The following is a 72,089-nucleotide window of genomic DNA, read 5'->3' on the forward strand; positions in this document are numbered from 1 at the left end:
CTCTCTTTAGCGAGAGACGACTGGTGGTGATTTAACCTGATGGTCTCCAACCGTCTGGAGAGGGGAGAAGGGAGAGGTAAAAAAAAAGGTTAGGACCTCCATGACAGCGTCAGATTGTGTGGGTGATGGAATAACGCTGTTAGCGTCACCATGCATCACAACGCAGCCGTTTGGACAACTGTGCTAACCGATCCCCATCAGAGGTGTGCTGCAGAGTCAAATCGAACCCCTGTCACGTTGCCTCAAAATCCACATATATTTCTCTAATCCGTGATCCCTTCTGCTTCATGTGCGTGTGTGTTGTTTTTACACTACAACCTATTAAATGTATATGGGAAAGGTAAATAACTCAATTTGCAAAATTGATTATCCCTAAGGAAGGATCATTTAGAGTGACGTGACACATTAAGGAAAGCGATTGGACACTATGGATTTGTGTTTTTTTGTCGATTGGACCAAGTTTCCATTAAGATACAGCGAAACATTTCAAAATTAGTTCATAGTGCCACATATTAATGGGTTTAAACTATTAACAATGGCAGGTACAAACTTCAGTAGGGCATATAACTGACAGACAGGTGGCAGATGGAACTTAATGCAAAGACATGTGTGGGGATATTTATTGGCAGCTTGGAAAATGGCGTGCAACATATATTTTGAGGTTTTCACCTCATCATTTTTAGCCTTTTTGAAGAATGGAGGTTAAACAGAAGGGCTTAGCGCTTCAAGAGCTATGATACTTGAAGTTGACAGAATACGTCGCAGAGTAGCCAAGAATGCAACTTAAACTTAATTGGCAAATAGAGTGAATTGTTGCACAAATAAAGATGTTTTGTTGATTGTTAAGCCGATAGAAAAACATTGTGTTCACGCATATGCAACACATAATTCAGAAAAGGTGTCACGGTCCTTGAGGAAGTGGAGACGAGTGACGTTCGAATAGACATACGAACTTGCTTCTATTTTCAACATGGATATATTGAACAGGCCATAGGTGGTAATCAATTAAAGCAGCGAGGTAAAATAGAGTTAGACGAGAATATGAATTTTGGAAGAGTACAGGAAAAGAAAAGACAAAATGCTCCCGTTAGCTATTCCTTGGAAGAGTGTTTGGGACAAATGTCAAGGTTCGCTGCAAAAGGTGTCGTGCACATTAAAAAGACAACTCATACTATAGACACCAGTGTAAAATACACAATGGTGTTAAGGCAAGAGAAATTCAAACCAACGTAAACGATCAGAGAATTAACTGAATCCTCTTTGGGTGCCATATTAGATACAGAATACGATAGTTGAACGTATGACCAAGGTGGTACATATTGGATGGTAAGTCTTTGCGGGCTAGAAATCTTTGCTGGTGCAATAGTTTTAAAGATTGATATAAAATTATTTGAAACCGTTAAGAAACGTTGAGCAGAAATGTTATCATGGACAGGGAGACTTCAGAAAATTGTCAGAAATGTAATTGCCTGATATTCACTTCAATGCATCTACATTGACTGGTGCTTAATATTATCGTCAATTATTGACTTCTGGACAATCAAGACAATAAAATATATTGGGTGCAGACAGATAACAAACTTGAAGAAATCTATTTTTCAATGCAAGTGTAAAGACTTCGAAACACCTTAATTTCCAATAATTGTGCGTATATTTTACCACATTACACTTGGTGCATGACAGCATTGTAGAACAGAAGAACGGGTTTGGATTTGACACTGTTAGAGCAATCCAGGAATGATAGCGCCACCACTTTTACAAATATTAGAGCAAAATATGTCTTGTTTCCATTAAATCTATACTCACCAGATCATATTAGGGTGACATTTTTGTGTCTACTGAAATCCTGGTGAATGGTTGAAGACCGAGGGCACTTCCACAGTTGAGTCTCATTGCCTATACATTGAAAGACCTCAGTACCCATGATCACAGTCCTGCCTCCAGAACGGGCAGAGCTTGAAACAGATACGGCCACTCCACAGTGAAGCTGTGCACAAACCGCATTGGCATTTTTCAAATCCCAGTCAAGACCACACACTGTTTTCCAGGTGTCACCGAACTGGACCTCCAGTCTGCCGAAGCATTGGGAATTTCCAGGTACCAACCTTGGATCGATGTGTTCTGAAAACAAAAATTCAATCAGTATAAACTTAAACAATGCTAACTCACATTATTGACTGATGAACATTCATTTGTTTAATGGCAGATCCGGCACATCTGGATAAAAATTGTTCCATCAATCTGTGTGGCTTTTCAGTCCTGTTGACCTCATTCATGTTCATCCCTAGAATCTTGACCAACAAACGTTTCAAAATAAATCGGCATTCAGCCTGCAGATAATTTACACAAAATGATGCTGCCATCCAAAACAATGTCGAATCTCATTATACATTGGGTTGTATAAGTGATAGTCCCAGCGATGCAGCTCTCTCAAGGTGACTTCAAATGACATCATAATGGACACTCTCCTGCCCCCTCACTGGAGAGTAAACAGCAACAGGTACTCACCGCTCCGATACTTTCAAATATTCAACACGCTGTTTAATGACACCAAACAAATCAGGGATTCTATTATTATGTTAATAATTATTGTACAGTTTTACGTTCTGTTTGCATGCTCCTTTCTGGTTTCAGACAGCACCGAATTTCGATAAAATTACACAGAAACGAAAATAGGCTTTTACCTGAACAGATGACACCAGCATCATTGCTGTGTAACCAGGAACGGGAATGCCATGGCGATGAATAACACTCCTTCAGAGCGCGTTCGGTCCCACTGCACTTAACATTCCAGGTTACAATGGGTCCAGAGCCTGGACCAAAGTGTGCCCCGCCCGGGGCAGAGATTGCGGTCCCACAATCCAGCTCCCACACACAACATTTGCATCCGGTATGTCCCAATCTTCATCTTCAACAGTCCCTCACTGTCCCCTGTAGTGAACGTCCACTCGGCCAGCGCAAGGGCTGCCTCCATTCTCAAGTCTCCGCCTCACTGTCTCTGTAAGATTCAGAAATAGCAACTAAAGTTCAAAATGTATGAACATGAACATTCCCAACACAGCCGTTATCCCCGTTCACCAAGCAAAAGGTATGAGGAGATGGTAGAAATGCATTCTGCTACAATATCGCACAAAACACGAACTGAACATGGTGAAATGGGAAGGAGGTTTAATTAAGTGATGTTCATTCACAGACAGGGAGCGTTAGAAAAATGCTCTAACCGGGACAACGTGGGAAAATTATTATTCATCCACGGAATATGAACGTCACTGCCTGTGGTGACACTTATCTCCCCTCGCGAGCTTTCTTGAGCTGCTGCAGTGAACATGCTGTAGTTTCACACTCAAAGTCCCTTAGCAAGGCATTTTCAGGATTTTGACGCAGCAGCATGTAAGGTACAGTGATATGTTTCCAAGAAATGATGCTGAGTGCTATGGGGAAATTGCAGGGGCTGTTGTTCCCGTGTATTGTCTGCTGTTGACCTACTACATAGAAGTGGTCGTGGGTTTGGAAGGTGCTATCTGAAGACCTTTGGCGTATTTCTACCGTTCACCTTGTAGATGAGGCACGGTGCTGCTTCAAAACGTTGGTGGGTGGAGGATAGGAGGGAGGGGACGTTTGTGGATGTGGTGCCAACTAAGCGGGGGCTGCTGTTTTCCCCGGATGGTGACGAGCATTTCGACTGTGGTTGGAGCTGCCCCCATTCAGGGCTAGTGTTCAGAAAACAATTGAAGTTCAGGAAAACCGAAAGGGGTGGAGCCAGGGGTGGATTCTGTTTTCCATCGTCCTCAGCACTGCTTGGCAGGAAGGCTCAATTGGTACTGCCTGGGAGCATCATAAAATCAAACATCACCTCCATCTATCACAGCCAGAAATGTTGTGGGATGTATGATGATGTGAGCACGATGTCAGCACTCACTAATGAGTGAAATAATATAAATACATTTCCGATAGCAACACTTTGTGTGTAGCTGGTAATTCACAATCTCCAATTAACTGTTTCTCCATCTGAGGATCGATGGTGTGTTTGTGAACCAATCTTCCACATACCCCCTATTCTTAGTCTCTACCTTTGTGGACAGCAGTGTGTTTGGGAGATAAAACTTCACACTCTGTTCCCCAGAAAGCCGAGAACGAGGGACCTTCAGCAGTAATGCATCCCCCTTTCGATCATGAACCAACAGCTGGTGAACAAATGAACACTAATGCGTAGAAACTATCATTACAACTTCGTGTCTGAACAGCTTCACCCGGATATAGGAATTCCACTCTGTATTGTAATAACAAGCAATTACCAGTCTTATCGGCCTGAGTGTCCACAAGTCTACCTGAAGTAGGAAATAAGGATTTAGGAATCAATGCAGCACTAAGACGTACATTAAACAGATCAAACAAACTGGGGGTAAGAGTTGTCATTATATTGCAGAGTTATTGATACTTAGACAGCGGGACTGCACCTAAAAACGATGCGCCAACATGGTGAAGCTACAAACCCAGACTACTTGCACGACAAAGTCTTTTGAAACCAATTGATTGACGCAAGTACGCAATCCCACAGAAAACTGACCAAAGAGCAAAGAGCAGTCCAAAGCTGGAAACAAATGTTCGGCCCTCAAAGGAAAGGCCAACACATGGCACGTTTCTAAATTTAAGGCCTATTACCTCCACGTGGTCTGTATCCTTCCAATCCACACCTATTCTTTTATCAAGATGTCTCTTTAAAGTTCCTATCGCTTCTGCCACCACCAACTCCCCTGGCAGCCATTTCAGGCACTTATCACTTTCTGTGTTAAAAACTTGTCTTTTACATCTCCTTGAAACATAATCCCTTTTGCGTGGAAGCTATGTTCCCAAATAATTGACATTTCTACCCTGAGGAAAAATGACTCCGATCATCCATTCTGCACGGGCATGTCATCATTTTGTAAAGTTTTGCCAGGTCGCCCCTCAACCTCCGACATTCAAGGGTCGACGAGCAAACTTTTTCTCGTTTCTCCTTGCAGCTAATACCCACCAAACCAGGCAACATTCTGATCACGCGTTTCTGCAGCCTCTCCAAAGCCCCCACATTATTCCAATAGTCTGGCAACCAGAACTGTATGCAATATTCCAAACGTGCCGGTGTAAATTTCAGTTTCAAGATACTTGACTTCAAACCATATGTTCCAAGCCCCAACTAATGAAGACAAGAATGCAATTTGCCTTCTTGACCATCTCATTAACCTTTGTTGATACATTCAGGTAACTGTACCTCTGTACACCGATGACCTTCTGTATTTTAACGTTTCTGAGATTTCTGTCATTTAATGTGTACTTCATTCCTTCATTACGCCTTCCAAAATACTTGCACAAACAATTACACTCACATTCACAGTCGCACACTGAGTTACGTAATAACACAAACTTTTTTGCCACACTTAGTTATTCACTGACACTCACATGTATTCACACAAACACAGACAACCAAACTCACGTTCTCATTCACACACATATACACAATTGCATGCAAATGCATTCATACTCTCATTCACTGGCACTCACGCATTCACTGTGGCATTGACATTCACAAAGAGACACAGATTTCCAGCACAATCATGAAATCGCCACACTTTTATTGATGAAATTCAATTTACATTGGACATTCTCACGACCAGAAAGATTACCAGTTAATCAAGTATATGGCAAAGCATATTCATCCATTAAACAGTGAAAGAGCAGCTCGGATAATATTTTGATTTCACGCATTTTATTTATTCCTGCATCAGGTATGAAAAAACTGAAGCAAATACACATGGAATGCCTTAAAATACTTCAGAGATAAACCATGGGTATATCGTCCCCAGTTACGAGTCTATAAAACAATACAGAGGCATGAATCGTAACATTAATCCAAAGATTGAAATGTTATGTGTGCAATTTAATAATTTCCCCTTTTAACTCACAACAATGTACGCGATCAAATCAAGAAACAGCGAATATGAATATAGTCAGGTCAATGCAGGTCAAATGTTGATGAATTACAATGAAGTTAACCTTATACTGAAGGGAAGCAAAGAAAAAACAGCATTCGGGAAACGATTGTAGACGACTTCTCAAGGATTATCAGCCTCAGGACGTCCCATGTTGAAACAGACTAACGTTCACCTGAAATGATAAAGAAAATAGTTTGAGTCCACTTGAGTCACCTGTGGGCGTATTTGCAGCACGTGAACCTGTCAATCCCCAGCTGAGGTTTCTCACTCCAGGGACTGGGGAAAAGACTAAATCTGCCTCTGCAATACGACATTGAAAACTTCGAGATTGTAAGGTCCCCTTTCATATTTACTGCCCTGTCAGATGGCGATTCATTAAAACAGAAGTATTGCAGACTTGTAACATCGCAATGAATATTGTCCTCAAATCCACTCTAATTTCCTGTTTTTCACTGTTAATTTATGTCTTCCTTGTTAATAAGACTTTAGTCAGATTACTAACGATGAGCAACGATTATTAATCATTTTCATAATCACCGAGGATTTTACCTGTGGCTTTGATCAATGATATCTCAATATTGAAACATTTGTGAACTCTAATTGGAGGAATTGAAATACACTGACACAATTCATATTTAGCAGAGATATCTTTGGAGACCTTACATGTTGTGACGTTAAAGATGGAAAAGTGTGAAAGTAGATATAGGAAGCTGAAAGAACTGCGGACACTGGAAGTCAGGAAGAAAAGCAGAAATTGCAGCACAACCCAGCAGGGCTGGCAGCATCAATGGACAGAAAGCCGAGTGGACGCCATGGATGCAGAGATTCTTCTTTCGAGAAGACGCAGGAGGGTGTGTAACAGGTTGCTGAATAGCTCATTTTGGTGGGAAGTACACACAAAAGGTACTTAAAAGCATCAGAGAAACGACGTCAGTGGGTGTGAGGAGATAAATTAGGGATTGATTCATGATGATCACTGGGGAAACATAGGAACACGAAAGGTAAGAATATAATGGAGTAAGGTTTTCCAAAGGCCAATTGGAAATGTTGAAATGACTAAGCAGCTGGTTAGGTAGTCTGGATTTTAGTTGCAAGAGCACCAATGGCTCTGATGATGTTCACATGAGAGAAAATCATTCCCCCTCCCGAACTGAGATGAGTACAGGTCCACGGAGCAACAATATGAAACATACCTCTCTGTAAATAAAGATCCCCAGCGTTTGTCTTTCTAGTGAGGACAGAGAAATATGGCATTGAAAACATCGAGCATGTAAGTGCCCCTTTCGGCTTTTTTTTTGTCTGTTTAGCCACGTGGCGATTTTTTCAAACAGGAGTTTTATAGACTTTTAACATCACAACTAATGGAACATGGAACATAGTGACGGATATTCAAAGAGTTCATCAAGCACAGTGTATAATCAATATCTATGTCTTTAATACTGTTTGATACACAATTCTTCATTGCCTTGAAATGAATAACCCTGTCCAGTAATACAACTTTTCCACAATGGCAGCTTGTGGAGGTAAGGCTGTGACATCTTTGAATGGTCGTCTTAGATTTTCAGCAGGTCTAATATTAATCAAACAATGCAAAGGAATTAAAGCAGTGCAAACACACAGTGTGTGAGTTGATGTGCGAGTATCTGAAACTCAACTCACCAAGTACGCAATGGCCATTGTCGTTATTTGTCAGTGAGAGGGCTTCATCAGGATCACTGTCCAATTGTAACTGGCCATCCTGAGATTCAACATCTTCAGTCTCAATATCGTCGTAATCAGCATGAAGTGGACCTTGGAGGAAAAGATGAGTATCACTGACATAAGCTGTAACACACAGCACTGAGAGCTGGAAAAGGAGATCCGTGTTGTCATATAATCTTAGTTCTGGAAAGTGAATATTTAAGGAGTTTGATACTTCAGTGTTCCTCAGGAGTCACTGGATTAGCAGAGGCAATGAAACCGATAACTGTTTTCTCTAAAACATAGAAGGTTAAGAGTGTCTGACTAAATTCTTCAAGTTATTCACGGCATAAGGCATGGTAGTTAAAGATTAACCACTTCAAAGGTTGAACGATTCTCGATTTGGAGACACATTCTGAGAACTAATGTCACAACCTTCAGGAGAGATGTGTGGATGAACAAAATCTATGAGAGAATTATATTCTCCAAAAGGCAGTTGATATTAGATCCGTTGTAAATATTAAATTTGCGATAGGTTACTCTTCATCAAAGCTATTATGGAAAGTGGGTCAAAGGCAGATGCTTGAATATTCGGCATACAGCAGCCGGGAATAATCTCACTGATTACAGGAACACTTCTTAGGGGATGAGTTGCAGAAAAGCTGTTGCTATTTAATTTTTTTCCAGTGGAATTGAGGACTTTAAAGGGGGACACGTTGAAATGCATTATGAAATTATGATGGACACGGGTGGGATAGCAAGGAAGGAACTTTTCTCTTTGCTGGAGAGCTCAAAGAACGGAGGTGTTAGATGTAAGATAAGAGGAGGTAAGGTAAGCGATGGGAGAAATCAAGAAACGGTGAGGGAGAATGTTTTGAGACGGACGCCACTGTAAATCCGGAATTAACCGCTTGTAAGGGCGGTGGAAGAACAAATTCTCATAGGATTTAAGAAGTGTTTACTCGTACATGGAATCATAGAATTACACAACATGGAAACAGCTCCTTCAGGCCAAAGTGTCCGTACTGACCATATCCTGAAGTGATTTAATCTCATTAGACAGCACAAGACCCATAACCTTCCAAACCTCCTTATTGATGCACCCATCGAGGTGGTGTGAATCCAAGTCATATAAGTCTACGGGCCAAGTGCTGGGATATGGGATGAGAATAGTTAATGGAATAATTAAAACATTTCACGGAGAAGTACTCATGGGCCATGTCTCTCTATCTCCAAACCAGCAACTTTTTTTTTCACTGACAATGCTAATGAAACAGCCGTTGGTGGCGGCATCATTCTAGATTGTTGTGAACATTGACATTTTTTGCTTTGGATGGCGGATTGATTGAAAGACAAATGTGAACTGACAGAAAGTGAACACATGCATACCTGGAATACTGTTGAAGTTCACCCCAGGATTTTCTGCTTCCAGACTATTGTCACTGACGTTGTGGCTGGTGCAGTATTCAATGTGATTGATTGAGTCAATGGAAATTCCTAAAAATACAAGGGGAGGGTTAATGTAAAATTCAATCTCGTGAAGGCACAACCTGAGGGAACTGCAATGAATCAAAATTCCTTCAGCCAGAGGGTAGTGAATCTGTGAAACGCATTGATACAGAGGCTGTGGAGGCGAGGTCACTGAGTGTCTTCAAGGTGGAGACAATTAGCTCCGTGATGAGTAAGAGAACAAAAGCTTCCAGGGAGATGGCAGGAGATTGGGTTTGAGAATCCTGTCAGCCGCAATTGACGAACAGAGCAGGCTCACTGAGCAAAACGATCAAGGTCTAATCCTATATCTCTCAGCGTTACCGACAATGGTTTTACATTTAATGGAGGAGCGTTAAAATAAGAAAACATAATTATTTTATCATCACGGTAATGACAGCCAGAATACCGCCAATGGAGCATATTATGGGAAAGCCCTCGAAGCACAAATTGCACCGCTTTAACGTGAATTGCAATGCAAAATCGCTGTGACGAGAGGTGGGAAACAAATTTCAGTTCTCACAACGATCACACAATTTTACACACAATACACTTAATCACTTAATTTGTAGTCTTTGACATTTGTTCAGCGTATATGATCAAGTAAATTGAATTGCTTCAGTTTCCCTGACAACTACTTTCAATGTTGTCCAATTTGTCTTTAAGTGTTATTATTTCTGTAAAACAATCTAAATTTCTTTAATCTATTAAATGTTCTTTAAACTCATCTGATTATGGCAGTGTGCTAATCTTTGAGAATGCTTTTATTTAATTTTCTTTTCTGTAGTATTCTGTGTTGGAAATATTAATCAATCACTTTTATCTCTGATCATGTAATGTTGCTTTCCATTCTTATAGTCACAATTCTTAGGTCAAAGGTCATAATCTCCCGTTGTTTACTTTATTATATTTTCTAGTTGATGCATCACAATGCCCGTCACCAGATTCACAAGGGAATCCTCCCCATTGGGTTTTTTTGCACTCTTGGTGGGCAGGAATCGTGTCTATGCATTTGTTACATATATATGCATCCCACATTATCAATCACGAAACATTATAGAAGTCAAACATCTCGTTTTAGTGCTATTTATAGATATTAGAACTGGTGTAGACACGATGAACCAAAGCGCTTCGGTCTGCACTGTTTGCACCTCTGTGATTGTTCGTATCTATTTGCATAGGAATTCCTCAGCTTTGCTTGCAGTTGGATGAAAGCCATGCATATCGAATTATGACTGACTATAAATTAGGAAATACGTACCTGATCCATGTTTCGGATCCGTCTTCTGGGCAGGGGGAATATCTTCAATTTCTTCATAAATTCCTTGGTACAAACCAAGATTGGAGTCTCTGTCGCCAGGGTCCGGTTCTGTTGAAAGAAGAATATACAGCTCAGCATTTGTAGCTGACCACTCGCAGCAACATGGTGTTTACCTCTGAAGCTACACTAGTGTGAAGAGTTGTAGTTCATGCAGTCCTGGAGAAGTGAATCTTGGCACAACGTGGAAAGATCACTGATACTTACTATGTTAACCACACAAAGTAAGATGCTGCTTGTTGGGATGTGTCTGGCCAGTTGTATTCGAATTTTACTTATTTAAATGCTTATTTAAGGCCATTCTCAGCTCACAATCTTTCATGTAAGGGAAAACACTGACGACTGAAATTAAAATTTCTCAACTTAATGAACGTGGAGAACCTACCGATAATTTGTAGACAATTGCTTAAGAATGGGGATGACCATAGGAGGTCACAATTCAATGCTGAAGATAAACGTAGCAAAAAAAAAGGGGGGGCAAGTATCTTTATTAGATTTCAGGTGTTGTAATCAGACAAGTGTGTATTTATTGTAATTAGTCGGATGCAATAACGTGAGAAACGTGAAATCAGGAGAACCTTACTAACATTGAAAATGATAAATTAAGTGCATGCTTTTGTTTGCTAATACAAACTAAACTTAAGAAAACGTACAAAAGTATTCAAAAATATATCTTTTGTTATTCGTCTTTATTGTTATGGGCATCAAGAGGTGAATTGCTCCAAGGTAAATCCTTTGAAGCCTGTGTAAAATGTGAACAAGTGTCATCTCATCAGTGACGAGAAGCCAGTTGTTGGATGACTGAACGAACAAAAAAAATTTTAATCTTTACGCTGATCTTGGGTTCTGCCATCAGCACCCAAGAAGTGAAGAATCATAAAACTAACTGATGAATAAATAACTAGCACACTGTGTATACGCCTTAATGGATCTTGTAGACACAGTGCAATGATGAGTAAATTGTTCTGGAATGTCATGTACATGCAAACGGAAAGATAAGAGTGATTTAATCATTGCATTTCCTTCTTATTGACAATAATTCGGGAGAACACCACGCTAATTTTACATTTTGTTCTCTCTATAGATGTGAAAGAACTTGATAAATATTTGATGTGATTTGTATCACATTTTAGCGCCTATTTACATTGTTGAAGAGTTTTATCTTTGCCTCAATTTTAAATTTAACATTTCAACGGGTCAAGCTTCTTGAAGAAAGCAAGTATCTAGAAAACGCCCCACAATCACCACAATTGAAGCCAAGTAATGGAGAGTTGCCATAAAAATGCAACAGCCCCCATACCATATGGAAGTATAAAACAGTCTCAGTGTAAGCTCAGTCAGTAGATATGAGGTTCACCTTTCATTTCTAACTTTCTCTGCATTACCACCAGTAGTGCGAACAACTCACAGATTAACAGGGTTCCCAAGGTTAGGCCGACGACAACAGGTGTAGAAATAGGTTTACTTTCCTGTCCTTGAAGAAGAGATTGCAGAGAAATTCATATTAGATACAATCTGCTTGTATGGTTCGAAAGAATCCAACAATAAGAAAACATGGACATAAATTCGGAAATCGAAAAATGCCAAGAGCGTCAATGCCACTAGCCATGAAAGTAACGCTAACATAAATATTAATAAAAGTAACAATGTTAAATACCCGCAGGTGGAGGTGAAGGGGAAGTCAGCAACAACTCGAATTCTGTGGAAGAGATTGCATAAATATTCATGAACGTGAAACTTAATTTAGGATGACAAAGGCTAGCACTAATTTCCAGCATTTAATAACCACTGGTCGGCGCCAGTCAGCTTTGTTCTTACCAGAGCCAATCACACTGGCAATTTCCTTGTGATTACACTCCAATTTAGCTGGGGGTGAGGAGAGGCAGTCGGAGAGAAAGGATTCACTGCCCTTACACTTCACATCATTCTGCCAGATCACACCTTCACTCAGGGAGACAGGGGCCCCTCCTCCGGCCGATACAGCAAACCCACATCCCATCTGTCTGCAGACAACATTGGCGTCAGTTATATCCCAGGAATCACCACACACCGAGCCCCAACGTTTATCGCACATGATCTCCACTCTCCCAGAACAGTTGCTGCGTCCTCCATCCAGGCGCACGCTGTGTTGTGGCTCTGTGGCAAAGAATTGATTATTATTGAACGAAGTGCAAAGCAGAAACCCCATTCCCAGAGCTGACGCACTCATTAAGAGGACGCACCTGATCGTTGATCGCAGGAATTTGAATTGAGGCTCTGCTCCTTTGTCACATTTCTCTCTGTTAAGGGGAGAAACATGATGAGCTCATTGGAAGTCACTACTGAAATGACAGCCAGACCTTGAGAAAGTTTGTTGTGTTACCTGAACAAAAGACACCTGCATTTTCCAACTGTCCAGAGCTGCAACGGCCCCAGGGATCTGCCTGACATTGCCGCACAGCCGACCTGTGCGACAGACACTCCAACCCACCGAGCCAAACAGGTCCCGTCCCTTTTCCGAATGACTGTGCGTCAAAATCAATGGACAAAAGGTCACCACAGTCGAAATCTTCACAAATTCGTTCAGCACTCCGTACATCTGGATTTTCCAAGCATACCGTTCCCCAGGTCCCATTGTAGAACACTTCTATTCTCCCCTGGCAGCGATGCTTTCCATTCGCCAACCGTACCTCCTTGTGTTCTGTTCATGCAATAACAGGTAACCAAATTGAGAGATTGACAACGTCTTCAGTACATACCTGTGACTACCCTCTGAGGTGCAACTCAAGTGAGACATATGAATATGGTGCACACTATAACTTGGGAAACGTCGTTAAGAATTTGTGGAGATACCAAGTAGACGCAGGACAAAAAAACCTGGACCGTGCATGTAGTTTCAGAAGTCTTTCAAAAATGTCCGACTGGAACCTTGAAATGATTGAGCGTGCAAACATAGTAGAGAATAAACCTGACAGAAAAAGGAAGGTCTGTGTTCAAAGTAGATTGTCAGATTTTCAGAATACTGAGAGTGGCGATCCATTTTTTGAACTGGTGAAGACGTCATGGCGGTTTAATATTGCGAGCAACAATTTGCATTTGGTGACCCAGAAGCAATTTCAAGCATTCCGATTGACAACAAATTACGGAGTTACAGTTCCGAAAAATCGCTCAAAAGGCAAGTACTGTGCATCATTTCCAGTGGAAAAGATACACGGTAATGAGTGAGGAAAAAATTAATTCTGTTCTGTGGAAATTATTTGGCTGATTATGCTATGATATCACAAAATAAACATCAAACTGTTGTAGAAAAGTGACACGATTGAGTTATATTTAGATACAAACCACATTTCTAGTCTCTGAGTACAAGTCTGAAGATCATAAATTAGAGTTTATTACAAATAAATCAATTTGGAAAGTATTTACTTCACTCTGAGTCGTGACAATGGGCCTCAATGGCACCTTTGACGCTTGGTTCTGCATGTGTCAGATAGAGATTTGGTTTCATCGAAAGATTGTTCAGTATAGATAAAATAATAGCTCTGATCACTTTGTGCAATATGGACATGACATGAACCACTGCTTTTAAATGCTGCCTCTGTTGCGCATCCTCACGAATTCACGAGATTGATGCTTGTATGAATCATTGGATATTGCATTGAAGGAGAGCAAGAACACTGAGTCTTCTTACCTGAGCATACAATTCTCACATCCTCTTTATGAGAACAGTCGTCTTGCTGACCCAATTGTGCTGACGGGCATTCCCAAAGAAGTGATTCGTTTCCAGAACACTTCACATCTTTCAACCAAATTGGGCCTGAGCCGGGTTCAAAGGAAAAATGCGGTGTCATATCCAGGGTCTTTCCACAACCTAGTTGTTTACAAACCACTTGAGCATCTATCTCATCCCAAGCATCATCACACACGGAGCCCCATATGCCTCCGTAGTAAATCTCCAATCGACCAGCACAGCGGGTCCATCCATCTGACAGCCTTAACTGGATGTGTTCTGTTAGACAATAACACAGACGATTTCAGTTTCAATCCCCACTGCCCTGTTTGTTCATTCCAGCATTATGCATAGAATCAGGCAAAATGCGGTTTCATATTTTCCTGTGAAATGTGCATAAAAGCATGAAATGCAACAGCTGTCAGTGTTAATAGATAAAATCAGTTATTTTCCCATGAATGTGCAGCAATAAAATGATTTTATCAAATAATTATTGCATGAACGTCTCAATATATGTCTTGACCAATTGATTGTCATTTGACTGCACCCATCACATTATGCCCGATATAAAGCCTGTCTCATACGTCCTTCAACTTCAACATTTAAAACTACAGGTAAATCAGAATAAAACATTACAACACAGAGACATAAGGGACACTGCTCCAAACTTCATATAAAGCTGCTCAACAATATACAAAACATAACCAAGTGTTAGCTGTTCAGGTTGAAGTAAAGACAGGTGAAGACAAAGGGGGGTTTCGAAGAGGAATCTCGATACTGGCAGACTTAGGCAATCGTATTACCTGCTGTTAAGTATATCACTAAACCTATCGTAGGAATTAAATGATCGGTACATTAAGTGGGAAACAATGGTCAGAGTGATAGGAATTTATTAGCTATGTTAACTGCGATGGAATGTACAGCACTGTGCACATGGCAATTAAGGAACCAGACATAGACTGAGATTGCTCAAGGACACAGTAGTTATTAATTAACACAGGTTTCCAGAAGGTAACATGGGGGGAGGTAGTCGGAGAGCAATGGATTAGTCCAGGCAACAGGATGCGAATCTCAGCTGTACATCAGTTGAATTAAAGGTGAGGTTAACCAATGTTAAAATGGTGCAAATGAAGGGCTTTAGATATGGCATGGACAGGAAACTCACCTTCTGGTCAAATGTAAAAGTCTTGGTTCAGGACAGAATAATTCACCTTTCGACTTATTGCATGGCAGGAGACGATGATAACAAGATGGAAATGGTTGCGATGGAAAAATAGTCACATGGTCATAGTTGCCTTGAAGTGTCAACATTTATGTCTTGGTGTCTTGTATTCGGTGTATCCTCACAAGCCCTCTATCCTCTATGCACTTATACCCCATGCGTCTTTTCAAATCAGTTTCCTGTGCTAATTATCTCAAGACAACTGTTGAATACAGAATGTGTCTTCTTGTGCATCAAATACGAACTTCAGCCCGTAGTGAACAGGTTTAGATATTCATCCTGAAACATCTCCCCATACTAACGACTCTCTCATATATCTGTGTCAGTTTTACTTTCTGAATCATAAAATTGTTTTGGTTTTTATCTTGCAAAAAATGCTGAGTTCCTCACAAGCATCCATCTGGTCCATGACTGCTTCCACCACAGTGTTAAATCATTGTTCTGGGTAATACGGAAGAACAATTCCAGCACATTTTCAATCTGCTCAGAAGAACGAAATCTGATTTGATATCTTACAGCAGGTTTAAAACATAGAACATGAGCATTACAGCACAGTACTGGCCCTTCGGCCCTCAGTGTCCTGCTGACCACTGAAAACAATCTGAAGACTAAATATCCTACCCTACTACATTTTCATTCATATATTTGTCCATTTAATCCATTTTCGTTCACATGTTTATCCATTGACCACTTAAAAGCCCTTAAAGTCAGTGAACCCACTGCTGTTGCAAGCAGAGTGTTCCACGTCCCTTCTACACTCTGAGGAAATAAACTACCTCTAATATCTGTCCTATCTCCCCTCAATTTTATATGATGTCTTCCCGTGCTGGTCATCACATTCCGAGGAAAAAGGCTCTCATTGTCCACCCGATCTAATCTTTCCTGTCTCAATTAAGTTTCCTCTCAAACTTCTTATCTCTGACAAAAACAGCTTCAAGTCCTTTAGCCTTTACTTATAAGACCTTCCCTCCATTCGAGGCAACATCCTCGTACATCGCCTCTGAACCCTTTCCAAATCTTCCACATCCTTCCCACAATGTGGTGACCAGAACTGTATGCAATACTCCAAAGTGGCCACACCAGAGTTTTGCACAGCTGCAACAAGAAATGTTTAGCTGTGAACTGTCTCCTCACCTGAGCAGAGGACGCCAACATCAGTGCTGTCAGAGACAAACTGATTCAATGTGTTGGAGATATTGCAGTCCCGGAGAAGCAATTCCTGTCCGTGACACTGGACACTATGTACGGTCCCACGCTCACTACTGTCTCCATATTTTGAGGTGTTATACGTTTCCAAAGCTTGTCCACATTCGAGCTGTCTGCAGAGAACGTCAGCTTCACTCAGATCCCACAGGGTGTCTTGCACTGTGTCCCAGCTACCGTTGTAGTAAATCTCAACTCGGCCATCACAGCGGCTTCCCCCATTCACTAGTCTTGGCCAGAAATTCTCATCTGTAACATGAGATTTATTGAGAACAACGAGAATTAACAATCGAACGAAAATTATGATTTTAAAAATCGTCAGTGACGGCTTCTCCAATAGTTTTGCATCACCTTCCCTTTCCAACCATTCGAGAAAGCTGTGGAGTAACACGTCTGGTAAATCTGGAACAATGGGGAAATGACGTACCCTGTGATTGTTGGGTAGTGGTGGGGCTGATCTCACAAAGAAGGAATTGAAATGCTCCCTGGCTATCCCTAATGCACGGTGGCCGATTTGCTATACTTTGTCAGAGGCAACACTCGTGAGAATTCCACTCAAAGCTGTCAAATTATCTATTTTTATCACGTCTGTTCTGATTTTGCAAACTCTCCCGACGCGCTACCTATGCGTCCGAGTATTATCACTCAGAGGCCCACACCACTTCAGATGCACTAACAGAATTTTCTTCAAGACCCCATGAGTCTGAAAACGTCCTTGGACAGAGAGACAGACTTGACGTTTGATGAACGATCTAGATACGTGCAGAGGTTCTGAAAATTAATTGTCATCTTAGATGGTATTTATGAAACGTTAAAAATTTGAAAAACCAAGTGTGGGATTTATGACAAAGTTAAGTAAAAATGTCAGCTGTCCTATCTCAGAATATCGTTGCGTTATAACAAGCATTACACCTTGATCAGTAACATGAGGGAAAGTGGTCGTGTGGAAAGAGTATTTCTCACACATTTCAGAATGGTAGCTGGTGGAGTTCAAATTCAGTGGGTAATCTAGAACGGAAATTGTGTCTGAATAATGATGACATTGAAACCAGCATCACTTGATCCAAAAGCGTATCCACTTAATTATCTTTCGTCAGGAAGGACATCTGCCAGACTTACCAGACACAGCCGAACATATGACATTGGCCACATTTCCATGGGAACAGTTGAAATTTTCCTCATGCAAAACTGCGCAGTCCCCCAATCGTCTCTCGTTTCCACGGCATTTATAGTTTTGTTTCCACATTGGCCCGGCTTCCCTCCCAAATCGAGCATCTTTGGGTATCGACTTTGCAGTCCCGCACTGAAGGTGCTCACAGACCACGCTGGCGGTTTGTGCGTCAAAGTAATCACCACACAGCGTTCCCCACTGCTCCCCGTGCAGGACCTCCACTCGCCCAGAGCACCGGTGCTCCCCACCAACCAACCGGAGTCCATGGTTTCCTGTTTTGGACCAAACAAATTACAAGTGTTTGCAAATCCCTATTATTACAGACACTCTGCAAGATGCAAAAGAGAAAACCAATAGCATCTTATCCGTGCAACATCCTAAAAACAGAGATTTAATTTCTTCAAAATGGATAGAGATAGAGGAAGCTGATGTGCTGAAAATTTTGTCAAACACTAAGATTGACAAGTCGCCAGGCCCGGAGCAGATTTGTCCTCGGCTGCTTCGGGAAACGAGAAATGCAATTGCTTTGCCACTTGCGAAGATCTTTGCATCCTCGCTCTCCACCGGAGTCGTACCTGAGGGCTGGAGAGAGGCAGATGTAATTCCTATCTTCAAGAAAGGAAATAGGGAAATCCCCGGCAATTACAGATCAGTCAGTCTCACGTCTGTCGTCTGCAAGGTGTTAGAAAGTATTCTGAGGGATAGGATTTATGACCATCTGGAACAGCATGGCTTGATTAAATGCAGTCAGCACGGCTTTGTGAGGGACAGGTCATGCCTCACAAACCTTATCGAGTTCTTTGAGGATGTGACTAGAAATGTTGATGAGGGTCGAGCTGTTGGTGCGGTGCATATGGACTTCAGCAAGGCATTTGATAAGGTTCCCCATGGTAGGCTCATTCAGAAGGTAAGGAAGAATGGGATACAGGGGAACTTAGCTGTCTGGATACAGAATTGGCTGGCCAACAGAAGACAGCGAGTGGTAGCAGAAGGAAAATATTCTGCCTGGAAGTGGTGTTCCACAGGGCTCTGTCCTTGGGCCTCTACTCTCTGTATTTTTTATTAATGACTTGGATGGGGGGATTGAAGGATGGGTCAGCAAGTTTGTAGACGACACAAAGGTTGGAGGTGTCGTTGACAGTATAGAGGGCTGTTGTAGGCTGCAGCGGGACATTGACAGGATGCAGAGATGGGCTGAGAGGTGGCAGATGGAGTTCAATCTGGATAAATGCGAGGTGATGCATTTTGGAAGGTCGGATTTGAAAGCTGTGTATAGGATTAAAGCAGGATTCTTGGCAGTGTGGAGGAACAGAGAGATCTTGGGGTGCAGGTACATAGCTCCCTTAAAATGGCCACCCAAGTGGACAGGGTTGTTAAGAAAGCATATGGTGTTTTGGCTTTCATTAGCAGGGGGATTGAGTTTAAGAGCCGTGAGATCTTGTTGCAGCTCTATAAAACTTTGGTTAGACCGCACTTGGAATACTGCGTCCAGTTCTGGTCGCCCTATTATAGGAAAGATGCTTTGGAGAGGGTTCAGAAGAGGTTTACCAGGATGCTGCCTGGACTGGAGGGCTTATCTTATGAAGAGAGGTTGACTGAGCTCGGACTGTTTTCATTGGAGAAAAGGAGGAGGAGAGGGGACCTAATTGAGGTATACAAGATAATGAGAGACATAGATAGAGTCGATAGCCAGAGACTATTTCCCAGGGCAGAAATGACTAACACGAGGGGTCATAGTTTTAAGCTGGTTGGAGGAAAGTATAGAGGGGATGTCCGAGGCGGGTTCTTTACAGAGAGAGTTGTGAGAGCATGGAATGCGTTGACAGCAGCAGTTGTGGAAGCAAGATCATTGGGGACATTTAAGAGACGACTGGACATGCGTATGGTCAGAAATGTGAGGGTGCATTCATGAGTATCAGTGGTCGGCACAACATCGTGGGCTGAAGGGCCTGTTCTGTGCTGCACTGTTCAATGTTCTAAAATAATTACGTTTACTTCACGAACCTGCTTGTAACACTCACAGTGAAATAATCTTCCTAACAGACTGCTTGTGATGACTCATGCCGAGTCCTGTCGAATTTAAATAATGAGGATGCGTTTTAACACTCTATGCTCAGTGAAAATCTGTGCTGCATTTGGTGATGAGTGCTCGCGAAGTTGGATTAGCTTTGAAGGAGGAGTCACCAAAGTCAAGATGATCATATAACTACACGCTCCTGAGAGAGAGAGAGACAAACTGATGGCGATTGAGCCTGAAGGTTACCACTAAGCAGCTGAAGGGCGAACGATGGAGACATTCAGGCCAAGTTCAGACCCAGTAGGTATTGCACCAATGCTGTCAGCATCAACTTACATCACATCCCAGCCATTCGGCCAACTGAGTTACTGGATCTCCGTCGGAAATGCTGCACTCCAATGCGACTCGAATGGCAGAAGTTACCAATATTTTCTATATTAAAGCACTTCAATTAAATATGGTCAACAAGGGAGTTTAGCAGTTTAAGATAATTGAGACATTCATGACGTTTCAAAGCATAGTAAGGATACTAATAACAACCTCGCATTTGTGGTTTTGAAAGAAGGGATTTCCCAAGTTTGCATTAAGATGCAAAGTAATAGCTCATGATACAAGACATTAATGTGTTCAAACCATTAAGTATGGTAGCAATCAACTTTAGTCGGGCAATGAAAGGACGGCAGAACGGATAGACAAGTGACAAATGGGACTTAATTCAAAAAAGCATTAGGGGGCATATTCTGGCAGCCAGGAAAGTGACGGGAAACCTATATGTGGAGGTTTTCACTTTTTCTCTATTCGGATTTTGAATAAGTGCGTATAGAAAGAAGGGCTGAGGGCTTCAAGTTGATACAATACATGACACGCTAATCAGCTTTGCAACTTTAACTTCAATGTGGAGTTAGAGTTAGTTACTGCAGAAGCAGAGAAGCCACGTTGATTGTTATCCAGTTGTCTTTAGGATAATTAAAAGCGGTGTGTACAATTATGTACAACACATTATTCACAAAGGATGTCATGGTCTTTGAGGAGATACGAGCAAGCGATACTGGAGTAGACATACAACGACGCTTCTATTTTCGAGAAGATTGTATGAGACCAGCTGTCGTTTGCATTGAAACAATGGAGCTGAAGTTACCCGAGAATGTGACTGCTCAAATAAGTCAGCTGAGGAAAATAAATTACTTCCGTTAGCCGATCTTCGGAAGAGTAATAGGCATAAAGGTTAAGGTTAGGGCAAGAGGTGTGGTGTGCATTGGAATGACACTGAATTGGATAACTGATCATATGGACACTATTATAAATTACACAGTGGTCTTAAGAAAGGTAAGTTCAAACCGACGTGATGGTGACGGAATGCGTAGGATCGCCTCCAGACGCCATGTTACGTTCAGAATGCGATGGGTGAACAAATGTCCATGATGACAAATGTTACATGATGAAGTATTGTGAGCTGTAAGTGCATGCTGAAGAATTTGTCGGAGAGAGTGTTGTTTCATTATTTTAAACAGTTTAGATACACTGTTCAAAAATGTTAAGGGGGGCCGGAAAAGTTAAAAGAAAAGCCTGACATGAATTTAATTGATATTCACTTCAATTTACCTACGTTAACACCTGCTCGCTACTGTCTAAATGATTCGACGTTTACACAATGTAGACAATAAAACATGTTGAGTGCAGACAGTTTACAAACTTGACGAAATCTCTTTTCCAACACAATTGCAATATTTTTGAACTACCTTATGTCCCAATAATTGCGTGTTCACTATGCCACATTGCAGCTAGTTGCTTGACTAGTTTGGAAACTACAAGCACTGTTTAAAATCTGGCACAGTTAGAGCAATGTCAGCAATGCCAGCAGTATTACTTTTACAAACATTAAAGCGAAATGCGTCCCTCTTTCTCCATTACGTCTGTACTCACCTGAACATATCAGGGTAACACTGTTGTGTCCAGTGCAATCCTGGTGCGTGGTTGAAGACCGAGGGCACTTCCCCAGCTGAGTCTCATTGCCCGTACATTTAAACACCTCAGTCCCCGCGAGCACAGTACTGCCGCCAGAATGAGCAGAGCTTGAAATAGACACTGCCACTCCACAATGAAGCTGCGCACAGACCACATTAGCGTTTTTCAAATCCCAGTCAAGACCACACACTGTTTTCCAGGTGTCACCAAACAGGACCTCCAGTCTGCCGAAGCATTGGGAATTTCCAGGGACCAACCTCGGAATGATGTGGTCTGAAAAGAGAAACATTGAATCATAACGACTACAAACAATACCAATTCATATTATTGACGGAAGAACATTCATCAGATTAATGGCAGATCTGAAACCTCTGGATACAAATGATTCCGTCAATCAGTGTGAGTTTGCAGCCCTGTCAATCTCACTTGTGTTCATCACCAGAATCCTGATCCTCAGCTGGTCAAAGAGAAAACGACTTTCAGGCTAAAGATAAATGACAAGTGATTCTGCTCGCCAACACAGTGTCGAGTCTCATTATAAATTGGGTTGTAAATGTGATAGTTCCAGGGGGGTATCTTTCGATTTGGCTTCAAGTGACATCACTTTGGACATCTCTCCTTCCCCTTCACTGGAGCGTAAACAGTAACAGGTACTCCCCTCTCCCATTGTCTTCAAATGTTCAACACATTATATAATGATATTGAATAAATCAGTGTTTATGAATTACTGGACAGTTTTCATTCCGCTCGGTGATTTTCCTGCACCTTGGATGCTGCCTGACCGGCTGTGCTTTTCCAGCACCATTCTAACCTAGTTTTCATTCTGCTACCATATCCATTTCTGGTTTCACAGATTTGGATTATGATTAAATTACATAGAAACGATAGTAGATTTTTACCTGAACAGATGACACCAATATCATTGTCGTGTGAAGTGTTGGAGTAAGCAAAGCTCCTCTCTGGACAGTCAAACATATTGTGTTCCGCACCATTGCACTCAAATAGCCAAGGTGCAATAGGACCCGATCCTGGTCCAAAGTGAGCTCCACCGAGAGCAGACACAGCGGTCCCACAGTTCAGCTGCCGACACACAACAGTAGCATCCGGAAGGTCCCATTCATTATGATTGACAGTAAACCGCTGTCCACTGAATTCAATCTCTAATCGACCAGCACAACGACTGCCCCCATTCTCAAGTCTCAGACGAAATGCCTCTGTAAGATGCAAAAATAGAAACGAAGGTTAACAAGTTACAAGCATGAAAACACGCACCACAGCCGTTACCCCCCATTCACCAAGCGATCAGGGTAAGGGGATGGGAGAAATGCACTCTGCTACAAATTAACGCAAAACACCAACTGGGAATGCTGAAAGGGGAAGGGTATTTTATAAAATGGTATTCATCACAGAAAGGGAGAGTTCGTCAAATGGCCCCATTGAGAAAATTATCTCCACAGGGCAATGTGGGAATTTATTCCATCTGTGCAAAGTGAACATCACCACTTGGGTCAACACCCTCCCGAGCCTTTTCGAACCGCTGCAGTCCATTTGCTGTTTGTAGACCCTCAATGTCCCTTAGCGAGGGACTTTCCGGATTTTGATCGACGGCATTGAAGGAACGGCGACATGATTACGAGTCCTGATGGTGAGTGCCTTTGGGGAAATTGCAGGGATTGGTGCTCCCATGTACTGTCTGCCATGGCCCTCCTAGACGGAACTGGTCGCGAGTTTGAAAGGTGCCGTCTGAAGATTTTTGGTGTATTTATGCAGTGCATCATGTAGATCATGCACACTGCTGCACTGAGCGTTGGTGATGGAGAGAGTTGAAGTTTGTGGATGTAGTGCCAATTAAGGAGGGGTTGCTTTGTCCCTGGGTGGTGATGAGCATTTCGACTGCTGTTGGAGCTGCCCCCATCAAGGCAAGTGTTCAGAAAACACTTGAACTTCAGGGAAACCGAATGGGCGGGGCCAATAATGGTCTGGGTTCTATCGTTCTCAGCAATGATTGGCAGGAAGGCTCAACCGATCACCCCTGGGAGCATCATAAAATGAAACAGTACTGTGTCTATCACAGCCGGAAACGTTGCGGGATGCGCGGTGATGTGCGCACAATGTCAGCGCTCACGAGTGAGTGAAGTAATTTGAATACGTTTCCAACAGCAGCACTCTGTGTGCAGCTGGCTTTTCACACCGTCTCTATTCACTGTCTCTGTATCTGAGGACTGCGGTGTGGATGGGAATTAATCTTTCACATTCTCCCCATTCTTTGTCTCTGTCTTTGAGGACAGCATTGCGTATGGGAGATAAAGCTTCACACTCTGTTGTCCAGGAATACTTGAACTGGAGACCTTCAGCAGTAATGCCTCCCCCTCTCAGTTATAAACAAAGAGCTGGTTAACAAACGAACACTAATGCATGGAGACTATCACCACAGCTTCGCGTCTGAACAGATAAACCCCAGTGTAGGGATTCCATGCTCTATTAAAATAACATGCAATTACCTCTCACATCGGCCTGAGTGTCGACAAGTCTACCTGAAATAGACGGATGAGAATTATAGTGTTAGGAAGCAATGCAACACCTCGACATGAATTAAACAGATCAAACAAACTGGGGTGGAGTATTATCATTACATTGAGAAGTAAGTGATACCTGGAAATGAGAAATCATAGTTTCATGTAATACTTATAAATCAGAAAATATAATTTCTGGAGCAAACAAATGCTGCCATTTATTTCTTCTAAATTTATCTTCAAAGTTTTCACACAGACACGGACAACGACAACCCAACACATTGGGACCTGTGGTGAGCCTCTTTGGGATGTGTTGGGGCAGTGTGAATGTTTCACAAAATGACTAATTGCTCTGCTCGCTGCTGCACTCCCGACCTACTCAACGTTATTCCTGAAGAGAGCATTAATATTTCCCAGCGGCTAAAGCAAGGCGCCCCCATCAAAGGGTTTCAGGATACTACGATTTTTGCTCGATCAGCAGTGCTGGAATAAACAGCAACTGACAGTATTTCGTCAGCGAGTAACTCTCCAATTCAACTTAAGTGTCGCATTTCGTATCTTAAACATTCGGCTTCTCACTGCTCCTGTGTCTGCAGGGCAGCAGCATCACAAGGCTCAGTCATCAACAATGAAAAGCAGCAATTCTCAATTTCACCAATTCCTAAACATGCAGTCATACCATGCATCAAAAGAGACAGTTTAATATGTAACTGCCGACAAACACTTCCCTTGGACAAAACACAGGAAGGAGGTCACTAGGTCCGGTGGGTCAACGCTATCTCTTTGAACAACCAGCTTAATTAGTTCCCTTTCATTTCCTTGTTGCGCTCAAATTGTCACTCCAGTATATACATATATATTCAACTGCACTGGGGACAGGATGATGATGAACCCATTCTGTATTTTTTAAAGACTCAAATGTACTGAGTTTGCCCTGTTAATGACGTTCATTAATAAGATATTGTATTCCCCTCGTAAGGTCAAGCAGGAATCGAAACTTGTTGGGAATTTAAATAAATTTAACGTTTCTCAGATTATGCGACAAACTTTGATCATTTTCAATTTCCGGTGATTTGTTTTCCCGTGCAAATTTCAAATAATCCGTAAACCCCGTATGAACTGTTTTCAATCTCGGTGTTTTAACTCTACTTTCACGAATTAAGAGAAGATGCACCGCCCTGTACAGCGTGTTGACAAATGGTCACTTCCCCTATGCATTGATTCATTCTGTCCCTGCTGTACAGATTCTCTTATAACCTGCATTCATCGAACTGATCCATTCTTTCCCGTGTTTATGATGTGTGGGCAACATCCCCTCAGTTCAATGCAGAATATTTAATGCTTGCTCCTTTAAGAATGTAGTTAGTCATGTAAAATGAGGAACAAAAATCTAAAACAATGTCCTGCAGGCTGGTGCGTTCACTGGAATATTGTCCTTCTTCAACTTAATCAAATTTCAGCCTCACCTCTTTCTCAAACTTTTAATTTTCATTTAAATAAAACCGCTCACTATATCGGCTGTTCTCTCCCATGTGCTGCTGCATAATTTTTAAGTTTGTGAGAATTTTGGTCTGTTATTTTGCACACTGTTACCTGTAAGTCAAGAGACTTAAAATTGCCAGAGCTCGGTTGATTTGGTAGAAAAAGATAATAGGGATCACATTTTATTTTGAAGGATTGTGTTAGATTATACAAGATAGGTTGTTTACTTTAAGGCGATAGATCACACTTTTGATGTACCTTGCGAACTGCACCAGTTTTGGAAAACGCCAAATCCAAGTCACGTCATTGAACAATGCAACTGACGGGAGCACTGTTCCAACCAAAGGATTTTGGAGTAATATCAGCCGTGACTCTATACAAGATGTATTTAATAAATAATTCTGGTGTTTTGGAGCACGTATGTCCACTTGATTAGCTTTTTAAACATTTACTAGCTCTCATGATACTTCTATTGCAATATGGAAATACAATGTTTTAGCTTTTATTAATAGAGGGATCGAGTTCCGGAACGAGGAGTTTATGCTATAGTTGTACAAAGCTCTGGTGCAGCCACACTTGGAGTATTGTGTACAGTTCTGGTCAGAAAGATATGGAAACTTTGGAAAGGATGCAGAGGAGATTTATTAGGATGTTGCCTGGTATGGAAGGAATGTCTTATGAGGAAAGGCTGAGGGACTTGAGGCTGTTTTCATTAGAAAGAAGGTTGAGAGGTCACTTAATTGAGACATATAAGATAATCAGAGGGTTAGATAGGGTGGACCGCGAGAGCCTTTTTCCAAGTATGGTGACGGTGAGCACGAGAGGGCATAGCTTTAAAATGAGGGATGATAGATATAGGACAGATGTCAGAGATAGTTTCTTCACTCAGAGAGTAGTAAGGATATGGAATGTTTTGCCTGCAACGGTAGTAGATTCGCCAACTTTATGTACATTTAAGTCATCATTGGAGAAGCATATGGACGTACATGGAATAGTGTAGGTTAGATGGGTCTCAGATTGGTTTGACAGGTCGGCGCAACATCGAAGGCCGAAGGGCCTGTACTGCGCTGTAATGTTCTATGGTGGAGAACATGGTTTTCAATGTGGAATGAGTTGAGAGTTGGTGTAATTACTGTACTCCACACACTTAGGCTTGACATACTCTATTCAAACACGGGATGCTGACTGACTACTTCAAGTATAATCGGTGTAATTAGCGAGATGTCAAGTTTATTTCCAGTCTGCTTCAGCTACATGAGAAAGGCAGGAATAACTTGTTTTTTTTCTCTCTGCATTAGTACGTTCATTTAGATTTCACAAAGCAATTCCAATTAGACTGAAATCTCCGTAATTCAGCACAGTATTGGTCAAGCAGGGAAATATAGAGAACCAAATTACTAACCGCGATAAAACGTAGAACAGTTGTCATTTTTGAATGCGACTTCACACTTAATATGTATTATCGGAAAAATATAGAAGTTAAATAAATAATTATCCTCTCGTTTTACACTTCTCATTAGAAAATAAAAGGCGCACAGCTGGATTTCAGTCATGCACTAACACCCAAAACAATTTCAACTAAAGAATTCTTAAACCGCTCATTGTATCGGCTGTTCTCTCCCATGTACTGTTGTATAATTACTACGTGCGTGAGAATTTTGGTCTATTATTTTGCACACTGTTAAATACATGTCAAGATACTTAAAATAGTGAGAGTTCAGTTGATTCAGTAGAAAAAGATGTTAGGAAAGGCAGTAAACAGTTTTGAAGCACTGCTTAAGATTGTACAAGATTGATTGTTTATATTATGTAATAGAGCACACTTTTGTTGTTCGTTACTAACTGGGCAGTTTTGGCAAACGAAAAATCCATGTCATATCAGTTGCTTCATTTTGAACAATACAGCTGATGGGAGCACTGTTCCAATCAATGGCTGCAGAAGTAACATTAGTCGTGACTCTAGACAAGATGTAATTAATGAATAATTCTGGCATTTTGGAACATGTATATTCATTTCATTTTTTTTAAGCATTTAACCTGAGGCCCACTGAAGATGTTACCTCGTAGGGTGACGGAACGTCTGGAAATGAATCTACACGCTCAGCGGGCAAACCTACATCAGAACCTCAACCTGAGCTACAAATTTTCTCAAAACTCGCTATTTACTATCTCACGTGATATTTCTATTGCAACATGGTGGCGGACATGGCTTTCAATGTGGAATGTTGGTGAGAGTTGGTGTAATTACTGTGCTCTACACATTTCGGGGTTTGACATACTCTATTCTAACACCAATTGCTGACGACTTCAAGTTTAATCGGTGCAATTAGCGAGATGTCACATTTATTTCCAGTCTGCTTCAGCTACACACGGAGGGCAGGAACAAGTTATTTTCTATAATGATAGCATTCATTCAGATTTCACATAGTCATTCCAATTCGACTGAAACCCCGTAATTCAATACAGTATTAATGGAGCTGGGGAATATAAGAAAATAAATTACTAACAGTGACAAAAACGCAGAACAGTTGTCAGCTTTGAGTGCGACTTAACATTTAATATGTATTAACTGAAAAATATAGAAGTTAAATAAAATAGTCTCCTCTCATTTTGTGTGACATTTATTATTTGAAAAAAAAACACACGCAGTTGGATTTTGAGTCATTCGCTAATAGTGGAATGATTTCTGGACTGAAGAATTCAAGTCAAATTTAAACAGAAAACTTTGAGTTGAAGATTGTTTCCTGAAAGTGCTTCGGTCTTTTCTTTCTTTTTGCAAATTAATAGTTTCTAAATATGCATTAGTGGATTGACAAGTCAGTTATTCATAATTCCAATGAATATTGAAATGATTGGTACAACTTGGAAGTTCGCATTTCATGTTCTTCTCTAATTGTATAACAACAAAATAAAACAAAAGAAAAATCGCCAAATTAATGAACGGAGACATTCAATATCAACTTCTTTATCATCTGACCTGAGAAAGTTATTTCTGGAAAAAATAAATAGCACATAAAAGCAATCCAACTGCCTAACCGTTTACCGACTTGAAAGATTGCAACGATCACAATGAAAGAAAATAAGATGCAAGTGATCCAAGTCTAGTTTACATTTTTTTTCTCTGGCAGATCTGTTGTCTCAGTAGCATAATTTCACTTCTTTTCCAGACAAGTGGGAGGTCTATTTCTGGAATGCTGTTGCATTTGAAAATTTCGACTCTCAGATTTCTTTAAACGTTTGTAGAATTCTAATTGACCCCCCGGTCTCGAAGGTTCACAAACTCGACTCAAACATGTCTTTCAATTGTTTGGAACAGCGTCGTTTTTGATGAAAAGAATATTCATGTTTTGGTCCCCGGTCAGGAATCATTCCAACTAAACCCAAAATGCTTTCGATTAAATTCCGTCCAACGACTTCGTGATTTCTCTTGCTTGTTGTGAACTCCCACAAGACAACCCGCTTCACAAAACAGATCAATACAAATAAGACACCGAGTGAAAGGAAAATTACTGTGGTGGTTAGAACTCGAGAATAAATACAGAGAAGGCTGGAGGAACTTAACTATCCCAGCAGCTTACGTGGAGAGAAAAGTATTATGTAACGTTGCTGGTCTGGGGTGACACCTTTTTTATGCATTATTCAGTTCTGAAGAATAGACAGGCCGGACTTGAAATGTTAACAGTGTTTCTCTCTTCACAGATGCTGCCAGACCTACTGTGTTTCTCCAACCATGCTTAAAACGTGGTAGTGTTATCCTTCCTCTCCAAAACATTGATGTTAATATATTTCAATAAAGCTCCTTTCTTTAGATATCAAACTAATAAATGAGGGTATAACGTTTCGAAACTCTAGAACGTGAAATGTAGTCTTCGAGCCAAGTGCTGTGCATATCTATTTTGCTTTGTCTACTCGGAGGATGGCAGATGGTAGAGATCTGGGTCTAAAATTGTGGAGCTGGAAAAGCACAACCTGTCAGGCAGCATCCGAGGAACAGGAGAGTTGACTCTTCAATCATGATCTCTTCACCAGGAATCCTACTATATATATATACATATACATACATAGTGCAGATGTATATTCCATAACTTCACCCAGTTTCTCAAAATTAAAAATCTTAATCGCTGCCGTAAAAATCTCGATGGTCAATGGAATTTTGCGTCAGTAGATCTTTTGTGTATTTATCTGTGATAGTTCCATGAGTATTAACTAAATAACAACTAAAATCTCAATTTTTACGAATGGGTTCTTTTAATCATATTGCAGGGGCAGAATTGTCTGTAATAGAGATAATAAAGCAAGCAGTTTTGGTCAATTAGTTTACACCCTGGATCCATTGACATTGACAGCAACAATACATTATACTTAGAAAACTGAAATTTTGTTATTTTTGAATTTCAGTTGCTGTCTCTGTCGTATGTGGCAGTAGACAAACTAAGTCTGAAAGTGTGGTGCTGGAAAGGCACAGCTGGTCAGGCAACATCCGAGGAGCAGGATTCCTGATGAAGAACTCCTGCTGGAAAAGTCGACTCTGCTGCTGCTCTGATGCTGCCTGACCGGTTTTGCATTTCCAGCACCACCGATTTCGACTCTGACCTCCAGCATGAGCAGTGCTAATCTTTTCCTAGTAGATAAACACAGAGGGCAAATAGAGTCACAGAGTCATAGAGATTGAAAGCATGGAAACAGACCCTTCGGTCCAACCAGTCCATGCCGACCAGATATCCCAACCCAATCTATTCCCTCCTGCCAGCACCCGGCCAATATCTCTCCAAACCCTTCCTATTCATATACTCATCCAAATGCCTCTTAAGTATTGCAATTGTACCAGCCTCCACCACTTCCTCTGGCAGCTTATTCCAGACCCATACCACCCACTGTGTGAAAACGTTGCCCTTAGGTCTCTTTTATACCTTTCCCCTCTCACCCTAAACGTTCTAGACTCCCCGACCCCAGGGAAAAGACTTTGCCTATTTACCCTATCCATACCCCTAATAATTTTATAAACTTCTGTAAGGTCACCCCTCAGCCTCCGACGCTCCAGTGAAAACAGCCCCAGCCTCTTCCTGTAACTCAAATCCCCCAACCCTGGCAACATCCTTATAAATCTTTTCTGAACCCTTTCAAGTTTCACAACATCTTTCCGATAGGAAGGAGACCAGAATTGCACGCAATAGTTCAACAGTGGCCTAACCAATGTCCTGTACAGCCGCAACTTGACCTCCCAACTCCTGTACCCAATACTCTGACCGATAAAGGAAAGCATACCAAACGCCTTCTTCACTATCCTATCTACCTGCGACTCCCATTACAAGGAGCTATGAACCTGCACTCCCAAGGTCACTTTGTTCAGTAACACTCCCTGGGACCTAACCATTAAGTGGAAAAATCCTGCTTCGGTTTGCTTTCCCAAAACGCAGCACCTCGCATTGATCTGAATTAAACTCCATCTGCCACTTCTCAGCCCATTGGCCCATCTAGTCCAGATCCTGTTTTAATCTGAGGTAACCCTCTTCGCTGTCCACTACCGCCTCCCTCCCACCCCCCCCCCCCCCACCCCAATTTTGGGGTCATCTGCAAACTTACTAACTGGACCTCTTATGCTCGCAATTGGAAAAAAGTATTCATATTTTCATTCCATTCCACGACACAGTCTAAGTAGGAGTAGGGCTTTCTTAAAAGGAGTTTCAGAAACTGTGTTTAACACAAAGCAAGATATTTCTGTACATATATACACGAAAACTGTCAAAGAGAAGTACACCTTGGCATCACCCAGAATCTGAACAAAATATTAATTCTTTCTCTATAACTGGATAACTGCTGCTGGAATTTCTGTACAATTCGCATTCTGATTCCTAAACTGTGCCCCATTATCAACAACGCATATTCTGGATTTATCAAAGAAACACTACCTAACTTGCTGTATTGAATTGAACAAACTTTCAGAAGGAGGACTGGCACCTGGGACGAAGAAATCGGCTTGATTTCCATCCAGGAGAAAGTGAGGACAGCAGATGCTGGAGATCAGAGCTGAAAATGTGTCGCTGGAAAAGCGCAGCAGGTCAGGCAGCGCCCGAGGAGCAGGAGAATCGATGTTTCGGGCACGAGCCCATCCTCAGGAATGATTTCCATCCAGCCGATTGGGTCACGAGTTTAATCTGTCCACGACCAACATTTAACCAGAGAAGTGGCACCGTCGGAGTTAACTGCATCACTTCACCTTAGCTCATTCAGGCAATTTAAGAAAACTGCAGGTCCCACCAGCAATTACTGCAAACAGAACATGGAAACACCACATGCAAGTCCCCAACCAGGTTACAATGACATCGCTGAACTTTGACTGGATGCTTGATTCGGATTTTGCGATGGTCTTCCTCATATTCTGTGATGTGCCTGACCTCAATGGAATGCATTGGCCCATGAATTCAGACCACAACCGTTAGTTTGGACTTTCAGCCCAAATGAACGCTGACCAATTCAACAACCACCATTTTCTTTGAACAAATAGAAACAGTCAGATGAACAATGTCCGAATATTAATTGTCACCTAACCCGTTCATCATTGAGAATAGATTGAGCAAAAGATTCTTTCTAGATATAACAATGGTACGGTTTTCTCAAGGGCTTATTTGAAGAAAATTATGGTATTTACCAATATCTATAGAAACACAACAGTTCTACCCTGATACGACCCGTGAATGCATGGCAAGTGGCTTAAATTAACAGGTCTATGAATTATATCACAAGGTGACGCCTGCGATCATTGCAATCTGAGAGAAACACCCGAATCTGTGTTAGCTCATTACACACAGCGGTTAACTGTTGTTTCACAGACAGCGAGCTCACTGGTGGCCCAGAATCCGCCGCACTGGGCGGTAACAGATAATTTTCCAGCCGTTTTAGATTTTCTTTGAAGTTGATTTCTTGTTTGCTTGCTTTAAGTGACAGCAATGCGGGCAAACAAATCAAATCAAAACGAGTAAACTGCCTCGAGTTTTCCGTTCAAATCATCTTTAGAACTGTTTGGAACAACTCCCACTAGAAAACCGGCAATATGTTTAAAACGGATTGACTTTTTCGAAGAGGTGACACTGTCAGAAAATTTATATTTTGGTCAGCCCTGCCTCAATTTGCAACACTCCTGCCCCTGACTCAGAAAGGCAATTGCTAAACACACTTTCTCTCAGTAAATCGACGCTAAATGAACAGTGCAGTGCTGAGGCTAGTTGCACACACACCTTTAGTGATCTCTAGACTCTGCGGGAAAAGGAGAGGGTGGATCCAGCCCGTGTTGGTCCCTGAGCAGACTGTCCAACTAATTTGCTGGAATGCCTCATCACCAGCGCTTTCCAACAAGCACCAGGACATTGCTCAGCTGCTTGGGAGTAGGGCAGTACCTGTAAGATCCTTCTCGTCTGCCTGTACTGTCTGAACCAACCCATGCTGCCATTGAAGCGGCTGTGGGGTTGGGATGGAGAGACTGTCACTGAGCTCATTGTGAAATGTGTCTTTTCTGAGTATGTCTGGAGAAAGTTGCAGCACTATTTACCAAGGGGTTCTGAGACTCAGTCCTCTGTGCTCTACAGTCTGCTCCCCAGGACTGTGCCTGATGTAATACCAATGCGTTTCTGCATGAATTACCATATAGAAGTGATCTCCTTCACAGATAATGCATGCAAGTAAAGATGATTTATGAATAAAGTGTATTTTTGAAAAACGCATAAACCTTTCAGAAGAGCCACTGACCCGATGATCCGACTGAGCTTTCAGCATCAAGTGTTCCAATACAGGCAGAGCATGTTATCGACATTGCCCTGAGCAGTGACAAACTTTTGACCAAACTCAAAAAGTAAGAAAAGCACTTGTTCATAAAAGGATGAACTGCAGTTACGAGAAATCAGAAACAAAAGCAGAAATTGACAGAAGAACCCAAGCAGTTCTGGCAGCGTCTGTGGACAGAATGTGGAGACAACGTTTCGGGACAGTGTTTTTGTTTTTGATAAACACCTAACTGTGTTCCTTATCAGAGCAATGAATGTAAAACATTACTCCGGAAAATAGTGCCTGTAACCTTTCCAAAAGTGCATAAATGCCTCAACATCACAGTGACACACAGTTACTGTTTCATTGATAACGTGAACAGCATGGTAGATATGCAAAACTATGGAGAAAATTTGGTGGAATCTAACAGCACAAAAACCAGCCAAAATTAACGTCGCATCAAAATTTTAGAAATTCAAAAGAAAACCAATTTCCATTTAACGCTTTCACAAACTTTGACAAATGCATTATGTGGATATTGTTCAGCAAGTTTACACACTACACACGCTGCCAAAACAGCGAGAGACACGGTTACGAAAAGACACAAATTGAGTAGGCTTTCAACTCTGTGTGCTGTACAGTAGCCACGCAAAACAAATGCAAGGATTGTGGGGATTGGTGATGGGATGGTGTTTGGGGGAGGGGGCTCTGAAGCCTTCTAAAGTCGTGCATAAACAGTCATAGCAAAATGAAGAGAATACAATGTTCATTCCACGTCATGTCAATATTTTCTTTCGCATGGACTGATCGTGACATTATCTGATTTATATGTAAGTAATAAATGGCCTATCAATGATAAAGAGAATGCATTCAATAAACCATAACTCACAGTTCAATAGCTGCAGAAGGAGCAATTTCAGGGCGGTTACAAGCATCGTCCCAGCTGGTGGTTCCAAGTGAAATCTGAACATGAGCTGAACGCTGCTCCACCGATACTGAACAGCATTTAACTTATCAAATTACTCCTCGATTTCTGTAACAGCTCGCTCCTCAGAAACGGTTTGTACACAGCCACGTGCTTATTTCCATCAACAGTTAGATTTTGATGCGCACACACTGTGAAATGAAGTCTTGTCTTCTGCACCAATGAGAAATGATGTGACCATTAATGGGTATAGTGAAACCGGGCTCCAAACACCAGCTCATCTTGACGAATCAATGATGTGTAAGATAATGACTTGGAAGCGAGTCCCCACTCCGGAATCCATATCATGCTATCACCCAACCACAGGAGATTATTGGTCTCTGGTACTGTCCATGCAAATAATCGGATAATGGGAACATTCTAAAGCATCAAATGGAATCAGATAAATATTTCAGGAATGGATGGTAGGCAATATTTATGAGCTCTATAATTTTTCAGGTGTAACTATCATATTAAACGTGGGAGAACCGGTCCTCGTGCTGTTTATGAATTTTACAACACTGTCGATAAACTCCCAATTCAGAGGTCGGTGTTCAAACTTGAAGTACACGCTATTGCACGTAAATATAAATTGCCTACCATCCATTCCTGAAATCTTTATCTGATTCCATTTGATGCTTTAGAATTTTCCCATTATCCGATTATTTGCATGGACAGTACCAGGTCTTTTACTGCCACGGGCTGTGGACCTGTTTCTCTCTTCTCAACATTAACATAGTCGGTTCACATTTTTCATTCCAAATCTGCTGGCCAGGACAGAGAACGAGTTCACGGACAGGAAAAACTGAGCATTTTCACTGGAAGGCGGTAATAAATGATGTGTACGAGAACTTGACGGTGGGGCATATATAATCAATTATTATAGTTGAGGGGATCAAATGTGGTGTTGCCAGCTTTACTTCAATGCCATCCAGACACGTGAGTGAGTGAGCAACACATGAAAGATGCGATATAATTGGGAAAAGGGTGAGGTTAACGATAGGAGACAGAAAATAAGAGAGAAGAGTATTAAAATTCAGCAAGAGACGAGTAACAACATTTTATGGATGACCCTGTGCACCAGGAACTGTAAAGGAGGCAGGTCCGAGATGGAAAGGCATGCAGGCCTTCACTGAACAAGAATTTGAACACAGAAGCAAGGTTGCTTTCAACCGTCCTTGTGCAGATGTTGCAGAGACCACGGCTGGCCTGTTTTGTGTAGTTATTTTTATCTTGCCCCAGAAGCAATGCCTTGCAATAAAGTGTTTGCAATGAAATTCACCAAACTGATTTCTGGGAGAGCAGGTTTCTTTATTCCGCTGAAAGACCATAAGATTAATTGCGTCCACATTCACTGCTGCTTGGAAACATGAGAGAGAATTTCATCAGAAGGTAACTGCAGTTGGTAGATTTGACGTTTCAGCTGGCTCAGGATATCTAGGAAAAGTGTTCATGTTATTTCAGTGCGGTGTGTGCTGTTTCAGTCGGGGTGACGAGAGAGATTTCATCATTGAGAGATCAGTGAGCCAAGGGAATACTCGAACAGACAAGGCTGCCATTCAATGCTTTTAATAAGAGATGTGCAGAGCTCCGGGCACGTAAGCTTGTAAATGAGGTCTGTGCTAATTAAAGTTAAAAGGTCAAGTCCCAGAGGACCATCAGGCTGTTCTATTATTAGAGAGAGAGAGAGACAAACAGAGACACAGACGAATAATAGTGAGATGAACCGGGAGACAACCACGCACCAGACCAAGGATGTTTTTGAAAAAGGTATCCTCAGTCAATGCGGGAAAGTGTTGACACTATTGGCTGGATTTCGCTTCAGTGATGCAGAGTGATGCCAACATTTATTTAAGATAGTTTTTCTTTATTAATTCACGGGGTGAGGGTGTCGCTAGCGAACAGACCAATGATAACACCACGAGGCCATCATCTTCCCCAATGGTATTGAAATAAAGGTTACAGCGTCACACATACCATAGATAAACAGACCTTCAGACCTCAATGTGTATATTGAACAATCTCACCTGCCGGCACTTTGTCCGTTGTCTACTGTTCCCTGACATTTTAAGTACTTATCCAGATGCTTCTTCAATGTTATGAGAGTACCTGCCTCCCTCACCATCTCGCATTTGGACTAGCCTTCCACGTGCGACCCGGTTAAAGGCCTTGCTGAAGTCTACATGAACAATATCAAATGCAACATTGTCATAACTGCATTTAATCACCGCTCCAAAACACTCAACTAATTGAAACAGCCATCTCGCGCTAAAAAAAAATTGATGCCTTCCATCATTGGTCAATTCCTGACTTTGTAAGAGTTCATTAATCCTATCATTCAGAACTTTTTTCCAGTAATTTCCCTGCCCCAGACATCAGACTAATTTGTTTGTCATTATTTGCATATCGGTATTGGCTTTATCAAGGAACAATGTTCATTACCCACCAGCCATCTGGCACTTCACCTTGGGGCAGCGAAATGGTCAATATATTGTGCCAAAAATCTTCTATAGTGATTCGCGTAGCAGCTTGGGATACCACACATCAGGCCCTGGGATTTATGCAACTTGTGCCTAAGGAAGCATGAATTACCTCTCCTTTATTAATCTTCATATTTTCTAGAATGTCAACATCCCATCAGGAATTCACATCAAAAGTTTCTTCGCCATTTATGAATACAGATGAGAAATACTTGGTTAACATCTCACCCAGGTCAACTGGCTCCACGCACAGTTTGTTTCTTTTGTCTCTGCTCGGCCACACTCTTGTCGCATTCCTGGTAGTAAACTTATAAAATGGTTCGCGTGATGAGTGGGTGTGGTTTCTTCAATTCTGTCTTACAAATATATGTCAGAGCTCCTCTTATACCTATTCATTTCTTTTATAACGAGACTCTCCTGATATATTATTCAAAGATTACCACTTTTCAATAGTTGACATAGCTCTAAATAGCAGCACTTCCCGGATTTGGGGTAATGATGTTCTTACATCAATTTAGATATTTAAATTTCTGCACAATACATAATCTTATCTACAAAGACTTTGAAACTCTTAGATTAATGGTCACTCGTCTAAAATGTTCGCCCACAAACACTTCGGCCACTTGACCAGCTTAATTAACACATGCTAGGTCTAGCACCGCACCATCACTAGTAGGATCATGAGCATACCGAACACAAAATGATCTCCTGCACGCACTTTGAAAATTCCACCCTGTCAAATCCTCTCATGCTGAGGAAGTCACAGTTGATATAAGCAACGATGAGACACCTCGCAATTATAAATCCATTGGTCTCATTTATTGAACGATGGAGCAGGAATGTCGAGTCCAATACCCTGGCCCTACTCCTGCTTTACGATTGTGCATGTGAATTCGAGACATACTTTTTTTTCTGCACAGTCAACTTTACCCCGGATACCATTTCCTTGTAAGCTATCCACACCAAAACAATTGAACAGACCATCGCAGTGGTTTGTTCATACATCTTTTATTATTATTGTCATTATTATTATTATTATTTGATGTGATACAGAATTCCCTAGCTTTGTCAACATTATCAGCCACTCCTATTTGACCTTGCACAGAATGGCTGGCTCAGTGAATTCAGAGATCAGTCAAGGTGCATCTGCTGTACGTTGTTGTGACTCGAGTTGCGTAAATGGACATCACAGGTTCCCTTCCCTCAGTACCTGGAGTTGGATCCTCCCGAGAATTGATTCATGGTCAGATCTCAGGTCTTCACTTAAACAACTGGGTTCGATTCCGCCGTCCGCCATGGTGTGTTTTGTCGTGAAGTTCCTCGGGCCTCCGGAAGACTGACCGAGTGTCATTTCATCTCCGTCGGTGTCTCTCCTCGGACCCCATGCTCCAATACATCTACGACCTCGTGAAAATAAAACATGGTATTTGAACCTCAGTAACATTTCAACTAAGTGAATCAAAACCTGAGACCATATCAATCTGACACCATAATGCTTAGAAATGGCTGAGACAATGTACAAGGAGAGTAATGATAAATGTAGGTCGATTTGGTGTTCGGACAGCTGTTTCCTTTCATGATTGGACACGTGGAGCTGAAAGTGACACAGATCCTCTGGTGTATTCAAAGGTGAAAGGAAATGCAGATCATGCTCTTCACTCCAAAATGGGCTTGCACGGTGGCTGAGTGGTTAGAACTGTTGCCTCACAGCGCCAGGAACACCAGCTCATTTCTTGCCTCGGTCGACTTTCCGTGTGGGGTTTGCACTTTCCCCCCTCCAGGTGCACAGGTTTGCTCCCACAGTCTACAGATATGCAGGTTAGGTGGATTCGCCGTGCTAAATTGCATGTTCAGGTGTGTATAGGTTGGGTCCATTCGACAGGGGTACCTATAGAATAGTAGAGGATTGGCTCTGGGTGGGTTACTCTTTGGAGGGTCGATGTTATCTTGTCAGGGCGAATGGCTTGTTTTCACACTGTAGGAATTCTATTCTATTCTATGAACGATTTATCTGCAGCCAACTTCAGATGATTGCTTTATATCAAGTCCTGGGATTTGGGAATTCTTGACTCAGCCTGCATTTCTTTGTCCCTCACTTTTTGCCCATTGAGAGGTTGCTGGTGAGCTGTGTTCCGTGATCTCGACATTGCCGATGCTGTCGATAATCCTACAATGCAGGTAGGGAGGGAAATCCAAGATTCTGTCCAAGTGACAGTGAGAACAAAACGGCAATTTTATTCCAAGTCAGGCTGGTGAGTGACTTGGAGGGTAACTTGCAGCGGGTGGTGTTCCCATGTGTCGGTTGTCATTACCATTGCAGATGGAAAAGTTTGTGGTTTTTGAAAGGGCTGTCTGAGGATCTTTAGTGAATTGCAGCAGTGCTTTTTGAAAATATTACAGAATGCAGCAACTGAGCATCAGTGGTGGAGGGATTGGGTGCTTGAGGATGTGGGGCCAATCAAACGGGGGCTGCTTTGTCTTGGATGGCGTCAAGCCCCTTGAGCTTTGTTCACTCATCCAGAGACCTGCGGAGTTTTCCTTCACTCAGGTTTTGTACCCACAGCTGCAGCGAGACATGTTGAGTTTGCCAGCATTCTCCAGGTTTGTGTGAGAGCTATGCGGACTTGGAGGATGTTAGACTTGGGAATCAGTGTGTAATATACTGCCATGTGAGTGCTACTTGACAGCAGTGTTGAAACTGTCAATCACATTTGTAACGATGTTGCCCCTTTAAGAAGGTCATTTTGGACTTGCTATTTTTTAAAGAGGGTTAGTAATGGCAGAGGAGCAGAAATATCTGGGCTCGAGCTGTTTACAATTTTAGGTGAATGGTCATTACTCCCAGTTCAGTTTTTCTTTCTACTTTCGTTTAGTTGTAACAGTGAGAAGCTGCTGCAGTGCAGAAAGAATCCAAGTCTTGGCAGATGATTACTGATTAGCTTTCTCTCTGAAATATGTCCTGTCTGGAAGAAACTGAGATTGGATTTACCTTTTGCCGAAGCGTCTGTTTGCAAGGCGTGACTGGAATAGAACAGGTTGTTAGTTAAGGTGCAGTATCGGCTCGTTTGGTTTTTAAATAATTAAGTTATTCCAAATTCTGTTTTCTTCTGTTAGCGTTTCAACTGCAGTGTTTAAATCGATGGTGTTTTGGTGAAAGCGGACTGGTTTGACCAGCATACCTGGAATATCCACTTCACATCTGCCTTTGAAATAAGACAAAGCTAGGGACTGGACTACTTTCTCAAAATGGTTTGAGGGAGTCTGGCCTGGACCATAACTGGTGATTGAGATCACTCATTTTAGACAATATTTTCTGTCTTTGGATTTGTCCTGCAGTTCATGCAAGCACAAAACCTGTCAATGTCACGCACTGACTGTAGACAGTATAAGGAGAGAGAGATCGAACAACCGTCAATGGATACAATAACCCCTCCTCTGGTGACCGATTCTTGTCGGAGTATAGATTAGATTAGATTAGATTACAGTGTGGAAACAGGCCCTTCGGCCCAACAAGTCCACACCGACCCGCCGAAGCGAAACCCACCCATACCCCTACATTTGCCCATTACCTAACACTACGTGCAATTTAGTATGGCCAATTCACCTGACCCTGCACATCTTTGGACTGTGGGAGGAAACCGGAGCACCCGGAGAAAACCCACGCAGACACGGGCACATTGTACGTGATATAAAATGTGCTTGATCACGGAAGTTGTGGCAGTTGTTATTCTTTTCATCCCTGAAGATCTGTGACATTGTTGTTGAACAGGGTTCGGTGCTGATAGCTCAGTTGTTTGCATTTTGCACAAGTGATTTGTATGAAAATGCAGGGGGTCTGATCAGGAACCTCCTGATCACCACAATTATCATTAACATCCATTTAGAATCTGAAACAGTCAGTTCGGACCTTAACACCTGTCCTCATTGTTTGCTCTGGGCACCCGTCAGTGTCTACAGCGGCCCCACCACCACCTCCCACCCCGACCCCCTGCAGCATCTGAGGTAAACAGCACATAAATAGCAGAAGCCAGCCCACTTCAGTTTTGCATACCAGATTAGAGTGATGCTGGAAAAGCACAGTAGGTCAGCCAGCATCCGAGGAGCAGGGAAATCGACGTTTTGGGCAAAATCCCTACATCAGGAATTGACCCTAATCTCCGGCATCTGCAGTACCCACTTTCGCCTAGTTTGGAAAACCAGTCAATAGGCTGTAAATATTAACGCTATAATTCTCCCGAGTAAGTGCAGCGTTTTAGTCATAGAGTCATAGAGATGTACAGCACGGAAACAGACCCTTCGGTCCAACTCGTCCATGCTGACCAGATATCCCACCCCAATCTAGTCCCACCTGCCAGCACCCGGCCCGTATCCCTCCAAACCCTTCCTATTCATATACCCATCCAAATGCCTTTTAAATGTTGCAATTGTACCAGCCTCCACCGCTTCCTCTGACAGCCACTTTCATACACATACCATCCTCGATGTGCAACGTTGCCCCTTAGGACTCTTTTATATCTTTCCCCTCTCACCCTAAACCTATGCCCTCTAGTTCTGGACTCCCCCACCCCAGGTGGAAAAGCCTTTGCCTATTTATCCTATCCGTGCTCCTGATAATTTTATAAACCTCTTTAAGGTCACCCCTCAGCCTCCGACGCTCCAGGGAAAACAGCCCCAGCCTGTTCAGCCTCTCCCTACAGCTCAGATCCTCCAACCCTGGCAACATCCTGGTAAATCTTTTCTGAATTGTGTTCTTCATTCAGACTTCTAACCCCCTCAAAACTTTGATTAGGTTACCATGGTTACAAAACTGAATCCAGTTTAGAAAATTTGGTTACTTTTATCTACATTTCCAGAAATATCCTGTTTAACTTGCGCTGCTTTGCTCTATATGTCAACAAGACAGCACATGAGCAATCTTTCAACGTTGGTCTGCAGAATTTCTCACCATATATGGAATGTGTTACGATAGACGGTAACTTGCCCACGATCTGAGGAAATGTAATCTTTCATAGAGAAGCTAAGTACATGAACAAACGTTCACTGAACTGAAATGCTGCACATCCCCACTCATTGAACTACACCAGGTGAGACACAGGCTGTGGCCTGGAAACATGTAGAAGCACATTTTATAGCAGATGATAATTTGGAAATAAGCAAGATTTTGCAAGGCGAAAGTGAGGACTGCAGATGCTGGAGGTCAGATTCAAGATGAGAGTGATGCTGGAAAAGCACAGCCGGTCAGGCAGCATCCGAGGCGCAGGAAAACCGACTTTTCGGGCAAAAGCCCTTCATCAGGAGTGAGGCAAGATTTTGGAGAGCTCCATATATGAATAAACTATTCTCAGTCTGCAGAACCACAGAACTGTCACTGCACATATTGCCTTTCTCTGGAACCAACAGGAAACACCTGGGCAACGTGGTAAATTCTACGCTCAGATTTTGTCGCCCGTTTTCCATTTAAAATTAAAAATTAGAGATGGAGCAAACAATTTTATTCAGAATTAGGACTGAAACATCATGCGATCCATGGCACTGTGCAATGGAGGTGTATACAATTATGATGAACGTAGATAGGGTAGACAAGAAGAAATATTTATACGTTGTGGCAGGGTCACTGGCGTGGACGAATAAATTTAAGTTAAGGAGAGGAATTATGAAGAAATTGCAAGGAAGTTTTCGCATAGAGGGTTGTGGGAAGCTGAAACTCACTGTCTGTAAGGCTAGTATAAGAAGAAACGCTCATCATACTTTCGGAGTATTTAGATACACAACCAGTCCATGCCGAACATTATCCCAAACTGACCTACTCCCAACTGCCTGCACTTGGCCAATGTTACTCTAAATATTTCTTATTCCTATATATATATGTAAAAGTCTTCCAGTAACTGTCTCTGAATCTTTCACTTCCTCTGGACGTTCATCTCACACACAATAGATTCCTTGTAAAAGAAAAATTTCCTCTTATGTCTTTTATAAATATTTCTCTCTTACATTGAGAATGTGCCCCGATCTAGGGAAAATACATCTGCCATTCACCTTATTCTTTCACCCCTCGGTGTTATATAAACCTTCATAATGCTGTGCACAAAATAGTCCCAGCGTGTCCAATCTCTCCCTATAACCTGAACGCCCCCATTCCAAGAAGGATCCTGGCAAATCTGTTCTGGACTTGCTCCACGTAGATAATGTCCTTCCTATAACAGCCAGGACAAAACTGCACACAATATTCCACAAGTGGCCTTGCCAAACTCAACATGACGTCCCATCTCCTGTGGACAATGGTCTGAGCAGTGCCATCTGTCAAATGTAGATATTGAATTCACTTCCCACCTCCAATTCATTATTGTAAATAGGTGGTGTCCGAGCACTGAACCTAACGGTCCCCTCTCTGCACTGACTGGCACTTTGAACATGACCAGTTTGTTCCGAAATCCCACACAGAGCCAAGAACTATTCCATATCATGGTGCTAGTAAAAACAATGTCTTATTGGAAGGGGTTTACTCAGCCTGTGTGCTCAGTGACTACCATTAAATCTCCCAGTGGATCCTCACTGCAGGTGTCCCTGGGGACCTTACTGTTTCTATTAATAAGGGATTGCTCGCAGTATGTTAGCACAACATTGCAAGACGGAGAAACAGCTCCCGCACTGCCCGAGATCAGCAGCTCCAGAGGGAGAGGGAGAGAATAGATCAGAATCTCGGAGCAATGGAGGTGAATGGCACAAGAACGGAGAGGAGTTTATCCTTGGCAATTTACTGGCTTTCCTCAGACCATAAGTGGATAACACTAACACATCGGATTATGTCTGCACTTCATATTATTCAAGCCGGTTACTATCCACTCCTGGCTCTCGTTGGAGTCCCTGGTGAGTCTCTCTACCTAGAGATTTTATTTCAGCACGACTTTTGCGCTGTCTTTCTGTTGCTGTCAGTATAATTTTGAGAATATGCAAGACACTACGCCAGTCACCACCTCTGCTCAATTGTCAACAATCGCATCTGGCACACAGCCAATAACTGATGCTGTCCAGTCGGTTCACTACTTCTGGGATACCGCACTCTCTCAATTAATCCCTGACCCGAAATCTGTCCCAACCCGACTCTGCTGCTTCACCGTCCTGGGATATTAAAATAGTCTGTGTTCAGATGCAATAAGACCAGGACAATATTCAGGCTTGGGATGGCAAGGGACAAGTAACATTCGTAACCAGAAAAGTACCAGTTGATGACCACCTCCAAGAAGAAAGTTTCTAACTGTCGCCCCCTTAAGTTCAGTTCTGTTACCATCACCAAATCCAACCCTCACCCGCTATTATCAACATCTAACCATTGCTCTCTTGATATTGAATAGTGTTCCCATCACCGAGTTCCCCCACAGCCCCCATCAACATCTTGGGGGGTCAACATTGACCAGACACTGAACTAGACCCAGCCTCATATAAACACAGTGACTACAACAGTAGATCAGACGGTGGGAGTCCTGCAACGTGTAACTCCCCTCCAGGCTCCCAACGCCTCTTCCGAACCAAGAGTTCACAAGTCAGTAGAAGGCATGCAGGGTATAAAAGTTAGCCAATTCCTGACACACTTTGCGCTTTTCCATGAGATGAGCTGCAGCAAGACAATTGACTGCAGGATTCCCTCCTCATGTTCCAGGCGTCTGGATTTGAAAGTTGCATCAAGGGGAACACGGAAAATCAGAGGGATGGGATTGGCACCTGACTTGCAATGTCTCATTTGGAAGAGTGAGGCAGAATGCTTTGCAAGTGTTGATCTGCAGGAAACTATGTTCGCTTCATGGTTTTAAGTTGGAGAACGACACGGCAGCCAAACAAATCAAGGTGGTGGAGGTTTCAAAAGGTTGGATTGAACAATTATCCACCGGGTTCTATGTCCAAGCATGGGGCGGGTAACAGAGTATTTCAACAGCCAGGGCTGACCCGCCAGCCTTGTTAGGAAACCACCAGAATAAGTCAATGCTTTGGGGAACAGAATGGTTAAGCTCACATGGAGCAGCAGGACGTAGATGGGTCTGCTTGGTAAGTTAGTGATCCACTTCATTGGTATCCATTGGGACTTCTAGGAGGGAATTTAAACAACAGACTTGCTGAATCTGATGGGATGAACATTTTAAAGTTTAGGAACTCGAAGGGAGTGAATTGGGTATTAATAGTAAATCTGTACAAGTAATTTTGAGGAGAGGCGGTTGGAGATCCCATGCTTAGGGAGGTTGAAATGACCAAGATTGTTTTTCTAAGGTTGGGTGATGATTTTGATGATCTCCGTTTGCATGAATCTGATTGTTTTCGAAGTGATTTAAGAAGGAGTTTTAGAGCTTGGAGTACTTCTCAGGGATACAAAAAAGTAGTTTTCTCCAATCTCTTTGCTCAAATGACTTTCCATGATTACACGGAACATCAAAGATATACAACAGTGAGCATTCTAGACAAATCATGATGGAAGGAAGGTACCCTGTTACCACTCCGTGCTTTTAAGTATTGTCTATCTATCAGTGCACCGAATATACAACAAAAAAACCAACTATCTACCGTGAGATGGCTTTGCAAAACTAAACCTCACATTGTGTTTCTGGGTCTGCTTGCCGAGGTGGGAAGTTGTTTAATCCCCTGTCAGTGCTTTGGAGCCTCCTGTGAAGCGCTGTACTGTATCTTCTGGAACTTATTTGGTTCCGTTTCTGCTGCTTCCGGTCGTCGGTTCCCGTTGTTCGTTGTAGCGGACGGTATATTGGGTCCAGGTCAAAGTGCTTGTTGACAGAGTCCGTGCAGAAGTGCCATACTTCCTGGAATTCTTTGGCTGTCCCACGGTTACCTTGTTCTATGATCGTTGTGTTGTCCCAGTCGAATTTGTGCCCCTTGTTATCTGTGTGTATGGTTACGAGTCGTGATGTTTAGTGGCTGGTTGGTGTTCGTGGATGTGGATTGGTTGTTGTCTGCCTGTTTGCCTATATAGTGTCCCGTGCAGTCTTTGCATATAATCCTGTAAAATATGTCAGTCTTACACATGACAGGTTTAGGGTCTCAGCCTGGCTGTTGGTTTATGGGCTGTCATCAATCTGATCGTTTCAGAGAGGTCTGGCTGTCAGATCTGAGACGTTTTCCTTTATGTGGGGAAGCATGGGTAGTGAGTTAGGTCGTGGCATGTCCTCATCCACAAGACAGAGTGCAACAGCGCTTCATAGGATGCTCCAAAACACTGAAGGAGTCACCCAGACAGGGATAAAACGCCTGCAAATCAACTTCCCAACTCAGCGAACATCCCCACAACCATGGCAGCTAGTTCCCAAACTAGAAGTCTTTACACCGACCTTCAGGAAACCTGACGGATAACAGACTTGCAGATTAGTCGTTACTTATTCAGTTATTGAGCTGATTTTATTGATATAACCTTGAATTAAAATTTACAGCAAGCTTCAGATCAAGAATCTGCCTTTGGGCCTGAACGACATCAACACGATTAACTATTTTAACAAGCAGTTCCAAGAGTTAGACAATAGTCAATGGACAATAGTTGCAGGAGTAGGCCATTCAGCCCTTCGAGCCTGCACCGCCATTCAATATAATCATGGCTGATCATTCCTAATCAGTATCCTGTTCCTGCCTTATCTCCAAAACCCTTGATTCCACTGTCTTTGAGAGCTCTATCCAACTCTTTCTTAAATGAATCCAGAGACTGGGCCTCCACTGCCCTATGGGCAGTTATATTTCACAATTTAAGGAACTGTCATATCAGTTTCGCAATTATTTTTACTCAGTTAATTAAGTGGCCTGGATGTAAAATACCTGCATTAAATAGTAGTAAATGGCCACTCCCTTCCAAAATAAGACTTGATCTTCAGAATTAAGTGCCAGTTCACGTATTTTGAAGACAGACCAATTATAATGTAACTAAGGTTAATAATTATGAAAAATGTATAAGTTGGAGGACGAAGCATTGAAGGTTTGAGCTATTGGGAGGGTCTGAATAGGCTGGGACTATTTTCTCTGGAGTTTTGGAGGCTCAGTGCTCACGTTTCATGGGTTTGTAAAATCATGATGGGCATAGATAGGGTAAATATTCAAGGTCTTAATCGGAGAGTGGGGAGGGGGGTCAAAAACCAGAGGGCACAGGTCAAAGGCGAAAGATGTAAAATGGACCTGGAGGGTGTATGTTTGTTTCAGGCAGAGGGTGTTTTGCGGATGGAATGAGCTATCAGAGGAGGCTGGAATAATTACTCCATTGAAAAGGCATCTGGATGGGTACATCAATAGGAACGGTTTACAGGGATGGGAGCTAAGTGCAGGGAAATGGAACTCGATCAGATTGGGATGCCTGGTCAGTGCAGATGTGTTGGAACTGAAGCATCTCTTCCTGTGCAGTACGACTCTCTGACTCGATGATAGTCTTTAATTTAAAAGGTTGGTGGTAGCTGAGTACGTAGAATTTGTAAGGGAGAGGTGGATGGATTCTTCATAATCAACTGCGGCGAAAAGTTACCAAGTTTAAGAGGTCGTCAGGAAATGTGGACATTCAGCCCCAGCCATGACCTTGAATGACAGAGCACACAGAGGGAGACAATTAACCTTCATTTCCTATGTAAATGCTCACGTGAATGGTCGGGTTTATTTTCAATTTCCATATGGTACTAGTTACCTCATGGGACTTAATTCATCGCAACCACCTACAATCTCTATGAGCCACAAATCTTAATCAATGTTTCCAGTGTTCACCTTTCCCCTCTCACACTGAAAACGATGCAATCCTCTAACTCCCATTTGATTTGATGTGATTATTGTCACGTGCACCTCGATACAATGAGAAGCGTTGTTTTGTGTCCCATCCAAATTATACATGACATACATACATTAAAATGCAGAGTATAGTGTTACAGCTACAGAGAAAGGTCAACACTAATAAGTATGGAATCGAGACAGTGCCATTCAGCCCACACCGACCCTCTGGAGAGTAACTCACCCAGACCCATTCCTCCTAGCCTATATTTACCCCGACTAATGTATCTACACATTCCTCTGCTCTATGGGGGCAATTTAGGATAGCCAATCCACCCTAACCTGCATTTTGTTGGACAGTGGAAGCAAAGCAAAGCACGTGAAGGAACCCCACACAGACACGTGGAGAATGTGCAAACTCAAGACGGATAGTCGCCCAATGCTGGAATCATGGCGTGATGTGGCAGTAATGACAACCACTGAGCCACCGTGCCGCCCGTGCGAGCTCCATCCAAACGTCTGATGACAGAAGCAAAGAACTGATTCTTGAATCTGTTACTACCTATTTTCAAATTCTTCTATTATCTGCCATGTGGAAGAGGGTGGAAGAGAGTTGCACCGAGATGGGAGGGGTCTTTGATGATTTTGGATGCTTTCCCGAGGCAGCGGGAAGGGTAGATGGAGTCAGTGAGTGGAAGGCTGGTTTTCATGATGGACTGGGCTGTGTACACAGTTCTCTGTAATTCCTGTTGTCTTGGGCAGGGCAGTTACCATCCCTCGCTGTGCTGCATCCATCGTACATTTATAACAAAGAAAAGGTCCAAGTTATTTGAACAAGATGAAAATCATTAGCCTTCAGAGTAAGTACAAGCACTGGCCTGATTTCTTCACCGTACCGTCGATGGAGTTGGTGCACGATAGATTGTTGGTGGTATTTATTCCGAGCAACACGGAGCTCTTGGCCGCGTCCACCTCAGCACCACTGATACAGACAAGGGTGTGTCCTCCACTCTACTTCCTGAAGTCCCCGTCCAGCCCCTTTACCTGGCGCCTCAGGTGGTGATACTACACACAGTGCTAACTACTGAAGCATGGTGACCATATCTACCTGATGCTATTTGAGTGATATTCACCTCTCCGTCTTTTGCAGAATACATTTAGCATGCAGTCTGAGGAAACACAGGTAATCCATCAGATTGCACATGGAACACCATGGGCCCTGATCATCTTCAGCAACTTCCTGACGGGTTTCTTATCAAGCTCCATCTCCAAATTCAAACTGATTGCATCCACTGGCTCTCCGTTGTCTAACGTGCTCATTAGTTACTCAAAGTCTCCTAACGGACCTGTCATATATGACCTCCCCTTGATGAAGACGTGCTGACTCAGCCTTATTTAAGAGTGTGTTTCCAAGTACTCCACAGTTTTGTATCTCATAATGGACTCTAAAATCGTACCAATGCCTGAGGACACAGTAACCAGTCTATAGTTTCCTCTCTTCTGTCTCACTCCTTTCTTAAACAGGGGTGTTATGCTAGCCCTTTCCCAGTCCTCTGTGACCCTCTCTGACTCCAGTGATTCCTGAAATATGCCGCTACAATCTTCTCACCTCTCTCCTTCCGAACTCTCAGTAAATTCTATCGGGTCAAGACAATTTATTCACCTTCAGACATATCAGCTGCCCACGCACCGTCTGTTCAATGATGGTCACTGCACTCACGTCTGCCCGCGAACTCCCTTGAAGTTCTTATGTGCCGCTGGTGACTTGTTCCGTGAAAATCTTTTCTTCCTTCCCATCTTCACCACAGCTATTGCATTTTTGTTAACGCTATGTGCATCTCTCCAATTCTCCCGTTGTCCTAACTTTCAACCATTAGCCCATTGTCCCATGGCCCCACCTCACGTCCCATCGGCATTCCTGATTTATTGACTATTTACTTACAGCTGTTGTGGTTTGATCTCTCCCGACTGACAGCTGTTCTGTTTACTTATTATTCATCATGCTGTAATTTAAGCGTATCACTGGAAGCATTAGAACTGCATTAAAAAAATGGATAACACCTCGCTAAAACTGTTAAATGTACCCTGGACAGATGGGTAATTTCATTTTTGTTTGTTTGTTTTCCATTCCACACAGTTAACTTTCTGACGATTATGATTCTATCCTGCAACAAATGTGGTCTCTCCAAATGTATTACACGTTACCTGTCAGCTATGGTAGTGGCGGATCAACTGGTGGTTATCCTCGACCTGATATTGAGACACATTCCGATTGTTTATCGTGACCAGTTTACTTTCCTTCACAGAATCCCCGTGTGTAATATCCACGCCGTCCTGCTTTATGCAGCCACTGACTGTTCTGTCTGGTTCACCGTCAGCTTCACCTTTGATCGATTTGTGGCCATTTGTTGCCAGAAGCTGAAAAGTAAATATTGCAATGAAAAAACGGCGGCTGTGGTTCTGGGGACAGTGTCTGTGCTGAGCTCTTCAAAGAACCTTTTCTGGTACTTTATGTTCAGTGGCTGGTATTGGATGCAGAACTACCCCTGGTTCTGTTTCATCAGGGTGAATGTTACCAATTCTCCAGTTTGGGCAGCATTTGAGCTCGCCCACAACATCCTCAACCCCTGCATCCCGTTTGCGTTAATTTTGCTGCTCAATGTTTTCACTGTAAGGCACATTGCAATGGCCAGCAGAGCTCGCCGCAGACTGTGGGCTCGAAGCAGTGGGAAGAGATCGAGAGACGCAGAGATGGAGAGTCGAAAAAAATCGATCATTTTACTGTTCGCTATGTCGACCAATTTCATCCTGTTGTGGTCAATGTTAATGGTTTATTCCATATGGAGACGGATGTGGCGCTTGGGATATCAGTCTGTCTGGATAGATAGATATGTGCTTGACTTAGGCTTCATGCTGCAGCTCTTGAGCTGCTGCACAAACACTGGGATATATGCTGTTACCCAGACTAAGTTCAGAGAGCAGTTCCAGAATGTGCTAAAACATCCTTTCAATACAATTCTTCAACTCATTCATTGATCAGTCATTTCCAACAGTGTCTTATGGTGAGGATGTGGGGACAGACGAGAAGTACATTGGGAGAAATTAAGTGGGGTCACCGCTATGCTCAAGTTCCCAATTCCTCAATTTCAGCAAATAGAGATGGACGGGGATTGGGCAGAAACAGAGAAATGAAAGCAGACAGAGAGAGAGATTGAGCGACTGAAATCGAGATGGCATGCTAATTGGTCAGAAAGGGTGTGTCAGAGACCGACTAGGTCCGAGAGATTGAAAGGGAGTGGGAGAAAGGCAGAAAGGAGGAACGAGAGTTAGAATGAAGAAAATAAGGAATGATAGCGAGAAATGGGGAGAGGGCACATGGGAGAGATATAATGTGAGAGGAATGGAGAGGGAGAGAGGGAAAGGAGTAATAAGTGTTACAGACTAGGTCTGACCCCCTCAAAACATTTTTAGAAGGTAGCCCAGACCATAATTTTGCTAGTTGTTTGAAACAGTTGCCAATTGGATGTTCCAAGAGTGATGCAGCTGGCCCAACCACGCCATTCACAAAAAGCAGAATTTATTTGCACAATTACCGAATGAAACACAAACAAAAGGGAACTGATTATAGAATAACTTGACCCACCTGAAAACCCAATCATCTCTATCACAATTTAATGTTGCTATCCCAATTTCCTGCAACATCCCCATAAACGCACCCCTTGACAAAAAGAAAAGGCAATTTCAAACCCAGGCTCTTACGGGAGAGATGTCAGAGAGAGAGCGAATCAGTCAAGAATCATCTGTTGAAGCATGGAACCACTTTCACTGGAATTTTATTCGCTGATCCCCAGCGGTTTCTAACTGCCAAAACTGAACCAGATTAGAAACGTTTCTAAACTGAAAGAACTGGCCACTCACCTTTCATTGCACAACTACCTTGTTAAAAAAAAACTTAAAAGATTGCCCTAACTGTTGACCAGGTCAGTCTCTGCCACCCATATCGGCACCTTTGCCTTCCACAACCATTTTGGGAAATTAGCAAAAACAACATCACCTTGTTTGAGGAGCAGCATTGTCACAAGAGGGACATAATGACAAAGAAAGAGATGGAGAGATATATATCGTAAGAGAGTAGTTAAAAAGGAGAGATAGAGACAGGAGGGTGGAGAAAGAAGGTGGATTGTGGGGAAAAATGGGCCCAAAGGAGAATGTGTCAGGTGAGGAGCAAGCAAGATGGAGAGTAAAACACAGGGAGAGGTGGTTGTAGGAAAAAAAATGAGGAAACAATCCAGACAGAATGAGTCAAGGACCGTAAAGGTGGAAACGGACAGGCAAAGCGTGACAGAAAGACAAAGCATAAAGAGGAGGTTAGAAATAGGAATTTATACAGAGAGTGAGACTCAGAGATGTGGAGTGGGGTGAAGATCAGAGGGAGGGAAGGAATTAGAGGGATGACCCAGATGATGGGAACAAAACTGGGCAAGTCAAATCCCACAGTCAACCCTGGTTTGGCAACACCATTTGGTTGCCATGGTGATCAGTTCCTGAACTTAAGGGACTGTCAATGTACTTTGAACAAAAGACCGAGAGGTTCAGACCAACTCCAAACTTCATTCTAACACGCAAGAGCTGTTTGGAATGTCCTCATTAAAAGTTTCAGAGGAAAGGATTCAATTCACGTTTCCGAAAACGGGCATGATTACGGACACCCAAACCTCACTGAATAGTCTTACCTTCCGATAGTGTGGCGTCGAGTCTGGGTCGCTACACTGTATGAAGGATGTGTTTGAAGCTGAAGGGATTCGCCAGCATGCCTCCTCGTCTGATGGATGAACAGAGTTCACTTTCTGTCTTTCTTCCAAAAGGAAAGGGTATTTTCTACCACCGCCCCCCCTCCCCAACACACACACACACACACACACACACACACACACACACACACACACACACACACACACACACACACACACACACACACACACACACACACACACACCACTACCACCACCATCACGGGCCTTGAGCACCATGGTGATTGACGTTAAATAGTACCTCTGCTGCAAAGGAGCACATCTCGCTGAACAAAGCTCCCTCTCTAAAATTACTTTCATTTCTGTCTGGCTAATGTCTGGAGTCCTCTCACACTTCCTGTGTAATAAAACTCAATTCAGCTTAAATCTCAATCATAACCACACCAGTGTTGTCCAGCTATTTCTGGGGGGGAAAACATTTCATGACTTTTTGGAAACGTTCTTAATTTAACTCACTGTTCAAACAGAACTCCAAGACCTTATCAAAATCAATAAATGACTCTCTTCACTGAACTGAAAGCCAAGCCCCACGTTCTATCCATTTCAAGCTAATGTCTCAAGCAATGACAATATCTGATGTGTTTCTATCACAATTCCCCGGGGTAAGATAAAGAAGACGCGATATTCAAAAAGCAATCTCATTCCATAGGATAGTTACTTCTGAGCACAATTCCTGTTTTACTATCGAGGTTTCATTTCAAATGTAAGAACATGTTCACCGTAACCACATAGTGACTTTTCCACAACAATCCTTACCTGCACTAGTGCATGTCTATTGTGTCTGTTTCCCATCATGTTACCTCTTGTAATTTCAACCACTGTGACACTGTACAAGTAATAAACTTCAATGGAGCATCTTCACACCTTTGTTGTGAAACGTCAGTAGTTCAGTCATGACGTTATGATTAGTACAAAAAAGCTTCTGCAGAATGGTGAAACACCGTAGAGATTACAGAACAGAATTTACAGGCCATTGCACCCATCATGCCTGTTCCAAACGCGTAAGTATGATGACTGCAAATTGTTGCAGAGCCAGTATCGAACTCACTCTCTTTTGCCACAGTTTTTTTTTCAGACATAGAGTCATAGAGATATACAGCATGGAAACAGACCCTTCGGGCCAACCCGTCCATGCTGACCAGATATCCCAACCCAATCTAGTCCCACCTGCCAGCACCCGGCCCATATCCCTCCAATCACTTCCTATTCATACACCCATCCAAATGCCTCTTAAATGTTGCAATTGTACCAGCCTCCACCACATCCTCTGGCAGCTCATTCCATATACGTAGCACATTCTGAGTGAAAAAAGTTGCCCCTTAGGTCTCTTTTATATCTTACCCCTCTCACCCTAAACCTATGACCTCTAGTTCTGGACTCCCCCGGCCCCAGGGAATAGATTTTGTCTATTTACACTATCCATGTCACTTCATAATTTTGTAAACCTCTATAAGGTCATCCCTCAGCCTCCGACGCTCCAGGGAAAACAGCGCCAGCCTGATCAGCCTCTCCCTGTAGCTCAGATCCTCCAACCCTGGTAACATCCTTGTAAATCTTTTCTGAACCCTTTCAAGTTTCACAACATCTTTCCGATAGGAAGGAGACCAGAACTGCACGCAATATTCCAACAGTGGCCTAACCAATGTCCTGTACAGCCGCAACATGACCTCCTGCTAAGACTTGCTTTCCCAAAATGCAGCACCTCGCATTTATCTGAATTAAACTCCATCTGTCACTTCTCAGCCCATTGGCCCATCTGGTCCAGATCCTGTCGTAGTCTGAGGTAACCCTCTTCGTTGTCCACTACACCTTCAATTTTGATGTCATCTGCAAACTTACTAACTGTACCTCTCATGCTCGCATCCAAATCATTTATGTGAATGACAAAAAGTTGTTTTGGCATGCTCTTAGTTTTCATCAAAAATGCCAGATTGGTCATTTGATTCCCATCTCACCCTGCACCACGAACAACACTATTTATATCAGAAGCCGTTTGAAGTGTTTTAGTATGATTTCATCCTGCTCCATTTGGAATGATAGACAACACAGCTTTCAAACTGTCAAAGTCACTTTCTGACATTCCTTATCCCGTTCAAGTTTTGGGGTTTTTTAAACAAAATTCTGAACGGATCCACTGCAGTGCAGTAATTCAAAATGAACATAATATCCACACGTGTTTATATAGCTGTTCACCTCTCTGTCATAGGCAAGGGAGATTTCAAGTAATACATAAGATCTAAGCTCTGCAGTCCTGCCACATCCAGTCGTGAATGCTGGTGGACAATTAAACAACTGAGTGGAGGAGTCGGGTCCGCACCCATCCTCAGTGATGTTGGAGCCCAGCAAATCCGTGCAAAAGATAAGGCCGAAGCTTTCACAGCATCTTCAGCCCAAAACCTCGAGTGAATGATCCATCTCGACGTCTTCCAATGGTACCCAGCATCATAGATACCAGTTTTCAGCAAATGCGATTCACTCCACGTGATATCAATAAATGTGTGCAGACACTGTGTACTGCATAATCTAGGGGCCCTGACAATATCCCCGCAATGGGACTGAAGACTTGTGCTCCAGAACTCGCCGCTCCCCTCGCCAAGCTGCTCCAGTGCAGTGACAACACCGGCATCCACCAGACCATGTGGGAAATTGCACAGGCATTTCTTGGACACAAAAAGCAGGACAAATCCACGCCAACGATTTCCCGCCCCACTAGTCTCCTCTTGATCATCAGTAAAGTGACGGAAGGTGTCAGTAACAGAGCGATCACGCCGCACCCGCCCAGCAATGACCTGCTCAGTGACACCCAGTTTGGGCTCTGTCAGCTCCTGACCCACGTTCCAGCCTCAGTTCAACAGAAGGAGCTGAAATCCAGAGGGGAGGGGAGGGGAGAGGGACAGCCCTTGGCATCATTAGACCGAGTGTAGCATCACAGAGCCCTGGCAAAACTGGAATCAATGAATATTGCAGGGGGCAAACACTCAGCTGGTTCGAGTCACACCGGGCACAGAGGAAGATGGTTGGAGATCAGACATCCCAGCGCCAGGTCATCTCAGCTTCGGGACATCCCAGCTCTGGGATATCTCTGCAGGTTATCCTCAGGGTGGTGTCCTAGGCCCCAACCATTTCCAGCGGCTTCAGCAAAGCCCCTCCCTCCATCAGAAGGTGAGGAGTGGGGGATTATCGCTGATGGTTACACAAGGTTCAGCTCCACTCGCCGCTCCCTCAGACACTGAAAAAGTCCGTGTCCAAAAGCAGCAAAACCTGGACAGTATCCAGACTTGGGCTGACAAGGGGAAAGGAACATTCACAACCCAAAAATGCCAAGCAATAACCCATCTCCAATTAGAAACAATCTCGGCATTCCCTGTTGACGTTCAATGGTGTTACCATCACTGAATCACCCTCCCCAGCCCACAACCATCAACATCCTGAGGGTTACCATTGACCAGAGACTGACCTGGACACTGACCTGTAACCCAGAGGCTACAAGAACAGGCCAGAGGCAGGGAATCCTGCAGCGAGTAACTCCCCTCCTGACTCCCCTCCCCAAAGCCATGTCCCACCATCAACAAGACACAAGTCAGGAGGGTGAGGGAATACTCCCCACTTGCCCCTGGATGGGGGGGAGTGGGGGCAGCTCCGACAACACTCGAGAAACTCGGCACCGTCCAGGGACAAAGCAGCCCCCTGCTCGATTGGCCCCCACACCCACAGACTCCTCCTCCCTCCCTGCACCCCCTGACCATCAGTAGCAGCAGTGTGTACCCTCTACAAGACGCACTGCAGAAACTCCCTGAGGATCTTCAGACAGCACCTTCCCAAAACCCCACGGCTACTTCCACCTTCATGTACAAGGTCGGGGGGGGGCATGAGATACACGGGAACACACCCCCGGCAAGTTCCCCCTGCTCCGAGCCCCTCACAATCCCGATTTGGAAATATATCGGCCATTCTTTCCTGGATCCGAATCCTGGGATTCCCTCCCTGAGGGAGAGTGTGGGTCGACCCCACAGCAAATGGATTGCATGGGACAAGGGAGCACTCACCCTCCACCACCTTCTCAAGGGGGAGGGCAACTAGGGACGGGGAGGGGGATAAATTCTGCGCCCAGCCGGCAACGCCACTAATCAAAAGATTCTGCAAATAAACATGAGTTTACTACACAGATAAACCCTTAACCTGACAATTTACAGAGGGACATAAGGTGTGTGTGAGTTCATGTGCATGAAAGAGAGAGAGAGAGTCTCTATACGTTGTGTCTGTGTATCTGTGTCTGTATGTGTTCGCCTATACACATGTTTGACCATCTCTCTCATTCTGTGCCTGTACATCTGTGCCTCTCTGTCTGTCTATGTCAATCTCTGTATGTCTCCATCTCTGCATGGGTCCGTTATGTCAAACTCTGTTTTTGTCTCTGTGCATGTCTGAGTGTCTGTGTGTCAATCTCTGTATGTTTCTGTCTCTGTCCCTGTGTGTGTGTCAATCTTTATATGTTTCTGTCGCTGTCTCTGTGTGTGTGTCAATCTCTATATGTTTCTGTCTCTGTCTGTGTGAATGCCAATCTCTGTATGTTTCTCTGTATATGTGTGTGTGTGCGTCTGCCTGCCTGTGTCGATCTCTGTACGTTTCTGTCGCTGTCTGAATGTCTGTATCGATCTGTGTATGTTTCTGATTGTATGTGTGTGTCAACCTCTGCATGTTTCTGTCTGTGTGTGTGAACCTCTATATGTTTCTGTCTGTCTGTGCGTGTGTGTGCCAACCTCTGTATGTTTGTGTGTGTGTGTCAATCTTTGTATGTTTCTGCTTGTTTGTTTGTGTATATATGTGTGTTAACAACTGAGTGTTTCTCTGTGTGTGTGTGTGTCAACTTCTGTATGTTTCTGTCTGTGTGTGTATCTATCTCTGCATGTTTCTGTCTGTCTGTCTCTGTGTGTCTGTGTGTGTGAACCTCTGTATGTTTCTGTGTGTGTGTGTGGATGTGCGTGTGTGTGTATGCCTGTCTGTCTGTCTATGTCCATATGTGTGTGTGAATCTCTGTATGTCTCTTTCTCTGTGTGTGTCTGTGTGACCAGCTCTGTCTGCAATGGGACGTGCTTTGTCCTGAAGGGAGGTTGGAAGGAATAAATTAAAACATGATACATATCAGCTCACTCTCTCTTGCTCGCTTTAGGGTGGCATGGTTGCTCAGTGGCTAGCACTGCTGCCTCACAGCACTAGGGTCCCAGGTTCGATGCCAGCCTCGGCCAACTCTCTGTGTGGAGTTTGCACATTCTCCCTGTGTCTATGTGGGTTTCCTCCGGGTGCTCCGGTTTCCTCCCACAGTCCAAAGATGTGCAGGTCAGGTGAATTGGCCGTGCTATATTGCCCATAGTGTTAGGTGCATTAGTAAGAGTGTCTGGGTGGGTTACTCTTTCGAGGGTCCAATCTAATCTAAGGTAAAAATCACACAACACCAGGTTATAGTCCAACAGGTTTAATTGGAAGCACACTAGCTTTCGGAGCGACGCTCCTTCATCAGGTGATTGTGGAGGGCTCGATCGTAACACAGAATTTACAGCAAAAATTTACAGTGTGGTGTAACTGAAATTATACATTGAAAAATTGATTGTCTGTTAAGCCTTTCATCTGTTAGAATACAGTGATAGTTTCACTTCTTTCATGTGTAAATCACAAAACCCTTTTTTTTAAGTTGCATTCTCGGGTTAGCTGTTAACAATGGTGATAGCTAGACAATATGTTGAAGGTGTTAGCCCCCTGTGTTCTCCGTCTATGACCTGATGTTTAGATTGATTCTAATCTAAAAAGTGAGATAACAGAGTGTTACATAACTTCATGCAGTTTTTGAGCTCAGAGTTCTACATGAATGTATGCAGTTTTTGAGCAAAGTGCAATGTAACTCTGCAAGTACAAATTCACCCCACAAAATATATGTGTGCATGTGGGTCTTTGTCTGTGTGTGTGTGTGTCTGTCTATCTGGGGTGGGGGTTGTGAGTGTGAGAAAGTGTGTGCGTGTGTGTGTAAGTGTGTAGTGAGTGCAGAGTGTCTTAAGTCTGTGAGGGGGTGCATGTGTGAGTGTGGGAGTGTGTTTGTCTCTGAGGGTGTGTGTGGGTGTCTGTGTGCCCGTCTGTGTGTACCAGTGTCCGTGTGTATGTGAGAGTGTGTGTGTGTAGGAATATCTGTGTGTGTGTGTGTGTGTGTGTGTGTGTGTGTGTATGTGTGTAGTTCAATGGTGATCACCTGTTGTGTGATTTTTAACTTTGTACACCCCAGTCCAACACCGGCATCTCTAAATCAATGTAATCTTGTTCTCTCTGTGCGTTTTGTCCCTCTTGTGTTGAACATGTTGCAATGCCTCCCCCTGTTGGTCCCGCCATGCCACTGCAGCACTTACAGCTTTTCCTTCCAGCCAAGCCCAGGCAGCATCAGTGAAACCTCTCAAGTTGAATAGTTGTTTCCTTTCTTCAAAGAAGGTCAGACTTCTCCCTCCGGCAGGACACTAGGCCACCATTTGAGCACCTAATGGCATAGAAATGAAGAAGCTCTCAACTCCTTCGCGTTTATTTTACTGAAATTCGTGTCAATTGGCCATGAACGGCAAGAATTGTTTTGAAGTGACTGTTTCACTGAGGCAAGATCAGGAATTCCGTGGACCACCTTCATCCTCGGACTGACAGTGGTCAGTTACTTCCCTTAGCCTCCTAAAAGCCGCTGCTCCTCTCGTCCCCAATTCTCAACGTGGTTCCGCATCTCCGAATTCCACAACAGGGAATCGACATTGAGGTGGAACAAAAGGGCAGAACAGGGGCACAGCAAAGGAACAAGGCCCTTCGGCCCTCCAAGCCTGTGCTGCACATCATGCCCTAGCTAAACTAAACCTTCTGCCCTTACCCGGTCAACGGCCCTCGATGCACTCCCTGTGCGTCTAACCATCCAGATGCCTCTTAAATGTCAACAGTGTGCCTGTTTCCATTACCTTTTCTGCCAGCGTATTCCAGGCCCTTGTCACTCTCTCCATGAAGAATTTCCTCCGCACATCCCCCTGGGCGTCACGGTAACTCAGCGGTTAGCACCTGCTGCCTCCCAGTGCCAGGGGCCCGGTTTCAATTCCAGCCTCGGGGCAACTGTCTGTGTCGGGTTTGCACATTCACCCCCAGTGACTGCGTGGGTTTGACCCTAGGATGTCTAGGTCAGGGTGGATTGGCCGTACTAAATTACCCATAGTGCCCAGGGCTGTCTAGGTCAGGGTGCATTGGCCGTGCTAAATTACCCATAGTGCCCAGGGATGTTTAGGTTAGGGTGGATTGGCCATGCTAAATTACCCAAAGTGCCCATGAATATCTCGGTCAGGATGGATTGGCCGTGCTAAATTACCCATAGTGCCCAGTGATGTCTAGGTCAGGGTGCATTGGCCGTGCTAAATTACCCATAGTGCCCAGGGATGTCTAGGTCAGGGTGGATTGGCCATGCTAAATTACCCAAAGTGCCCATGAATATCTAGGTCAGGGTGCATTGGCCGTGCTAAATTACCCATAGTGCCCAGGGATGTCTCGGTCAGGGCGGATTGGCCGTGCTAAATTACCCATAGTGCCCAGGGATGTGCAGGTTAGTGTGGATTGGCCATACTAAACTTCCCATAGTGCCCAGGGATGTGCAGTTTAGCGTGGATTGGCCCTGCTAAATTACCCATAGTGCCCAGGGACGTGCCGATTAGGGTGGATTGGCGATGTTAAATTACACATAGTGCCCAGGGATGTGCAGATTAGGGTGGATCGGCCGTGCTAAATTAGCCATAGTGTCCAGGGATTTGCAGGTTAGAGTGGATTGGCCTTGCTAAATTACCCAAAGTGCCCAGGGATGTGCAGGTTAGGGTGGATTGTCCATGCAAAAATTCCTGAAGAAGGGCTTATGCCCGAAACGTCGATTCTCCTGTTCCCTGGATGCTGCCTGACCTGCTGCGCTTTTCCAGCAACACATTTTCAGCTCATGCAAAAATTACCCATAGTGCCCAGTGATGTGCAGGTTAGGGAGGATTGGCTATGCTAAATTACCCATAGTGCCCAGAGATGTGCAGGTTAGGTTGGATTGGCGATGCTAAATTACCCATAGTGCCCAGGGATGTGCAGGTTAGGGTGGATTGGCCATGCTAAATTACCCATAGTGCCCAGGGATGTGCAGGTTATGTTGGATTGGCTGGGCTAAATTACCCAACCCTATGGACACTTCTCACAGTTTTGTAGCCCTGCGTCAGTTCTCCCCTCAGCTGCTGTATTTCCAGTGAAAACGCTTCTCGTCTTCTTAACGTTTTGCCCGTAGCCCATGCCCACAAGACCAGGGCAATGTCTGGGCGAACATTGTTAGTGCTCTCCCTCCAAACCTTCCACGTCTTTCTTGTAGTGTGTGAGGTCACAAAGTTTGTCCCTTTTTTTCCATAAGCTGTTCCTCTGGCTCAGACTCTGTCCTTGATTTTTTTCAGAGGGGTAATAAACAGGGTTGGGCTCCAAGCAGTCTGGATTGGTACAGAGATGCAAAGGATTTTGAGAGGCCTTTTGTTTATATGTAAACAGATGAGACTTCGGGCCAAGGTGGTCATGTTTTAGAAGTGACCTGTATAATGAAAGGAGAGTGGTCAGCTCTCTAGCTGAGCTGAGTAGTTTAGTTCAGTCCAGAACTGGTTGGGAATGCAACAGTGAGCTGTGTGGAAACTCTCTCTCTCTTCTAACTTCAACCTGTAAGTATGTGTTCCATTTTACTGGTTTTTAAGGGGCTTTGGTTATTGGGGCTATTGTGTATATGCGGAACAGCATAATTAAGTCTAGTTGCATAGCCTGAGTTCTGTAGATGTTCTTTATCCTGTTCTTTGTATTTCATTGTGTAATCTTGTGAATAAACTTTTTGTCTGTTTTTAACCTGGTAGTCAACGTCGCTCACTTACTCCGGGTAATTTTCACTGTACACTTTCCAAATTGCAAAGCTATGATCTGGGGCTGCCTGCTTTAGAATGTTTCGAGTGGTCTAGCCTAGTCCATAACAGTGGGCCCAAAACTGCACAGGATAACCCCGAACGTGACGTAACGAGGGTTTTATGTTGCTGCAAAATGTCTTCACAATTCTTGCACTTCATGCACCCCCACCCCCAACCCCGTCCCCGGCTAATGAAGACAAAGCAGGCAGGATACCTTCCAGATTATATTCCCGAAAGTATGGAAATATGTACTTTGGCCCAACAAGACCACACCAATCCTCTGAAGAGTAATCCACCCAGACACATTCCCTATATTTACCCCCGACTAATGCACCTAACATTACGGCAATTTAGCACGGCCAATTCACCGAACACAAGCATCCTTGGATTGTGAAAGGAAACCGGAGCACCCGGAGGAAACCCAGTCAGACACGGGTTAGAATATGCAAACGCCTCACTCAGTCCTCCAGGCAGATGGCTCAATCCCCATCACATCCATTACCCAGTCCTCCAGGGGGATGGATCAATCCCACATCACATCCATTATCCAATCCTCCAGGCAGATGGATCAATCCCCGATTACATCCATCATCCAGTCCTCCAGATGGATGGATCAATCTCCCATCACATCCATCACTCAGTCCTCCAGGGAGATGGATCAATCCCTCATCACACCCATCACCCAATCTTCTGGGACGGGTGCGGGATAAATCCAATGGCAGAGTGAATGCATTGGGCTCTACGCCCATTCCTATCTCTCCTGAAGTTACGGAATTAGAAATCTTTTGAAATTTGAAACGCGGGAACACCCTGTCCACTCAATAACTGATGACCGACAAGACAGATAACAGAGACCTCAACGGGGAACCAGGGGTTTGGGAATGGGGGTGTGTGGTGTAAAATTCCAAGCAGTGGAATGTGGTGAAACGGTTAAAAATTATGTCCCAATACATGTGTGAATCTAACCGGAATGGAGGTGTTGCTTAGTCCCGTGTGAATCTTATTACACACCTCCCCGTGTGAATCTTCTTATCTGTATGTAACCAGAATGGAATGTGTTTTTTAGCCTTGCTCTGTTGTTCACATGAATGTTTATATCTGGAAAAGAGTATATCAGCTGGAAAAGTCTCCAGTTCGGTGAGTCTGCTCCGGGGTTACGTTTAACCGCCGAGCGTGGGTTGTTGGCAACCGCTCTACGAGAACTGACGGCTCCCAGTTCCGGTAACATGTAGAGTGAGTATAAGCCAGACCCGTTGTGGCGACGCTGCGGGGAATAAAATGCCCATATTCTAGCAGACTCGCCTCTTGGTCGTTTGTTCTGTGTCAGACTACTCTCCTACGAACCTGACCTTGAGAATTTTTTAAAACATTTGGCGTAGTCGAGCAGGGTCAATCGCAATTGAGGAGAGATTTTGATACAGAACAATGTTTTGGAAAAAGACTAAGAAACCAGAAGAACAAACTGTGGAGGTCCCGACCGTCCCGGGATGGCATGGATGTGGGCATGTACGTGGCAGTTTGTTTGAGAGAGGATCCCAGTCCTGCCGAAGAACCCCTTGCCTGGGGTACAGCGGAGGATGTGGGCATGTCCAAAAAGCTGAAGCGGAGTTAACAGAATTGAATGGGATTGAACTGAACTGAACTGAGTGGAACTGAAGTGAATCAAATTGAACGGAACAAAATGGAACTGAGCTAAATTGAATTGAAATGGACGGAACTGAATTGAACACAATTGAATTGAACTGAACAGACCTGAACTGAGCTGAATTGAACTACACTGAATTGACTGAACTGAAATTAACTGAAACGAATTGAACTGAATTAAGCATAATGTAACACATGTATTGGGCCAAGCAGTGGAATGTGGTGTAAAATTCCAAGCAGTGGAATGTGGTGAAACGGTTAAAAATTATGTCCCAATACATGTGTGAATCTAACCGGAATGGAGGTGTTGCTTAGTCCCGTGTGAATCTTATTACACACCTCCCCGTGTGAATCTTCTTATCTGTATGTAACCAGAATGGAATGTGTTTTTTAGCCTTGCTCTGTTGTTCACATGAATGTTTATATCTGGAAAAGAGTATATCAGCTGGAAAAGTCTCCAGTTCGGTGAGTCTGCTCCGGGGTTACGTTTAACCGCCGAGCGTGGGTTGTTGGCAACCGCTCTACGAGAACTGACGGCTCCCAGTTCCGGTAACATGTAGAGTGAGTATAAGCCAGACCCGTTGTGGCGACGCTGCGGGGAATAAAATGCCCATATTCTAGCAGACTCGCCTCTTGGTCGTTTGTTCTGTGTCAGACTACTCTCCTACGAACCTGACCTTGAGAATTTTTTAAAACAGGGTGTCAGAAAATACAATCAAGATGAGGACATTCGGACCATCTTCGGGGAGGGGAAGGGGAGCCACATTCGAGGTAACACTGGCTAATTTCCACCTAACTTTATGACAGCGTTGTCCTTAATACCGGAATCATTGTCGTCAACATGGACAATAGCTGTAAACCCGCCCTTCACCTCTCTCCCCCTTCAACACCTCGCAGAGCCTGGCTCCAATGATGGAGGGGGTGGCGACAAACCATTTTGGAGTCACGTTAAATATCTCCCCTCTTCCGGCCAGAAAGCATTTGTGTATTCCCCCCAACCCGACCCATTTCTCTGAGCCTCCTGTCACACCAGGCAGACTCCCATCTGAAGCGTTTAATTTATCTGAATTAAACTCCATCTGCCACTTCTCAGCCCCTTGGCCCATCTGGTCCAGATCCTGTTGTAATCTGAGGTAATCCTCTTCGCTGTCCACTACACCCCCCAATTTTGGGGTCATCTGCAAACTGACTAACGGGACCTCTTATGCTCGCAATTGGAAAAAAGTATTCAAATCTTCATTCCATTCCACGACACAGTCTAAGTAGGAGAAGGGCTTGCTTAAAAGGAGATTCAGAAACTGTGTTTAACACAAAGCAAGATATTTCTGTACATATACACATGAAAACTGTCAAAGAGAAGTACACCTTGGCATCAACCAGAATCTGAACAGAATATTAATTCTTTCTCTATAACTGGATAACTGCTGCTGGAATTTCTGGACAATTCACATTCTGATTCCTAAACTGTGCCCCATTATCAACAACGCATATTCTGGATTTATCAAAGAAACACTACCTAACTTGCTGTATTGAACTGAACAAACTTTCAGAAGGAGGACTGGCACCTGGGACGAAGAAATCGGCTTGATTTCCATCCAGGAGAAAGTGAGGACTGCAGATGCTGGAGATCAGAGCTGAAAATGTGTCGCTGGAAAAGCGCAGCAGGTCAGGCAGCGTCCGAGGAGCAGGAGAATCGACGTTTCGGGCACCAGCCCTTCCTCAGGAATGATTTCCATCCAGCCGATTGGGTCACGAGTTTAATCTGTCCACGACCAACATTTAACCAGAGAAGTGGCACCGTCGGAGTTAACTGCATCACTTCACCTTAGCTCATTCAGGCAATTTAAGAAAACTGCAGGTCCCACCAGCAATTACTGCAAACAGAACATGGAAACACCACACGCAAGTCCCCAACCAGGTTACAATGACATCGCTGAACTTTGACTGGATGCCTGATTCGGATTTTGCAATGGTCTTCCTCATATTCTGTGATGTGCCTGACCTCAATGGAATGCAGACCACAACCGTTAGTTTGGACTTTCAGCCCAAATGAACGCTGACCAAGTCAACAACCACCATTTTCTTTGAACAAATAGAAACAGTCAGATGAATAATGTCCGAATATTAATTGTCACCTAACCCGTTCATCATTGAGAATAGATTGAGCAAAAGATTCTTTCTGGATATTACAATGGTACGGTTTTCCCAAGGGCTTATTTGAAGAAAATTATGGTATTAACCAATATCTATAGAAACACATCAGTTCTACCTTGATACGACCCGTGAATGCATGGCAAGTGTCTTAAATTAACAGGTCTATGAATTATATCACAAGGTGACGCCTGCGATCATTGCAATCTGAGATCAACCCCCGAATCTGTGTTAGCTCATTCCACACAGTGGTGACTGTTGTTTCACAGACAGCGAGCTCACTGGTGGCCCAGAATCCGCCGCACTGGACGGTTTGGGAAAATCTTCTAGCCGTTTTAGATTTTCTTTGAAGTTGATTTCTTGTTTGCTTGCTTTAAGTGACAGCAATGCGGGCAAACAAATCAAATCAAAACGAGTAAACTGCCTCGAGTTTTCTGTTCAAATCATCTTCAGAACTGTTTGGAACAACTCCCACTAGAAAACCGGCAATATGTTTAAAACGGATTGACATTTTCGAAGAGCTCACACTGTCAGAAAATTTATATTATGGTCAGCCCTGCCTCAATTTGCAACACTCCTGCCCCTGACTCAGAAAAGCAATTTCTAAACACACTTTCTCTCAGTAAATCGACGCGAAATGAACAGTGCAGTGCTGAGGCTAGTTGCACACCAACGTTTAGTGATCTCTAGACTCTGCGGGAAAAGGAGAGGGTGGATCCTGCCCGTGTTGCTCCCTGAGCAGACTGTCCAACTAATTTGGTGGAATGCCTCATCACTAGTGCTTTCCAACAAGCACCAAGACATTGCTTAGCTGCTTGTGAGGAGGGCAGTACCTATGAGATCCTTCTCGTCTGCCTGGACTGCCTGAACCAACCCATGCTGCCATTGAAGCGGCTGTGGGGTTGGGATGGAGAGACTGTCACTGAGCTCATTGTGAAATGTGTCTTTTCTGACCATGTCTGGAGAAAGTTGCAGCACTATTTACCAAGGAGTTCTGAGACTCAGGCCACTGTGCTCTACGGTCTGCTCCCCAGGACTGCGCCGGATGTAATACCAATGCGTTTCTGCATGAATTACCACATAGAAGTGATCTCCTTCACAGATAATGCATGCACATAAAGATGTTTTATGAATAAAGTGTATTTTTGAAAAACGCATAAACCTTTCAGAAGAGCCACTAACCCGATGATCCGACTGAGCTTTCAACATCAAGTGTTCCAATACAGGCAGAGCATGTTATCGACATTGCCCTGAGCAGTGACAAACTTTTGACCAAACTCAAAAAGTAAGAAAAACATTTGTTCATAAAAGGATGAACTGCAATTAGTCGACATCAGAAACAAAAGCAGAAATTGATAGAAGAACCCAGGCAGTTCTGGCGGCGTCTGTGGACAGAATGTGAAGTCAACGTTTTGGGACAGTGTTTTTGTTTTTGATAAACACCTAACTGTGCTCCTTATCAGAGCAATGAATGTAAAACTTTGCTCTGGAAAATAGTGCCTGTATCCTTTCCAAAAGTGCATAAATGTCTCAACATCACAGTGACCCACAGTTCCTCTGTTTCATTGAGAACGTGAACAGTATGGTAGATATGCAACACTATGGAGAAATTTGGTGGATTCTAACAGCTGAAATACCAGCCAAAATTAATGTCGCATCAAAATTTTAGAAATTCAAAAGAAAACCAATTTACATTTAATGCTTTCACAAACTTTGACAAATGCATTTTGTGGATATTGTTCAGCAAGTTTACACACTACACACCCTGCCAAAACAGCGAGAGACACGGTTACTAAAAGACACAAATTAAGTCGGCTTTCAAATCTGTGAGCTGTACAGTAGCCATGCAAAACAAATGCAAGGATTGTGGGGAATGGTGATGGGATGGTGTTTGGGGAATGGGGCTCTGAAGTCTTCTAAAGTCGTGCATAAACAGTCATAGCAAAATGAAGAGAATAGAATGTTCATTCCACGTCATGTCAATATTTTCTTTCGCATGGACTGATCGTTACATTATCTGATTTATATGTAAGTAATAAATGGCCTATCAATGATAAAGAGAATGCATTCAATAAACCATAACTCACAGTTCAATAGCTGCAGAAGGAGCAATTTCAGGGTGGTTACAACCATCGTCCCAGCTGGTGGTTCCAAGTGAAATCTGAACATTAGCTGAACGCTGCTCCACCGATACTGAACAGCATTTAACTTATCAAATTACTCCTTGATTTCTGTAACAGCTCGCTCCTCAGAAACGGTTTGTACACAGCCACGTGCTTATTTCTATCAACAGTTAGATTTTGATGCGCACACACTGTGAAATGAGGTCTTGTCTTCTGCACCAATGAGAAATGATGTGACCATTAATGGGTATAATGAAACCGGGCTCCAAACACCAGGTCATCTTGAAGAATCAATGATGTGTAAGATTATGACTTGGATGCGAGTCCCCACTCCGGAATTCATGCTATCACACAACCACAGGAGATTAATGGTCTCAGGTACTTTGAAGACGCTGTGCAATTCAACATCTCTTAGAGCAGCTGGAGAAACAGCTCAATTTCCACTTCTGCACTTTATACCGTTCAGAACTCTAAATGGAGTCGAACAACTTCAGAAAAGAAGCTCTAACCTTCCTTTCGAAGATTATTCACCCTTCCTCCTTCACGTGTTTGTGTCCTGTCGGCACTGGGCTCAACAGGGGCAGCCCAATTTTCACTCCAATCATTAGCACCCATTCGGAATGTTAATTGTCTCCTGTATCACAGCTAGCAGGCCCATTAGCTTTTACAATGGGCACGCTCCCCATCTGTTCCACTCACTCCTGCGCCCCGTCTGCCCACAGTATAAAATCTGTCATCATCCACAAGTCACGTTCTACTCAAGATGTTGCCTCTCCTTCTCTGTTCACAGATGCTCCCAGGCCTAATGTCTTCCTCAAATGTTTGCCTTGTTTGTTTTTGATTTCAGCTTTCCATCACCCAAAAATGTTAACCATTGAAATAAGCTTTTTTTTTAAAGAGTCCCCAGGAATCTTATTTTGTCATTGTTGCAGGTAGTGATTTCCACATCTCCGCCACTCCACTGGTTTACCATCTCCCTCATCATTCCTTCCAATATTTAACCAATCATAATGATTTATTTGAATTTATTTAGTAACTTACTCGTCAGAGGGAATGTTTGATTTTTTTTCCTCTTTGTCTGTGAAGTATGCTCAAATATCAAATTGTGTTGACTTTGCTCCAGAAAATTGCTGGTTCTTGTGGGACCAGTGCAGTGCGATGCATTAACAGCGCACCATCATTAAAATTTGCCAAATATCAAGTGTTCCTTATGTTCCTCACCTGTGAAGTGTCTGTGGCTTGACGCCATGGGGAACTGTGACTTTAGATTTATATTATATACAAAACGTTTATCAATCATAGAGACTGGGAACCTGCACTTACCACCATTATAGGAGGTGGCAATAGATTTGATGCATGTTTCGGTCTGCCACATTGCTCGAACATAGAACATAGAAAATTACTGCATATTCCAGTCCCTTCGGCCCTCGATGTTGCGCCAACCTGTGGAACCAATCTGAAGTTGATCTTTCCTACACGATTCTATTTCCATCAATATATCTCTCCAATGAACAATTAAATAACCTTAAAGTTGGCGAGACTACTGTTGCAAGCAGTGTGTTCACATGCCGTACGACTACTACTCTCCGAGGGAAAACAAATGCTCCTATGTCTATCATCCCTCAATTTAAAGCTGTGTTCCTTTGTGCGTGCCATCACTATTCGATGAAAACGGCTCTCACTGTCCACCCTATCCACCCCTTTGATTGTCGTATGTGTCTCAATTAAGTCACCTCTCAACCTTCTTCTCTATAACGAAAACAGCCTCAAGTCCCTCAGACTTTACTCATAAGAGCTTCACTCCAAACCAGGAAACTTCCAAGTAAATCTCCTCTGATCCCTTTCTATAGCTTCCACATCCTTCCTATAATGCAGTGACCAGAACTGTATGCAATACTCCAAGTGCCGCCAGACCAGATCTTGGTACAACTGCGGCATGACCTCATGGCTCCGAAATTCAATCCCGCTGCAAATAAAAGCTAACACCCCATACACTTTCTTTAAAACACTATCAATCTAGGTGGCAACTTTCAGGGATTTAAGCTCATGGACACCGAGAGCGCTCTGCTCATTTATATCACCAAGCATCTTACCATTAGCCCAGCACTCTTTACTCTGGTTACTCCTGCCAAAGTGAATCACTTCACATTTTTCCGCATTAAACTCCATTTGCCAACTCACACGCCAGCTCTGCAGCATATCTCTGTCGATTTGCAACCTACAACATTCTTCAGCACTAACCACAACTCCACCGACATTAGTGTAATCTGCCAATTTACTCAGCCATTCTAGTCTGCACACATTTAGGTCATTTATATAAATGACAAACAGCAGTGTCCCCAAAACAGTTTATTGCCGTACACCCCAAGTAACTGAACTCCAGGATAAACATTTCCCGTCAATAACCACCCTCTATCTTCTTTCAGATAGCCGACCTCTGATCCAAACTGCTAAATTACTCTCAATCCTATACCTGAGCACTTTGTGCAATAGCCTACCGTGGGGAACCTGATCAAACCGTGGGGCGGCACGGTGGCACAGTGGTTAGCACTGCTGCCTCACAGCGCCAGAGACCCGGGTTCAATTCCCGACTCAGGCGACTGACTGTGTGGAGTTTGCACATTCTCCCCGTGCCTGCGTGGGTTTCCTCCGGGTGCTCCGGTTTCCTCCCACAGTCCAAAAGATGTGCGGGTCAGGTGAATTGGCCATGCTAAATTGCCCGAAGTGTTAGGTTAAAGGGGTAAATGTAGGGGTATGGGTGGGTTGCGTTTCGGCGGGTCGGTGTGGACTTGTTGGGCCGAAGGGCCTGTTTCCACACTGTAAGTAAGTAATCTAATCTAATCTAAAACGCCTTACTGAAATCCATATATACCACTTCAAACGCTTTATCCTCACCCACCTGTTTGGTCCCCATCTTCAAGAACTCAGTAAGGCTTGTGAGGCACGACCTGCACTTCACAAAGCCATGTTAACTACCCCCAATCAACTGATTCCTCTCTTGGTGACTATAAATCCTCTCTTCTGTAGCATTCTGAAACACTTTATCCTCAATCGTACAAGACTCACTGGTCTATACTCACCAGGGCTGTCCCTACTCCCCCTTCTTGAACAAGGGGACAATATTTGCTATCCTCCAGCTTTCTGGCACATTTCATGTAGACAATGACGACATAAAGATCAAAGCCAATGGCTCTGAAATCTCCTCGCTGGCTTCCCAGAGAATCCTACATTGAATGCCAACTGGCCCAGGGGACTTATCAATTTGCAAACTTTCCAGAATTACAAACACCTCCTTTTTGTGAACCTCAATCCCATCACGTCTAGTCGCCTTAGTATTCGCCACGATAACATTGTCTTTTTCCAATGTAAATACTGACGAAATATTCATTTAGAGCTTCTCCTATCTCCTCAGACTCCATGCACAACTTCCCACTACTATTCTGGATTGGCCCCAATCTTTCTCTGGTCATTTTTTATTCCTGATTTACCTGCAGATAACCACATGGTTTTCCTTGATCCTATCTGCCAAAGACCTATCATGTCCCCTTCTGGCTCTTCTTAGTTCTCACTCAAAGTCTTTCCTGGCTAACTCGTAACTGTCATGCACCCTGCCTGAGTCTTCACGTCGCTTCCTAACGTAAGCTTTCTTCTTCCACTTGCTAAGAGAGTCAACTTCTTTGGTAAACCACGGCTTGCTCACTGCTTGACAGATTCATACATAATTGCCAGTCCCCGAGCGATAACTCGTGCCTACCATCCATTCCTGAAATCTTTTTCTGATTCCATTTGATGCTTTAGAATTTTCCCATTATCCGATTATTTGCATGGACAGTACCAGGCCTTTTACTGCCACGGGCTGTGGACCTGTTTCTCTCTTCTCAACATTAACATAGTCGGTTCACATTTTTCATCCCAAATCTGCTGGCCAGGACAGAGAGCGAGTTCACGGACAGGTAAAACTGAGCATTTTCACTGGAAGGCGGTAATAAATGATGTGTACGAGAACTTGACGGTGGGGCATATACAATCAATTATTATAGTTGAGGGGATCAAATGTAATGTTGCCAGCTTTACTTCAATGCCATCCAGACACGTGAGTGAGTGAGCAACACATGAAAGATGCGATATAATTGGGAAAAGGGTGAGGTTAACGATAGGAGACAGAAAATAAGAGAGAAGAGTATTAAAATTCAGCAAGAGACGAGTAACAACATTTTATGGATGACCCTGTGCACCGGGAACTGTAAAGAAGGAAGCAGATCCGAGATGGAAAGGCATGCAGGCCTTCATTGAACAAGAATTTGAACACAGAAGCAAGGTTGCTTTCAACCGTCCTTGTGCAGATGTTGCAGAGACCACAGCTGGCCTGTTTTGTGCAGTTTGTTTCTTTTTATCTTGCCCCAGAAGCAATGCCTTGCAGTAAAGTGTTTGCAATGTAATTCGCCAAACTGATTTCTGGGAGAGCAGGTTTCTTTATTCCGCTGAAGGACCATAAGTTTAATTGCGTCCACATTCACTGCTGCTTGGAAACATGAGAGAGAATTTCATTAAAAGGTAACTGCAGTTGGTAGATTTGACGTTTCAGGTGGCTCAGGATATCTAGGAAAAGTGTTCATGTTATTTCAGTGCGGTGTGCGCTGTTTCAGTCGGGGTGACGAGAGAGATTTCATCATTGAGAGATCAGTGAGCCAAGGGAATACTCGAACAGACAAGGCTGCCATTCAATGTTT

The 72,089-nt window shown here is 43.3% G+C and overlaps 3 protein-coding genes across 4 annotated transcripts; 1 reads left to right on the plus strand and 2 right to left on the minus strand.

Moving 5' to 3' along the window:
- Positions 1–5,598: 5,598 nt before the first annotated feature.
- On the minus strand, positions 5,599–12,306 carry LOC148144508 (uncharacterized). Of its 2 annotated transcripts, XM_087974799.1 has the most exons (6): positions 12,116–12,306; positions 11,816–11,932; positions 10,402–10,509; positions 9,042–9,149; positions 7,632–7,763; positions 5,599–6,144 (listed from the first exon to the last, which is right to left on the minus strand). In XM_087974799.1, exons 1-6 carry the CDS (start codon positions 12,234–12,236, stop codon positions 6,134–6,136), a joined length of 597 nt encoding a protein of 198 aa, XP_087830925.1. In that variant the 5' UTR covers positions 12,237–12,306; the 3' UTR covers positions 5,599–6,133. The 2 variants fall into 2 exon arrangements, with proteins under 2 accessions (XP_087830925.1, XP_087830926.1); XM_087974800.1 differs by lacking the exon at positions 9,042–9,149.
- Positions 12,237–38,236, minus strand: LOC148144509 (scavenger receptor cysteine-rich type 1 protein M130-like). Its single transcript, XM_087975365.1, has 12 exons — positions 38,150–38,236; positions 29,019–29,196; positions 24,244–24,276; positions 22,642–22,956; positions 21,701–22,015; positions 17,709–18,032; positions 16,521–16,838; positions 14,126–14,443; positions 12,821–13,138; positions 12,681–12,737; positions 12,315–12,594; positions 12,237–12,246 (listed from the first exon to the last, which is right to left on the minus strand). Exons 1-12 carry the CDS (start codon positions 38,234–38,236, stop codon positions 12,237–12,239), a joined length of 2,553 nt encoding a protein of 850 aa, XP_087831491.1.
- A 5,410-nt stretch (positions 38,237–43,646) lies between these two features.
- On the plus strand, positions 43,647–50,728 carry LOC148144510 (putative G protein-coupled receptor 139). The gene is made up of 2 exons (XM_087975366.1): positions 43,647–43,806; positions 49,805–50,728. Exons 1-2 carry the CDS (start codon positions 43,647–43,649, stop codon positions 50,701–50,703), a joined length of 1,059 nt encoding a protein of 352 aa, XP_087831492.1. The 3' UTR covers positions 50,704–50,728.
- Positions 50,729–72,089: the final 21,361 nt, after the last annotated feature.

The sequence above is a fragment of the Chiloscyllium plagiosum genome, unplaced genomic scaffold (assembly GCF_037043375.1).
Source record: "Chiloscyllium plagiosum isolate Xiang-an unplaced genomic scaffold, Cpla_swu_hap1 HiC_scaffold_27, whole genome shotgun sequence".
In the NCBI taxonomy this organism is placed as follows: domain Eukaryota; kingdom Metazoa; phylum Chordata; class Chondrichthyes; order Orectolobiformes; family Hemiscylliidae; genus Chiloscyllium; species Chiloscyllium plagiosum.

Excerpts from the sequence above, each read along its gene's own strand:
- LOC148144508 (XM_087974799.1), bottom strand. The coding sequence starts at position 12,236 with ATGCTGGAAATTAGTGCTAGCCTTTGTCATCCTAAATTAAGTTTCACG. Across the intron at positions 10,510-11,815 it reads GAGAAAGTTAGAAATGAAAG|AACCGGACCCTGGCGACAGA; the intron begins GTGAACCTCATA and ends TTCTTTCAACAG. Across the intron at positions 7,764-9,041 it reads GAACTTCAACAGTATTCCAG|GTCCACTTCATGCTGATTAC; the intron begins GTATGCATGTGT and ends TTTTCCTCCAAG.
- LOC148144509 (XM_087975365.1), bottom strand. The coding sequence starts at position 38,236 with ATGGCGGACGGCGGAATCGAACCCAGTTGTTTAAGTGAAGACCTGAGA. Across the intron at positions 29,197-38,149 it reads TCGGGAGGATCCAACTCCAG|CGGGTTGTCTTGTGGGAGTT; the intron begins GTACTGAGGGAA and ends TGTTTTGTGAAG. Across the intron at positions 18,033-21,700 it reads TGTTACCCTGATATGTTCAG|GAAACCATGGACTCCGGTTG; the intron begins GTGAGTACAGAC and ends GGTCCAAAACAG.
- LOC148144510 (XM_087975366.1), top strand. The coding sequence starts at position 43,647 with ATGGAGGTGAATGGCACAAGAACGGAGAGGAGTTTATCCTTGGCAATT. Across the intron at positions 43,807-49,804 it reads GGCTCTCGTTGGAGTCCCTG|TTAACTTTCTGACGATTATG; the intron begins GTGAGTCTCTCT and ends CATTCCACACAG.